Source organism: Drosophila ananassae, chromosome 2L, assembly GCF_017639315.1.
Source record: "Drosophila ananassae strain 14024-0371.13 chromosome 2L, ASM1763931v2, whole genome shotgun sequence".
Classification (NCBI taxonomy): Eukaryota; Metazoa; Arthropoda; class Insecta; order Diptera; family Drosophilidae; genus Drosophila; species Drosophila ananassae.
The window spans coordinates 16,192,310-16,262,466 of record NC_057927.1 but is presented as its reverse complement, the minus strand read 5'-3'; the positions used below and the strand labels follow the sequence as shown (position 1 = coordinate 16,262,466).

General features: G+C 42.0%; 5 protein-coding genes across 7 annotated transcripts; 1 reads left to right on the top strand and 4 right to left on the bottom strand.

Annotated features, from left to right (window-relative positions):
* Positions 1-13,115: 13,115 nt before the first annotated feature.
* LOC6499277 (small glutamine-rich tetratricopeptide repeat-containing protein 2) lies at positions 13,116-14,107 on the top strand. The gene is made up of 3 exons (XM_001954927.4): positions 13,116-13,300; positions 13,360-13,599; positions 13,658-14,107. Exons 1-3 carry the CDS (start codon positions 13,209-13,211, stop codon positions 14,001-14,003), a joined length of 678 nt encoding a protein of 225 aa, XP_001954963.1. The 5' UTR covers positions 13,116-13,208; the 3' UTR covers positions 14,004-14,107.
* Positions 14,108-21,539: 7,432 nt separating this feature from the next.
* LOC6501306 (sodium-independent sulfate anion transporter) lies at positions 21,540-24,936 on the bottom strand. Its single transcript, XM_001954926.4, has 5 exons — positions 24,270-24,936; positions 23,584-23,804; positions 23,207-23,528; positions 22,991-23,152; positions 21,540-22,930 (listed from the first exon to the last, which is right to left on the bottom strand). The coding sequence occupies exons 1-5, from the start codon at positions 24,745-24,747 to the stop codon at positions 22,227-22,229; spliced, it is 1,887 nt and encodes a 628-aa protein (XP_001954962.2). The 5' UTR covers positions 24,748-24,936; the 3' UTR covers positions 21,540-22,226.
* A 7,628-nt stretch (positions 24,937-32,564) lies between these two features.
* Positions 32,565-33,823, bottom strand: LOC6501305. Its single transcript, XM_001954925.4, has 3 exons — positions 33,519-33,823; positions 32,932-33,362; positions 32,565-32,870 (listed from the first exon to the last, which is right to left on the bottom strand). Exons 1-3 carry the CDS (start codon positions 33,633-33,635, stop codon positions 32,789-32,791), a joined length of 630 nt encoding a protein of 209 aa, XP_001954961.1. The 5' UTR covers positions 33,636-33,823; the 3' UTR covers positions 32,565-32,788.
* Positions 33,824-34,866: 1,043 nt separating this feature from the next.
* LOC6501304 lies at positions 34,867-35,901 on the bottom strand. The gene is made up of 3 exons (XM_001954924.4): positions 35,685-35,901; positions 35,172-35,629; positions 34,867-35,056 (listed from the first exon to the last, which is right to left on the bottom strand). The coding sequence occupies exons 1-3, from the start codon at positions 35,829-35,831 to the stop codon at positions 34,969-34,971; spliced, it is 693 nt and encodes a 230-aa protein (XP_001954960.1). The 5' UTR covers positions 35,832-35,901; the 3' UTR covers positions 34,867-34,968.
* A 3,957-nt stretch (positions 35,902-39,858) lies between these two features.
* On the bottom strand, positions 39,859-61,843 carry LOC6501303 (TSC22 domain family protein 1). Of its 3 annotated transcripts, none has more exons than XM_044715056.1 (5): positions 61,390-61,843; positions 56,553-56,965; positions 50,164-50,276; positions 44,788-45,022; positions 39,859-43,569 (listed from the first exon to the last, which is right to left on the bottom strand). In XM_044715056.1, the coding sequence occupies exons 2-5, from the start codon at positions 56,772-56,774 to the stop codon at positions 42,220-42,222; spliced, it is 1,920 nt and encodes a 639-aa protein (XP_044570991.1). In that variant the 5' UTR covers positions 56,775-56,965; positions 61,390-61,843; the 3' UTR covers positions 39,859-42,219. The 3 variants fall into 3 exon arrangements, with proteins under 3 accessions (XP_044570991.1, XP_001954959.1, XP_044570989.1); XM_001954923.4 differs by having other exon boundaries at positions 56,553-56,968; positions 61,390-61,838; XM_044715054.1 differs by lacking the exon at positions 61,390-61,843 and adding an exon at positions 57,071-58,620.
* Between the last annotated feature and the right edge of the window lie 8,314 nt (positions 61,844-70,157).

Genomic DNA, 70,157 nt, shown 5'->3' with positions numbered 1-70,157 from the left:
ACAGCTTAGCGCACAATCAATTAAACTGTTTTATTGACACTTTTCCTGTGACGCAGACACACACTTGACGCACACCACTTTACGCACCCATAACATCAAAACACATCATACCCTAACACGCCCCTAAATGTATGCTACATTTTTTTGCTTCTTTGTGTAAGGTCCTCAAATATAATTTTTATATTTAAGTATGTACTAATTGGCTTGATCCACATAATAAAGGTAGAGTATCCGAGTATTTGAAAAAAAAAATATTCTTTCTTAGCCAATATCAATCCGAACATCACACTTAGCTTTCCATTATACCATCTTCACACCACTTGAGCTTCTAAAAAAAAATAAATCGCAAACTGTGCAATTAGTTGACTTAACTTCTATGACACACAATTGGCAATTTATTAAGCAGCACAAAAGGCATTTTTCTCCTCTTTGCCTCCAGACTCGACCGAGGCAACCCACTTCTATACTCAAGCAAACGGAAATTGAGTGTCCTTGCAGAAGGGATTTATTTATGGTTCATAGATTAAATACTAATTAACACCCAACCATGGTATGCACACACAAGCTCACACACACATTGAGAAGAGCAGTGTGTTGGCATTTGATTTATGTTCGGAGGCCATCGTTGCCGCCCCCCTTTGTGCGTGTGTCCTGTAAGGATTAGATGAGCGAGTGGAAAAGAATAACAGGCAGGCAATGGACCAAACCAACGGGCCATTGACCAAGGTCCTCCTCGACTATTATGCGTATCTTTTGGCCGCTGTGCTTAATGCCATAAATTCTGCTTAAGGTTAACACGCTCCGTTTTCGTTTTCGGTTTCGTTTTCGCATTTACTTTTATGCTCTTCATTTGTTTTTGCTTTAATGCCCCCATTGACCGTCCTGCGACCACCTTAAAGGTTGCATTTCGAGACGCAAATTACCATATAAATATTTCAGGGGCATGGGGTGGAGTGGCCTCCCTTTTTTCGTAGCAAAAAATCTCCCAGGCATTGTTCCCAGTGCGAAAGCCATGGGCGTTGGACGAGGGGTCGAGCTTGCCTGTTAAATTTATGTGTCTGCATGTCGCGGACGCGTAAAAAACCTGCATAAGAATCAGATTTGCAGCCTTCTCTTTGGAGTGGGGGTGCGACGAATAATCAAGCGAGACAATGCACATAAAGTCTGCTCAGCTATATAGGGTCTGAGTGCGTTGATTAACGAGTGGATGTCCAGTTATCCTGTTTTAAACTCAATAAATAAATTCTTTTAATTATATTAAAACACACAGAAATATTTCTAAGGATGCTAAAGTCGTAAAACATTATCCTAACATATTCTTTGAAAGATTTCGTATACACTATTATAACAGTAATATTTTTAAAAGTGTAAACAAAAATCTCTCATTTTTCCTCTTGATCCTCTACTGATTATGGTATTTATCGACCGATGCAAATGAAAGAGGAAAATTATCTCTTGACTTGATGATTTAAGTCTGTCTCTCATGAATGAACTAATTAAGTGTTGTTTGACACAAAATAAGAAAAAAATTCGTAAACTACACTCAAATTAGCCATACTTGAAATATAATTTAATTAATATTTTGTGCATTAAATTTCGTTTGAATATTTAATGAATATTGAACATCTCTTTGGCAATTAAATATTAATTCTTTCATCAGTCGCTGGAAACTGTCTTCACTGATTAATCCATTGTGGCATTTCGTATGCAATTTGTTAGCGGAAAATCCGCTACTTAATCGAATTAATTAAAATTTCATAGCACGCTGAAAGCCCAAATCGTGAAAAGTGTACAAAAAGAGCGAAACAATTTCAAGTTGAGCGCACAAAAGCCAACCGCATATCAAAAATGCGTCTAGGTAGGCATTCGTGTGTGAATGGGAGCCAGTGCATGGGTATGTCATTAAATGCAAATTTATTTAAATTTCATTATTGAATATAATCAGAGCGTGGCTCTGAAATTGTTTCGGTAATCGCAACCAGAAAACTGGTTGAATGTTTTCACTTGGCACCAATTAAATCCGCAGCTGCAATGCGCACAAGGGTGCATTGCCTTTTGCATCCCCCAGAGTCCTTTCGCATGCATGTATGTGTTTCTGTGTCTGTGTGTAAATGCAAATATCCGCAATTAAGCAATAATAATAAGCATCATTAATAAATCATTGCGTGTGCAACAAAAAAAAGTGATATATATGAATAAATTGAACGCCATGAGCCAAACACACACAAAGAGTATCAATATGGCAAGGATGGCAATGGGGGCGGCGCTCAATGAAGGACATTGACAGTGCCTGCTGGCTTTTTCTCTTGTCTTTTAACAATCAAATTGCCAATTACATTTTTTCTTTAGCAACACAAGAAGTATTTAAACGAATCAAAAAGAAAATTTGAAATGAGGAAAAACTACTTTTAAATTCGAAGGAACTTGTAAGCTTAAAGGAAGCACTTAAACCTTTGCCCGCAAAAACTTTTCAGCTGCCGAAATTTCAATTTTCCCCCAAAAACCTATAACTCATCGATCACGACAGTTTGGCTTCGGTTCTGTATAGACTTAACCCTCAAAAGCAGTCTCCCCCACGAAACAAAAAGCAATTAAAACGTTTTCTTTCTGGCGGTTTGTTTTTGGGGGATTCTCTCGTTACTGCCGCATGCCACCCACAAACACTTGACACTACAAGTACGAGTTACGTTTTCCTGTCTCCTGGTCGCGTATAAAAGTTTAGCACATTCTTCTTGGACACTCTCGTAAATTTCGGAATGGACGTTTTTATGTGTGTATGGCAGCGGGCACTTCAAATAATTTCACTGCACAAAAATTTATTGCAATTTTGGTAATGAGTGTGCAGCTCAAAGGGTAGGGCAAAAAATTACAAAAAAAAAAACTAAAAGGTGGAGAGGAAAAGGAAAGAAGAGCCGGCCAGGACTTTAGCTGGCTCCTTAATGCTGTTAGTGTTTGCTTGGCGGTTTTCCTGTTGGTTTGTTTGTTTGTTGGCTGGAGTGTGCGTGGCTCTTCTTGCTTCAACTTTGTGGCATTTCCGCTGCATTTCTTTTGTGCTTGTTTGCCAGCGGAAACGGAAGTTTTTAATGTTGCCCATTGGCCGTAAGTTCGTGTGGATCGCTCTCGAACGCTAGCCCCGAACGGCATTGTTTTCCCTTAAAATTAAATGCCTTCCCGATGCTATCCGAGATACTTGAATACTTGTATGCTTTAAAAGCCAAAGCGAAAGCCCAAGCACACAGTGCATACCGACAAAAGAGCATTTCAATGTTTTATTTTTGTGTGCAAAAGTTTTGTACAAGTGGTGGCCCGCATTTTTGTTGTTTCCCCATACATACGTATATAGAGGGAAAAAGGCCTATCCACAGACCAGGAGCCATAGTCCAAGATAAACACACTCAAACACACATGGGCGTAGGGTAAAGTAAAGGGGGGCAGGCTGGGAGGGGCGGGAGCGTCAAGTGCGTTTACGTTGTAGCCCGAAATGCACGTCGCTCGTAAATCTCGCGCGTGAAAAACATCAGTTTTCGTTGTTGGCCAGAAGTCTGAGGTTGTGGGGATTTCGGGCCAGAGAGGGGGGGTAAGCCTATGTGGAGAACACACGCTTGGGCTTTTGAGCATAGGGGTTGCGTTTTGCGGTGGCGTGTTTGTCTCTTAAAATGCACATATGCAACTTTAAATCCGCGGAGGAGTCTAGGTGCAGACGAGCTCTCACTAAGTAGAATTTAGGGTTAAAATTTTGTTTTTTTTGTCTGTGGTTCCGGCTGCCTATTTTTTATGGCTACATAGGTATGCCTCTAAAAATAATTAAGGGCTAAAAAAAGGTTAAAAAAAGGGCCATATATATTTTACTTGCGCAAAGTATTAAGTATTTAAATCCTTAAACATTTAATGGTATAGAACTCTTACTTCTAAAGAAACTTCAACTGCTGTTTACGAGCATAAAGTGTCATACGAAATATATTCTGGAAAGCCAATTTCAGAAAGTGTTTAACGGATATTTCATCCGAACTTTTCGTCTCACGCCTTGAAAGCTTGGGCCAGACCACTCATAGACTAAACCAAATCATGCCTCTTACCCGCAACATGGTCTTTGGTTACAAAACGGACCTTGCAACTGTCATATACTTAACCGGAAACCGAGACCAGCTTAAAAATCAGACAGCCATGGCTGTCCCCAAAAGGGGGCCGGACTAGGGTCGGTGGGAATGGACTAGGATCAGGGCTAGGACCAGAACGAGGCCAGGACAAGGACGAGGGCGGATATTGCCCAGCTGCCTTTTGTCGCGCCACTCGGCAGCTTTTGATGTTTGCTGTTTGTTTTGGTTTCATTTTTAATACTCGTGCACAACCCTTGTGTGGAATTTTTAACTCACACCTGGCTTGCACGTCCCGGACCGCCCTGCCGGTCGTGATTTCTGTCCCCCGCCATGCTCTCTCCCTTGTTGGCCAGTTGAAGTGCTCGCTCTGATACAGAAATTAATTGCGTGGATCGAGTGGCCGGGAGGAGGATGAGGAAGCAAGTGTGTGTTACCAAAATGTTGACGCTCGCTAAGCCAGCTACCCGTCAGCCCCCGATCTGGAACCGCAGAGCCCCAAAAGTGACAAACGCAAACACATTTGCCGGGCCATTCGCCATCCGCCATCAGCAATCCGCCAGATACTCTGTATCTGCATCTACTATATGGTATTGTGTGTGTGTGTATGAGTGTGAGTGCGGTGCAGGCACTTGACGAGATTTGTTTATTTGTCTATGCGAATGGCCCGTCTGTGGCTGTCTGTGTTTGGATTTGGCCGTCTGGACAGCGGCAACAATAAAATTAAAGAAAAATCTATATATGCATATGAGCAGGATAAAAAGGGACAGTGTGGGAGCGGACTCTGGTCTGGGTAGATAGACAGAAGCAAATCCGTTGAAACAACAGCAAAACAAATCTGTGAATCTGTGAAATCTTTTGGCATTGTTCGGCGCTGAATCGGGGCGCAGAACCCGCAGAAAATTCAATTCAACTTAACCGGCAGCAAATTGCTGTCAACTTGAAAGCTCTGCCACTTTTTTGTCATCCCGATGTTAAACTGACAAATTCGTAATGAAATACAGAGGAGATAATCAGCAGCTTTGATGTAGGAATGTGAGAGTACATTGAATAGCCTTTAATGTACTCTGAAAGGTCTATTTAATGCCCCTAACCCTTAACCTTAGCCCTTTTAAATTAATTTAGTCGAGGTCTGCATTTCATTAAGTTATTTTTATACCGAACATAATTTGCAGAGTTTTGATTGAATTTTCCACCATCGCATGCCACACTTACATTGATTGAGTGCACAATTTGTTAATTCGATTTTCATTCGATCCGAGCTGTGGACTCCACCTCCCTCTCTATATCTCTGTATCGCCCTTGCAAATTTGTTTAAGCAGGCAAAAATGTTTAATCTCATTTAATTATTTAATTTGTTAGAGAACGAAGTGAACGCCGGCAATGCATGCATTTATTAATTATTTTCGGGCATGAATAAATTAATAGAAAATCCATTGTGTGTATTCAATTATTAATACCAAATCTTTACCAGGTAATTTTTCCACATACACTGTCTGTTGATTTGTAAATATTTCATTTTGTTTTCAATGCTGCACTTTTTGTGGTTGAGTCGGAAGCAAAATGATGACATTGGAATATAATAGTAAATTATTTGTTTATGGTTCATTATTTTGCAATCCGATAAAAATTTTGTTATATTAGGGAAAATCGGCTTAAAGTTGCATTTGTTTTAAACCTTAAGCGTTATTCTTTTTTGTCAAATGTTTTTGTTCTAAATTATTCCTGAAAGCTTTAATATGTATACTATCCATTAATTATCTCGCATTATAAAATAGTCTAATTTGGATTCCATTAGTCGGAGCATCATTTAATAATAAAATATGCTTGAAAATTGAGCCAAGAACAATATTTATCGAGAACAAGGTCTCTGAAACAAGAAGAGGGAGGCCATTAATTTCGGCCATGCCGCGTAAATATTTATACACAAATTGCATATGTCAGAGTCGGGGCAACCATTTCGGCATTTGCTCATTTGTGGAAGTCAACAAGAGATTCCATATAATGCGAAGGAAACTTCGGGCGGGAGTAGGGATATGATTTTGGGAGCAGCTGCCGGTTCCTTTTGGTCCTGGATAGCTTGGGGGACTCCCAGCTGGTAATGGGTAATGGGGATTTGGCTGCGGTCAAAGTCGGCTCTGAGTCGCCAATTTGCCCGCCAGGCTATTTGCCGGTATGTTGATTTATGCAACAAACGGCTTCTTGGGGCCCACCTGCCACGATTTGTATGTGCTTGGGTGTGTGGGTGGAGGGATGGACCCTGCCTTTCGGCCCCCTCGGAGTACCTTCGCCCGGGGCAGTGCAGTTGCATTATTCAAAATTGGAAAATCTCCCCTTGATTACCCCGCCGCACTCTGTTCTTCCCGCTGAGTGATTTAGCGTGTGCCTCGGCCGTTAACCGCAATGCAATTGTAATTACCCCGAATGGCTTCCGCACCCAAAAGTCCTCGAAATGACCGCCAGAGCCCCCCCACTCCCACTCCCAGCTTTCCAATTTTTCCATTCGTCCCAGCGCCCTGTGCTGTGTTTATGGGTCGTGCAATACTGCAATTAGTTCCAAATCATAAACGCCACTTCCGCTCGGTCAACATGGTGGCATTGCCCCACGCCACACTCTGCGACCCCACTCGTTTTTATCTCTGACCACCTCACCCCTGATCCTGGGTTCAATGCACAATTGCGTGTAAATTTAAAATTTTAATCGTTTCTGGGCACGCACTCAAAACGCAACCGCAGCCAAAACACGGCGGCAACAATGGCCTGGAATTTGTATGCAATTGTGCCGAGAGTGGAATGGGAGGCCCCCCGATTTATTTATCAGAGGATAAAGGAAAGATTTTCGGGAGTTTGGATAAATAATTCAAGGGCGGCAAAATGTTTCTCAATATTAAAATTAAATATTAAATAATTATTTGTTATATCCTCATATTATTAATGTCCTAATAATGTCAAAAACCACTTAAATCAAGCTTCAAGTGATGCCACTTTAAAACAATAAAAGTGCCAAAAAAATTTAATTTTTGCCAAGCCACGTTTTTGCCATCCTCCTCTGACTTTACCCCATATCCCCGTACTCCATCCTGGAGATATCTTGCACCATTGCGTTGTTGGCATGCGTATTGCGTATCTGAGGTGTATCTGTGTATTTATAATTTATATGCATTGTCAGCGAGTGCAGGTTGGCAGTTGCCATCTCTCATGCACTTCGCTACCCCTCCATAAATACATGTGCATATACATATATATATCGGCCCTATCCGTTCTCCCTTGAATGTGCAGTGCATTCAGTTGTTACAGGCGATTGTTTTATGCGTTTGCACAGCCACAGATACAGATACAGCTACAGAGGAAGGGGCAGATGCAGTTGCAGACGCACACTTCGAAGCGATATTGCATTGTTGCATATTTAGCAATAATAAAATATTTAGTGCCATTTCCATAAATTTATTATCGTCACGTTTTCGGAAAAAGAGGGGGTCGACAGAACGGTGCACTGACCATTCGATGAGCAAACAGTGGAAATGGTTTTTGAATGCTTTTCTTTCATATTCTACAGTTTAAATATTGTGAGAAGCATACGGGGCGTATGATAAATTTGAATTCGATTGCGCCAAGATTGGACCTGGTTGTGGAATTAGTTCCTTGCTGTCCTGCATCCGAATCCTCCAAAATAGCTTTATCCAATGGAAAGACTCCTGCTCCTGCTCGTTCTCGTGCCCCACCACAATGACAACCTGCAATGCAAAATGGCCCTGCTCGAATGATAAATGGCACACCTTACACCCAGGCAATTAGGTGAGAGGCCGAAGATGAAGAAGGGCTTGGAGTCTGCTCAGCAATTTGTTGCATTCATGCATTGCGCAAATATTTCCCAGACATTTCTGGCATTTTCGGCAAAGGTAACCCAAAAGGTGGGGGCCAAGACAAAAGGCGCGCTTTTGAGGAATTTATGGGCCAGACACTGTGATTTCAGCAGCTCCTAAATTATTGTTTTAAAAAATCTGATTGCATAAGAGTTGTAGTCCTATTTCAGCTAATAAATTTTGGTGTAAACTCCATTTTTTATGCACTTTTTTGTTATCAATAAACGCCAGTTACGGCAAATAGCCGATGATGTAATATATATGAAAATAATATTGAACTTATTTATTTATTTATTCGCATATTTTTTGCAGCTGCCCGTTTGGTCCATAAATTATCGCTAAATAATAATCATAAACAATTTTGTCGCTTAAAGCTGATGGCAAGGAGAAATGCCATTGGGTGGTATGAGGGGGCATAAGGTGCAGGGGGAATGCGGAACTGATACGCACCATCGGGGATTATTGTTGGATGATAAATGTGCTTAGGGTCGCGCCGAGTGTCAATTGTGTGTGGATAAATAAAACACAGATTCAACCATATATTATGGTCAGCGTGCGTTCTGTAAATACCCGCACATTTACAGCTCACAACCTGCGGTCCCCGGGGGGCGAATGGGGGCTATTGTTGCACTACCGATAAGTTGAAATAATTCATTAAATATTTAATTGTAAATTGAAGTTGTCAAATCAATGAGCAAGCATTTGATTTGCTGGCAGTGATTATTCCAGTCACATAAGCAGATAGTTCTGCCTTCCCATTAAAGATCTCTAACGTGGCTGAAGGCATATCCTTTCCAAAATCCTAATTCTTTTCAAATGAGTTCCAACACATTGTTTGCCTTTGCTCTTAGCCTTTCAAATCCTTTGTTTGCAATTCATTTAGCTCTCTGTTTTAGCCATAATTGGGGTGTGTGAAAACCTTAAAGCTTTTGGCCCATCAATTGCTGCAGACCTTTGAACATATTACAAGCCATAGCAGAGGACTATCCAATAAGAAGCTCGAGTTGCTTTCATCCGGTTAAGAGAGGATGCCTGACTCGGAATACAAAAAACAGAAGGCAACTGGGGGGATATATGGATCAGCATTGAGGCCTCTGTTTTCGGTCAGTTGCAGCACGCAGTTCCTTTTGTTAATGATACTCTTGCCGGACATCAGGAAAATTCCCGGCAGGAGCAGCAGCAGGACTCTATACCCGTAATCATCATCATCATCAGCAAAGGGGATGCACCAACATGCGGAAAGAGTGACCAAGGATGCAAGGATGCCAGGATGGGTCCAACCATTTTGTGGATTTATTGACATTCTGTGATGTTATTAAAGTTGATTGCCAGAGACTGGGCACGTTTTTGGCTTAGACAAAGTGCCTGCCCTTCCTTTTTGGAGATTCTCTTCTCATCTCTAAGCTTGCCTTTCCTTGGAGCCACAACCCCTCGTCCTTTTTTGGGGTAAATCGACTTCCTGCACAAACAGAATGCAACCGCCATGAGCTCACTAGGGTCAATTCGAAAGAAACAATAGCCCCCACAGCAAGAACCGCATTGAGCCCAAGGGGAAAAGACATGCACTATACCCCACTCTGGTGATCGAAGTCTTCAATATACTAAGAATAAAATCATGCTGTCGTTTGTAAGATAATTTATAAATTAAATTTTTTAATGAAATGTTGATCTTATTAGCCATTGTCCCACCACTGCCAAAAAACATCCTAACCCTAAATCTTAGGGTATAAAATGGGGAACAGAGTTTTGTGTGTCTGGTGAAGGACAGGGCACATCATCATTGTCATCATCATCAAGTCTAATATGCGCATTATTCGTTTTGTCCTGTTGTGTCCCCAGACTCCTGTGACAGTCTGTGTATGTATGGGTACTGCAATACGGCACAGTTATCCTTAATATGCCTTGCATGTTAATACTCTTATCCCATTCTGGGAATATATACATAATAAAGGACGCCAACGCACACTCAACATGCAAATATCAAATGCAAATTCTATTGCGCAATATTAAAATTTACAAAACAAAAAAAAAAATATTGAAGTAAAAAAGAGCTTTCTTCGGTTTCTCCTTACCTACGTAGGCTTACCAAATCCTTTTGATCTTATTTTTTAATTTTGCATTTAATTTGGGTTCTCTGAGCTGCTTCTTATGCTGCGGGTAACACATGGCGTATACTTGATAAGTATATGATACGAGCCTGCCTTTGACTCGTTCAATTTTGCCTGATAAACTTATTAAAAATTATATGTACAAAGTGTGGCAGGGCCAAAAATGAATTCAAATTTTGTTTCCTCGTTGTTTGTTGCATATTAAATTTGCTTATCCAAATTGCTTTTCAGTTGTTTGTTTTCTTTTTAATAAAATGCTGCGGTTTTTATTTCGTTTGAAACTTAATGAAATTGAAACCATAACAAAGAATTAAAGTTTTTGCGGCTTTTGCCCCACATGCTATGTATGTGTTTATAAATTTACTTCAATATTTTTCATGATATCGCCCCAGAGTCCCAGTAAGACACTTTTGTCGAATGCCTTTCGCTCGTAACAAATTTCCACAGATTTCCACTTTTCATATCGCCCGGCTGTGCAGACTTACACTAGCACACCGGCATTTCCGCAGTTTGTCAACATGAAAAGGTTAACAAGGTAAATAAAACACGCCAAAAGATTGGGGCCAAAAACGGAGCGGAAAGATGGAATGGCGGAAAACCGAGTACAAAGGGGAAGTAAGTAAAAAATCAAGAAACAAGGCCCACCAACAATGTTTCAAAGGGCGCAGGCAAATCTTTGTGTCAGTTTTGCGGGCCAGGGGATTTTCGGGGTGCCTCGTCCTGCCTGGCCCGGTCTGGCCCGATACGCTGTGTGTGTGTGAATAACAACATTTTAAACATGTTTGCCTTTTGCTTTTTTTTTTGCCGCGTGCGCTACAGCGTTTATGCAATTTATTTCTGCACGTTCTTCGCGCCCCTGAATCCTTGAAAACCTGTAGCTCTGGTGTCTCTGTTCCGCTCAGGACCTGTCTCTTTTTTCACTGCTCAGCTCGGTTACAAAGCATGCCCGCCGGCTGGGCAATGTATAAACTTTTGCTTGTCTTTGGCTTCATCCCGCCTGTCGCTGGAGTTGAACTCCTGACTCCTGGCATCAGGTCCTTTTCGGGTAACGGTCCGAAAAAAGGATAAAGGCACATATAGCAATTGCACTGCAAAAATTTAATAGCTCTGGTGCTGAAAATAAATGAGACTCTTTAAGGTTTAAATTAATTTAAGAAACTTAATCTGCAAGATAATTATTTGTTTTTGTTTATAAAATATAGATATTTTAAACTGCTCTTTAATATTTATTTTCTTTTTACTTGTTCTTTATATATATATAATATTTATATTTTTCACTCGTTTAAAAGGTGAAAAGACGGGCTAAAAAGTTGCACAGCTGGGGGCGGTCAGTGAATTTGAAGGAAACTTTAAACCGAAGTTTAACATAGTTTCGTAGTGAGAAAAACAAACATCCTCGGTGATCAAGCCAAGCAAAGTTTAAAGTTCGAAACAATGGCGAGCTTAACGTAAAGTCAGAAATAGTTCACCCCCAGGACCAGGTCCCCCAAGACCAAGTAGAATCGCCATTTCCTGCTTGGTTATGCAGCTTAAGTCACCGCGCTTGACACATTTCTCCAGAGACACGCCCACGTCCTTGTCGTGCCTGCTGCCCTTCCTGCTCCTGACGCTGTCATTCTTGTTCTTGTTGTTGTTGTTCTTGTTGTTGTCGTTGTCCAGCTGCCAGGGATACTTGTCAACGCAGTCATCAATGTCGGCGTGACAGCATCACAGCATTGCCTGTAACTATTCCAAGCTTTTGCAATGTTCGCACATTTAGTTCAGGAAGGACCCCCATCTTGGATACAGAGCTTTTAACACCTTAAAAATAAGAGTCTAACAACCACAATTGACTGAAGATTATTTTTAAGATAATGAGATAGTTGTTACGGACATAAAAATATTAAATCTAAAACATTTTTTTATATATTTATTATTTATTTACCTCGTTTTGTTGATTTTTTTTTTTAATTATTTTAACGTTTTAATAATAACTTCAAGGTTAAAAAAGTTCTTCATATTTTTAATATTATTAAGGTTTTATTTTTTTCCATAAGCATACCTTTATAACTGTTGTCCTTTAGAGGGTTAAGATAACTTGCAGGACACGCACTGGGTTACTAGGCCAGTGACCATCGGGGGTGCAAAAGTAAAAGCTGCAGCGACTTCTAACCAATATTAATGAGCCAAGTCTGCGAGACGTGCCCCACATTTCGTGGAAAATTGAAAATAATATGCGTCACATAAAAAGTGATGAAAGAAAATTACAACCGTAACCGAAAAAATTTATGACGGGAGTTTTTTTACGGAACGATTATCCAGTTTTAATAATAAAATTCTTAAATGAAATAAACAATTTCTTAAAATTAATAGGCAATCAAATTTAATATAATAAAATTAATGAAAATTCTTTTAACGGAATATTTATTTCAAAACATTAAAAAAATGTTTCCCGCCGTTCTCCAAGCCAACTCTATAATCCTTGCCGTATGCGTGATTTCAGATGATTATTATCATTTGGATTACCCTAAATGTGTCACAAAAAAAAAGAAACTTAAAATAAACCCCAACTTTTACGAACTCTGCAGCACGTGCTGCTCTAGGAAAAGGCGCACCCCATGGAAAACTCACCCTTCCACCCAGCGACAAATAAAGTTGTGAATCACCACGAAAAGTGTAAAAAAAACGACCCAAAAAAATGCGTCACGTGCAAAAACTTTCTTAATTTAAAAGAAATTTTCCAACAAACTCAATTAAATAATTTCAGGCACAAATAAAGATGAAAATGTGTGGTATGGAGAGACGATGTTTTCATAGAATTTTATACTTACACGGAGTCATGCCACTGCCGACTGGCAAGACATTTTAATGCCACAAAATTTTAATTGAGCTAATCCTCAAAACCACATGCTCCAGCTAGGCTAACGAGCCAGATGTCACTCGGCGTGTCTGTCTAATTTTGTAAGGGGGTAGCACATGTTGCACGTTGCAGTGCAGTCAGTGAATTGCAGCCAAGACTGAACCTAATGATAACGGTTTTCTGGAAAAAATTAGCAAAGTTGGCTCTGGAAAGAGTGTTCCATCACACACTAGAACCAGTATTCACACTTTGAATTTGGAAAATATAGACTCAACATAACAAAAGTAAAATAAAGCTACAAAAAATGGATGCCGATGAAAGTTTCCTCAAAGTGCGTTCGCTTCTAATGGATGTATCCAAGCAGTTGGAGGACATGCTGAATGCCAACAAAATGGAGTACGATTTTCTGAAGACTCTTTAAGGCTTTTCATCTCATAAAACACCTATTTTTTCAGCACTGGAACCAAGGGTAAGGAGGAAAAGCCCCCGGAAGTGGATCCGTCCAGAAATGTTACAGACACCAATTTTCTGATCTTTGCTCGTGATATTCGGAAAAAGTCTTTAAAGCCTACGAAAAAGAATCTAAAAATGTCAAATGTCAGTCAGACCTGCTTTATGCGGCAGATTGATGTCACGCCTGAGGAGCGTTTAGAGGCCAGATGTGATCGTGAACGTATTGCCGATAGTTTTCGCCGGTGAGTTCCTATTTTATTTTGAAAATATATTTCCGGTAATAAAAAAACCCATCATAAGTTTGGGAAACGAGGAATATCGGCGTGCCAGTTATGAAAAAGCTATTCAGTATTATTCGAAAGCTATTCAATATGTGGCTGATTCTCCAGTTCTATATTGCAATCGAGCTCTGGCCAAAATCAAGAAAAGAGACTTCAAGTTGGCCCTATTCGACTTGGACTTTGTGATATTTAAACTAGATCCGATTCATATGAGAGCCTGGCTATATAGGGGTGGGGCTCTGCTACGGCTAAACAATGATTCGGAATCCCAGATTGCCATTGCCAATGCGCGACTTTTCAATAGAGGCAAGAAGGAACAAAAGTATATTGAATACTTTGTGGAGAAACTTCGCTCGGAGTTCTAAGACTGGCAACTATTTTTAATTTTATGTATTTTTTGGATCCACGGGCTATATAGTATTTTAAATCAATTATGTTGTAATTCTTGCACGAAATAATAAAATTGCATTAAAAAAAATTGATTAGGTTGAGATTTCAGATTTAAATCAAATAACAAACACGAATGCATTTCCATTTTATTTGGTGTCACTTGCCGTCCACCCACTTTTCATAAACACAAAATGTGGGTGCTAGGTCCTACTACTGCAGAAATATGGAAAACGTGTTTTTCATATTTTTTGCCAACCACCAACAGAGCTCTTTTTGTAAGTTGAAAATGAAATTTGCAATTTTTTGCATAAATTCAATAAAAATTCCTATTGTCATGAGAATATTTGCCAATACAATATACAGTCAGTAGGTTTCTCTGGGGGGTGTGCCCACTCCAACTTCAAGCTGGGATAAGGGCCACTTATACGCTTCGTTGGGGGCCACCTCCCTAGGATCCCCTAGCTCCCGGCTCTCCTCTTTACAGGCCACAAAAGACTGACGTTGTGGCTACAAATGCGGGCAATGCCAAAGAGGGGTTGCATATTCCATCAGTGCTGCCAAAAAAGTATAAATAATATTTTACAAATAAATAACTTAGAAAAATAGACATTCTTAAAATAATTTTATCTTTTGACTAAATAGAATATGAAATATATACCGTTGATCAGTTTCCATCGACTTGAGTTTAGTGGGATAGAACCCAACCAGAAAAGGCTATAAAATGGCTAAGCTGTTGGTAGCAAGTGTTGGCCAGAAGTGTTTTTGCCGAGCTTTCAATATGGCGCCAACACCATTTGCATTTTCAAGTTTCCCCTTGTTCCGCTTCTGCCCCTCTCCCATCAATTCCAGAAGCAGTTCCAGTTGCAGAGGTCGTCGCCGTAATGAAATGCAGTTCAAATGCTTGGGGTATAAACTTTTGTCACAACAGGCAGCAGCAGCAGGATCTGCAAGGACATTCCAGAGCAAGAGAGAGGGACAGCGGCAGAGGAGGAGAGGAGAATGCGATGGAATGGTTGTAAACTAGCTAACAAAACGCAACGGAAGTGCCACAAAAAGGGTTTCACTGTTTGTCAATTGTGTGCGGCCGCAGAGTCGACACCTAAACCAATTCCCGCAAAACCAGCCAAAGCCACCCCGCATCCTGCCACGTCCTGCCGCCTCAGCGGACTTGGTCAATCCCTTGGCACTACTGACACGCTAACTGACTGCCACAGCACTGAGCAAAAATAGCTAGAATATAATTGATAAAGTCTTTATATATTATAATTATATTATAAGTACTTTAAAATAGTACTTTAAGTACTTTAAGCTAGAAAAAAAAGGTTTAACTCTTAATGTTTCCTTTCAAAGTGAATCCTATTTTCTCCTAGTGTAGCCTGGCCTGCAGACAATCTTAAGAAATGCAAAAATGGTTGCGGCTTGCTGCGGTTCTAATCAACATCAAATGCTGCCACTCCTGCCGCTGGTGGTTTTGATGTTGGAGGTACTCTGTGGCACTTCCACTGCCACTGGCACAGCATCAGCCACCGCCCATTTCTTGTAATCAATGCTGTAAACACTTATTTTTGTGGTTGTCACCGAGTTGCAGCTACAATTTGTGCCCCAAACAGATAGAGGCTCGCCCTCCAGAGGAGATGGCAAAGTTTTCTTGTAGCCCATTTACGAACATTGTCTGTTTACCGCTTTTTGCAATGGAAGGCTGCAGGATTTCGGATCTCGGATTTTGGTATGTGTCGGTTTTGTGCCGGTTTTTGTGGTCACACATGGGTCGAGGGCTGTAAGGTGGCTTTAATGTCTACTTTATATGGTCAGGAGCAAATGATTATTGCAGGTGAAGTTTCTGGTACAGGTTAAGCTGGAAGGAAAAAGTTTTCTTATCGAATTGGATGAAAGAAGTTTGGGAATTTAAAAGTGATTAGGCAGGGTCTTAGTGTAGGATTGAGTTTTAAGTTTCTCCTAGAAATCTCTTTGGAAGTTCCTTGCAAAGTTCCACAAATGCTTAAAGGATTTTTGATATTTGTATAAATAACTAAATCTCTGTAGTGTACCAACTATTGGCTCTTCTTAAACCCTCGTCACACTGAGTCCCCGATGAGCTCTAGTCAACTTGAACGAGGATCCTTATGAATCTCTCAGGCACACACACCCCGGACACCCCGGACCTATCAAAGTCCAGACTTCCTGTTTTCCGATCCCCAGGGTAGTCCTTGCCGTTGGCGGATAACTTTTTCCCAATAGGATCGCCGCCCATAAACTCATCCTCGGGAAGAGGCATTCAAAAAAGTACAACATGGCCAGCGCTGGTGGTTCTTGTTTGTCCGATGGTTTTCAACTTGCGGTCCGTGGCGGCAACTTCTTGGCCAGAAAGTAATTTGGCCTTTATCTGTATTGCGGTTTGAACAGCAGCATCTTTCTCCTGGCCCTGTTGTTGTAATATTCTGTTGGTTTAGCATTTTTGTTTTTCTTGTTTGCACCACATCCGGGACTCATTTTGGTTGTCTTTGGTTAGAGGCTAAAATTGCAGTCCTTAGTCCTTTCTATCCCCCATTTCCTCCCCAGCCATCATCGCCGTTTTCTTGGTGGTAAAACTTTTCATTGAGGATACTTCCCCCAAACCCTCTAAACTGATTTTGTTATTGTTTTTGTTTTGGCCGTACTCTGTGCTGACATTTGCCTGAATTGAACTTTTCGTTGCGTTGTTGGCCCAAGTTTTTCATTAAACGCAAAATATTCCGTGCTTTTTGTTTATTTTTGCATCCATCTGACATTGACTGTCATTTGGCCTTTCCGGCTGGCAGTTCATTTAAAGTTTACGCAGCTTGCTTTTAATTAGCATTGAGATTTATCTAGTCGCCTTCCATAGCCCCGCAATCGATTGACACTTTTGGCTGCTTTATTGGGAGTTTATTTGGCTAGCTGATTTCGTTTTTTTCTTGGATATTCGTTCATCGAGTGGCCAAAGGAATTCCCAATGCAAACAACGTCAAAGCCATTCAAAGGAAAAAACGGAAGCAAAATTGAAATAACTAAGGAGGAGATTCTGGGAATGTCACATGGAGGGATGGGAATGACAAAGAATTTGAGTAACAGACTTGGTCAACCGAGAGACTGTTTTTTATTTAACTGAATTAGGAGTCGTACAAAGGAATTCTGGTGGTAAAAACTTTATGTTCAAATAATTCTTTTACTAGCCGGGAATCCCTTAATCTTATAAAGGAATAGTACGAGTTTTGTAATTACAACTTTATGAGCTTCTGTGAAAATTCAGTTTTGTTTTATAATCCCATGTTAAAACCTAGCTACGCATAAAGTTTTAATTATATTTGTTTATGAAAGTTAAAAAAAAGGAATTTAAGGCAGTTTCCTTGATTCAAACTTTCTTCCTCTATTGTTCACTATTCCTTTCTATGTTGGGAAATCCTCCCGTGACACCCCTGAAATACGAAAGGAAATATATTCACGTTGCTTTTTCATTATTCATGACAACTGCCTCTTGGCCCGTGTTCGAGTAAATACATGCCGTGTATGTGTGACTATAGCCCGAGGTATCTGTAACTGAGTCTGGGCAAATAGCAGATACAGATACGGAAGCACAGGGCCGGGGCGGTGTGGTGTGGGGTGGCCATAACAAATAACAAAGATGACAATAAAAAGCAGCAAAACAATTTCCCCATTGCCAGAGCCCAAACAAAAAACAACCGACCCACAGAACAGGGGACTAATATTTTAAGAAAACACTGAGGGGAGAAACTTAATCGTATGTGTCTTTGGGGCGGGTGGTGGAAAACAGGCAACAGTTTTTCTACAACTTTTCCTTTTTGTTTGGCTGCTACGCAAGTGGCCGTCATCAAATTCAAGTGACATATTTAGACAGCTAAGCGACTCCCAAGGTGAAGCTGCAGCAGCAGCAGCAGCACTGCCAGCCGGAAGAGCCGGAAAAGCCATTGGCAATTTTCAGTGTCTAGACCAAGGGTGGCTGTTACTCGCTCGTGCAACCCCAAAAGAATTGGCTGACGTGGTGGCCCGGGGAAGAGAGAAAGGGTGGGGCTGTCGTGAAGGGAATCCTTGGCCCGGGACAAGTTGCTTTTAATAATAAAATCATTGAGCATCAAAGCATAAAACTCAGTCAAGTGCAACATAAGCTTAAAGACCAAATCGTGATGGGGCGAAAGCGAAAGGGGACTGCCCTTACCTTTGCCACGAACTCTGAAGAGCAGCATGTGTGTGTGTCCAATTCGATTTTCCACTATCTGTATACAGATTTATGATTGAGGATAACAAAATAGTTGCCTCTTTTAAATTAAGTCTTTACCATTTTAATAGGATTAAATAAGTGTTCTCTTAAGAAACCTCTAAGAACTCACATTAAAATGAAAGTATTAATTTTAACATTTTGTTTCCTACCATTTTCCCCTCAAGTGTCCTTACATGTAAGAGCCTTTCCTTTATTCGATGCTCTTGAATGTGATTTAATGTTATTTTTACAGCCAAATTAGTTGGCTTTTGATGTTCGTTTAACTTGGCTGCTTTAAGCTCCGCCACAAAGAAAAGCAGGAGTTGCACATAAAGAAACCAGAATAAAGAAGGACCAATTTATGATAGTGGGTGGGCGGTCGGCTGCAGTCATAAAGCCTCACCGCAGCTGTGTCCTCGGTATCCTTCAGACACATTTGTGTATATGTATGTCCATTCGAGTGAGTTACTGTAAGTGTTACTGCAACTGTTGCTGGCATTAACTTTTATTTTAGGCCACGTTTTGATTGCCCTACTTTCGCTTGAAGTGATTCTAATAACTCCGAGCTGAAACTGAGCCGGGCACTTCAAGTGCAATCGGTTCAAGCTGTTGCAGTTGTATCTGACGAATACGCTCTCTAAATTTCAGATGGTCAGATGGATACTACGGTCAAGTGCTCTCATCTTGTTAACATTTTCAAAACGTTTTGATTGCCAATCGTAGACTTATATTCATTTAGGAATAGTTTAATTTAGACAACTGGTTCATAATTGTGTAACTTAAATTCGGTGGTTACTTACCTTGTCTCCATTAACGGCCGAGCCAATCAATCAAGTAAATACTTCCAACGAAGCAAATCGAGTTGTAATTGAAATTAAACGTCTAACAAGTTCATGTGGCCGGGCACTTTGGAGGACAAGCCCTTCAGGCCGTGTCGGAATCACGGAAACCAAAACCAGACATCTCCCTCCTAAAGGACATCTAGAAATGCCCTTTAAATAGATGCTCATTCCCCTGTGTTGTTTTATGTTGTCTCATTGGCATTGCTCTCGATTCGGTTTTTGTACTAATTGTTAATTATTTTCATTGTACTTGTTATGAAAGTTTCGTGTGCCCTCCCGGATAATTTGTGCTGGTCTGTTGTCCTTTAGGATTTCGGGCATTTAATTACGCGCAATCAAGTTGACATTTTAAACAATTTAAACAAGCAAACACGAGGCTGTTTGCTCCGCCCTCTCCGGCTTTGACTACTTGGGCGAATATTAAAACGCTTTATGGCCGAAGGCCAATTTTCAGCGAGTTGAGTGAGTCTAGAGTTGAGTCCTTTGCCTTGCGGCGGAGTTCCTTTTTGGGACCGAAAATCGATAAACGAGAGGCTTACCGCCACCCCTCGCTGCTATTAATTATGTCCTTTGCCGTTTTGTCGCATTGACGTAGGCGAAGCAATTAAGTTGCTGCTGGTGGTAAAAAGGAGGAAGGATATTGTCAGGAGAACTTGGAGAGGGGGTCGTTGAGGAAATGAAATTCGGCCTGTGCCTTGGTCAGCCAGTCACATAATACGTATCAATGGCCAATTCCCCCCAGAATCCCTCCCTCCCATACCGTATACCCACCCCATCCAGGATCCCCATCTCCCATACCCAGTCTGCTGTTACGTGACCAGCAAAATAATTCATATGAAAATTTAATTTGTATTTTTTTCGGTTGTCTGTTTCGTTTGTGGCATTGGATTTTCTGTCATTGGCATCTAAAAAATTTATTTCGCAAAATATTTGGTATCTTATTCGGAAAAGTATTAAATTAAAATAAATTTAAAAATGATAACTATCATAGTATAAAAAAAAATTATTTTTTTTTGTCTTGTATTAAAGCTATCTACAAAATTTGGTTCCAAAACTATTCAGAACACTATTTGGCAAAAAAAATTATTCAACTAGTTATATTTTATTAAAGCCACGAAAAATAAACACATTCAATTTTGTATTAAATATTCAGATGGATTTTTAATTTACATAATTTTGCTGTTTAATGTACACAAATATTAACACTTTTTTGCTGATGTTGCAAATTGAACAAAGAAGATTTTTTAAAAGCTTTTAAAGCGATTTTTTTCATCGGATCGGGCTCAAAGCAAATGATTATCTTGCTAGTGACCACATTTGAAAATAAATATTATTAGCCCGGGCCATTTCCACCTTTCGTCTGGTTTGCCATTTTGCATTGAAATTGTGGAAAAATAAAATAATATTGCACATTTGGCAATAAACAGACGCTAAAATGGAATAACAGAACAAATGTGGTTTAGGTTGTATCGGCCGTATGTTTGTTTATCCGCCGTGGTGGGTGGATGCAGAAGCAGGCGGTGGCGCATATTAAAATATTAACCGGGTTGTGTGCCAGTTGCCTTTTGTGTCAACAAGTTTGATTTCACCACAAAAGTATGCTACTCAAAAATAGCCGCTCTTTTGACCACTTGTTTTTTTCGAGTGTTTTTTTGGTGTGTGAACAATTTGATTGCACGGACCGCAATTTGAATGATATTGGGTTTCGCGGTCAGAGGACACGGATATGAAGCTTTTATGGTTATTGGTTTCGACCATTAAGTGATTTCTCCATCAATAGATTGATTAGCATATTAATTATAATTTTCTGACCCTTTTTTTTGTACTCTAGTTTCGCTCTGATGGTGCAAAATTCTCATTAGCCCAACAACGCAGAAAATCGCAAGCCAAGTTGAAAAGCTGAGCAAACATAGTCCATTGAAATAATTAACAGTCGGAGCTGTTTGGCTGGAAATCTGCATTGGCCTGGATTTAAGCCTCGGCTGGACCCGACCTGGGCCACCTTGCAAATCTGCATTTGGCTAACCGCACCCCTTGGCACCCTCTCTTGGTCCGCTTATCTGAACAAGTTCCGGACAGCGTTTTAAATTTCATTAAATCTGCTCACTTCGTTTGCCAATGCAATCAACAACTGCTTGGATTGCGAGGAGCGAGGAGGAGAGCACCGCATTTCATTTACACCGCCTCAAGTGCTTGAAATCTACTTAGAAGCCGGACTTTGCCTGGTCTTAGTTTCTCTGTCTAACTAGCCTTCTATCTCAGTCTTGCTCCCTTTCTGCCTTTTTTTTTAACCTTACGTAATTAACTTGGCTGCTCAGGACCAAAGGGCTGTTTCTTAATGCTCTGTAACTCGGAGAATTGAATGAACTGTTATATAAAATTGATTCGGAAATAATTTGTATTTTAGAATCACATACGAATTAAAAAAAAACGGATAAATTTTATTTTTAATTTATTTTGAAAGAAGATTAGAGTTCGAGCTATTCGTTAGAGTCTAACTTGATTTGGAAATGGTTTGTTTTTACTGCATTTGATCCACTTAACGCTAGGATTTTAGTTTAATTTCTTGCAGTTTCTTTTCAGCTGAGTTTCTCTCGTCCTTTTTTCCAAGCTTCAAGCTCACCTTGTGGGTGTTCTCTGTGTGTGAGTGGTTAGAAAAGTTAGCTGTGCGCTTTCGCTTTTCCTCTAATTTCTTTTCGCTATTTTTCAAAACGTTTTTTTCTTGCGCTCCAGCTGCTCCTGCTCCTGCTCCAGCTCCTGCTCTTGCTCCTCTTTGGCGTTCCTGCTCCTCTAAGTGAAAAAGTAAACAGAAATCCATTAGCTTGGCAATCATTGACGGCGTCGCCAGTGGCACCGCATATATCCAGCTCTCTCCCTCTCTCTATCTATCTCTATCCATATCCTTCGCTCCCCTCAGATTCGGGACCAGAGGTCAGTTCGGTGAGGGGCACTTTATAAATTGCTGCCATCAAGGCATTTGTTCCACTTTTCTTTCTTCACTTTTATTTCCATTTCTATCCAGCGACGACAATTTCTCGAAACTAAACTTAAATAAATAACACAAACAGCTAACTAAACGGATGGAGGAGTGAGGAGAGGAGTGGTTTTAAGGAAATCCGTTCCTAATCGATGTCGATTTTATAGCCCAAATCGATGGAGGCTCGTATGTGCTCCTGTAGGTTGATGTAACCATTTCTCAGGGACTCCTGGGTGAGGAACTCCTTCACCTTGTTCTCCGACTCGCAAAATACCAGGTTATCCGTGTGATCGATTAGTCGCTGCAGGTGCTCGGGAATCCTGTAGAGGATCAGTAGGGTCGAACTGGCGGCATCCGCCTGACGGCATAGATCGCTCGATAGCTTCGATATACCCTGGGCTGCCGTATAATCCAGTCCGGTAATCCGCTGACCGTCTATCACCACCGTGATCTTGAATTCCGCCTGAGTGCAGGCCTTCAGAACTTTCTCCCGCAAGTAGTTAATAGCAGGGAAGTAGAGTCCATTGCCCGGAGTTACCCGGATGTACTGCATCTCGTCGAGCTGCTCGATTTTCACACGGATCTCAGGACGTGCCCACAGGTAGAGCAGGTGCAGGGCTGTCACCACAATGCTCACAAACAGGCCCACTTCGACGCCGAACAGGACGCAGACACAGAAGCACAGCAGCCAGGTGGCAAAGTCCCGCTTTGAGTCGCGCCACAATCTCAGGGGAAGCCGGAAATCCAACAGCGTGAAAATCGAACATATCAGAATGGCCGCCAACGTCGCTTCCGGAATGTAGTTGAAGTACGGACTGAGATAGCTGAGGGCCAGCAGCACAATGATTCCTGTGCGGAGAAAATTATTCTTTTTGCCATCAAGACATCTGACTCTTGTGTGCAACTTACCCAAATACATATTGGCCATGGGAGTCCTGAGTCCACAGGCTGTACTTATAGCATATCGAGTAAATGCTCCTGAGGAAGGCATGGCCTGAACACAGGATCCAAACATGTTGCAAAGGCCGACTGTGAGGAGCTCCTGGTTTGTATCCACCAGTCCTTTGGGAGCTGTAAAATCAATAATGTCAATATTTTACTAAAATCACTATGATGAATACTCACTCAATTTTCCAATAGAAATATTCGTTAATATTCCGACGATGGGAATAACTATGATTCCCAGGTTCAGCTCTCTTAAAACTTCCCAAAAACTGTAGCTCTTCTCTGGAGTGACAATACTCAGACTGGGCACAGTAAAATTGGGCAATGTTGACAAAGCATTTTTACTGAGAGCATAAGGAACTTGGCCAGTCTTTTTTATCCAAATAAAGGACACAAAAGCGGCTATAACTACAATCAGGGTATTTCTCGAGGTAGACAGATAGCGACAACAGATTCTCAAGACTTTGTTTTGCTTTTCGTTGTGAGCTACACGATCTAACAACTGTGGAAAGAAGGAAGGTTTATTTTGTGAAAAACAGGGCTTGAAATAGACATACTTCTAACAAAAGTAGGAAAACAATTGCACAAACTCCAACAGTTAGATCAGCCATATTGGCCTCGTCAATTCGGGAACTCAGCATTCCAACCGAATTTATGAGACCCGCAACTAAGTACTTTATTCCCAAAAGGACCTTGAGTTGGGATTCAATTACCAGAATAGCAGTGGCTGAGGAAAAGGCCTTGATCACAGGCATCGAAATGAATTCAAAGATAAATCCTGAAAAGTATAAACAAAATATAATTTTTATTTACTTTCATATACAATCACGGACGGATGAATTGGAATTCAAATAAATAGTGACCGCCCCCTCAAAAGTTTCACGTGTCACATCTAGTTCCGCAAACAAATCCGCAAACACCGAATCTAATCCGAAGAAGTGTTAATTTAGACAAATTGTGTTAATCTGAGGGAAACCGCATACTAGTTATCACGCAGCTCTCTCAATTAGGGGCCTAAAGTGAGCTCTAATGCGGATCTATTTCGATTCAATTGGGACGGCCGGTGGCCAAGTTCATGGGATATACACATGTCGCACTTAAGTCAATTTAAAAGTGAGATCACACTAAGCACAGCTGATTCTTGCGCTCTGTATTTGTTTGAAGAGTGAGTCTTGATTTTTGGCAAGAGAAAATAATAGGCAGCCCTTGCTGGAACAAATGGATTTGGGTATAGATTACTCACCCAACTGTAGTATTCCCATAAGTATCTGCACAATTCCACTCAGGAAGGTGAGGAGGAACGCGAACTCGATGGGTCGTCCCACAGTGAACTGGACACTGACCAGAGCCACCAGGCTGGTGGGTCCAATAATAACCTTGTCGATGGAGCCAAAGATCATATATATCAATGGGCCGATAAAGGCCGAACAGAGACCATATCGAGCCGGAAGTCCCGCCAACAGTGCACACGCCATACTCTCGGGGATAATCGTAAGTCCAAGTGTGACTCCAGCTATGAAGTCATCGATTCCCCATTCCGCGGTGTAGAATGGAAGCCATTGAAAAATCGGAACATGACGATGGAGGCGGCGTTTCCATTTGCTGATGGCCGGAGCTTTTCCCGCCTCACTGGCGGGCTTACTGATGGCACCCGGTAGAAGGGCCCGGGCTGTGGCGTTTTCAATGGCCTCAGCTTCCGTTTCCAGTTGGGGATACATCATATATTAGTTGACTTCCGTGATACCTGGTTTTCTTTTCTAATCAGACGTCTGATCGCCACAAGTCGCAGACGCGAAATGATGATACTGCTCCCAAGCATTCTACTGATAATGATCTCCTCTCCAAGACTGCGATCTCAGTGTGTTTGCTTTAGACATCAGAGCCTCAATTGGCATTGAGACGTCTCGTATGGGATCCCTCTCTCGCCGGTAGGCCAGCCTGTAATAAAATATATCTAGTTCAAACCCCGTTGTTTGATTGTTCAATTCCCCCACTGGCAGCGCATTTGACGCCACTTCAATTATCTCACACCTGTTAATTGGATAATATCTGGCTTAGGTGCTGGAAAAATGTGCCAAAAAGTCTGGTCATTTGCCATGTAACAATTGACGATATCGCAATTTTGTTAGCACTGGAATTTTCAATAAAAGTTTTAACAAACACCATTGCACTCTTACTAGAAATAGTGTCAAAGATCGAAGTATACTTTTTAAAATTTTAAATTCATTGAGATTTTGATAAAATTTTAATTAATTATTTTCATCAAAGTGACAAATTTTGAATGAAGTGCTAAAAAGACTGTTTATTTTTCGGACAACAATTGACGACATCGCGAAGCTATTTACTCAATAAATTATAATATAATAAATTGTGTAGCAGGTACTTATTATTCCGATGTATATTTGCAAATACTTTGCAAATACTAGCTTATTTAGTTTAGCTTTGTAAAACTCTAAGTGAATTGGGTTAAATGAAAAAATCAACAATGGATGACACTAGAATGGCTAGGATAGCACGTGAGCAAATTAATAAATAAAACTTTTTTCTTATATTGTTTTACAAAATAACAATTTCAATGTAATCTTCTCTCTTGCATTCATTTTTTTATGCCATTAATTTTTATCACCCACGCATTACGCCCATTTTTATATAAATATTTATACTTTGAAATTATTTTTAGCTTTCGGTGTGAAAATGTCTGTTTGAAACAAATTTGCCACACATGGCGTATGATTCATATTTGCTCTCCGTGACTTTCCCTTTTAACGTTATCACTTAGGTCTCACTCGCCTCCCACCCCCTCCAGATGTGTTTGTCTAGATGTTGAGTTATGCAAATAAAAAGGAGCAAACTTTTCCGGAAAGCGAAGTGAGTACAATTTTTGTATGCAAATTTTTTATCAAAAGCACTGGGCGTCATCAACAAATGGTACACCAAATAAATGTCAACGCAATTTTAATGTAAATTAAAATTAAAAAGTTTGATTGACTTTAAACTTTGCTCTTTTGAACAGTATGTGTTTCTATTGTAGGAAAAATATATGTAAATGTCTGAAAATATATGTTAATTTATGTTTTTGAGGAAGTAAATTAGTATATTCGAATATATTAAAACACGTTTCAGTTATTTGTTCTTTAAATTATTTGAAGCGGACAGTTCCAATTGTGTCCCCTAATTGGTCAACTTTATTTTATCCAGTAGTCTATTTCGCATCGGACTGGAAAAGGAAAAAATTGTGTTTTCTTCCCCAGTCCGATACGAATCAAGGATTTAAGACTCTATATTTTAACATTTATTAAATAAAATGTTGATAATGTGATCATTAGCGACCAAAATAGTAACTTATCACACACCTTTCATAAAATATGTATAACTTTATTCATAAATAAAAATAACCGGTATCATTAAAAATCTAGGTTAAATATATGCAATATGAACGTTTTTTGTTTTCATTTTTTAAATTGCCAGGCAATGGCTAGGAAAAATGTTCTCACGTACTTGCAATACCAGGAATAACTATACCTGGATCTACTGGAACTTTGTGAAATTATGCACTTTAAGTTATTATTCGAGGCGATTATAGCAATTGGAACAGTGGCTGGCAGCTGAAGTGCAACAATGCACGATTGCACATTCAACGAGGAGTCCATATTTAAATGAAATTTTAAGTGCCTTGCCTGGTCTACTACCTACACGAAACCATCAAGTGCCGGCAGCTGGGCACCCTCTCCCGCTCTCATTCTCGCATTTTAGGGCGTCTCTTTCCCACGTACGTAGTACGCCTAGACCGACCAAGTTGATTATTATTTCCGAGCACACTTCGTTGTGGCATTATTATAATGACTGTTGCAGCAAAATTCACAACGCACCTGACTCGAATACATTGTTGCCACTCGCAGGAGCTGCCAGGATATTTTGAGTTGCTCGAAGTGTCCTGCCAGCTGTTGGCAGGCGTCCATTAGGCGAAGTCGAAAGGAAGGCAAACAAACAGAAAGGCCATCAGACAGACACTCCGTCAGTCGGCTGTCCAGTCGAGTTCTTAGGCAGTTTAAGCCGGCGTCTACGTCAGAATGATTCCGCTTTTCCGTAAAAAAGTGTCTTTCCGAAAAGGTCTATGTTTTTCTTAAGAATTTATTAATTAAAAAGTACAATTAATCGGCATTTCAAAAGATTACTTCATTTCGACTAATGACTCATTGAAAAACTTCACCTAAAATATTCAGCTATCTGCAGCAATCCATTCTGCACCAACTGATATGATACGGTGTGGTATGTGTCAGCTAAACAGAATATAGAAAACAACCAATTTGTTACTCTGGCTGGTTGCTACTCAATGATAAGAATATGTATTCGTTGTTGTTTACAGATCTTCACTTCAAGGATATATTGTCAAGTGATTGTGATTCTGAGTCAGGGATTTTCTTATTATTGGTGAAATTATAGTAAAGGGATTACCCTAAATAAATTCAAATCGTAAGTAGTTTATCGACAAGTATAATAGATTTGAAGCTAATTTATCCTGAATTCAAGTACAGAAACCGTCAGGGGAAATAAATAACCAATCTCCTCAGCAGCAAATATAATTAAATTTTTATCACGTTACGGCAAACACCTGCTTGGAGAAAATAAATAAGCAGCGGGAATAACGGAGGAAAACGAAAAGAATCATAAAAATGAAATTCAAAACTCGAAATTAAACGAAATTTTATTATTAAGAGCAGGCACATCCATAAACATGCTTACATTTTTATTGGAGGAGCGACGTGTGTGCGTCTCAAGTGCCAGCCTGTAATAATCCCGAGCAAATATTACGTATACGCACTGTGTGCGGGTGCTCCCAAGTTTGCATGCAAGTGTGCCTGTGTGGGTTTGTGCACAAACTGAAAATATTATGGCTCACACACGTAGATGCCCTCCAAGGATTCGAAGTAGGCGAAAGATGCCTTTGATTTTTAGTTAGCGGCGAAGGCATCGACGATTTTTGCCAATTTTGACAGCAACTCAGGCCTTTGTCGTCGTCGCCGCATTATTTCCGTCACCTGCCACGCCCACTCGCAAAGCGGCCGTGGAGGTGGGCCGGGGAGGTGACAGGAATATTGAAAATTGCTCCGTGTCTTCATGCCCGGGTCCTACTGCCGCTGTAGAGCCAAACGTGCCATGGATTTCAAATGAAACGTGTTAGAGCAGTTAGAGTGAGTCAGAAAAATACTCATACGCCGCGTAAGCCTGGCACATTTTTACGTCTCCTATTTGTGTGTGTATGTTGTGTGTGCGTATGTGCTTGTGTTTGGGTGTGTTTGCAACTCCGTTAGGCGCAATTTTAATGGCTCAAACACACCGAACACACACAAACTCACACATTGAAAATCAAAGTGTATTTTGAGGGGGCGCCATGGTTTTTTTGGTTTTTGGGGTATCCCCGTGCATGTAGGTGTTGTACCGGAAATTTAATTGTGTGCGTGCTGGCGCAGTCAAATTTTCTCGTCCTCGTCATTGTCCTGTACCTTTGTTGTTGCTTTGTTTGTAAACAGGTGTAAAAATAAAAACTAAGGCACTCCCAGGCCATTATTGTGTTTGCATTTTGTGTTATATTTTGCGTTTATTTTTATGATCATGTCGCTCGTTACGAATAATGCCTGTGCCAACAGAATACCATTGCTGCCATAGAAAACAAACGGAATGAGAGGAAATCGACAGCGAACAGAGCAAAGGTGTCGGCGAAAGGCAGCAATCCGCCATGGATTTACAGCAATTTGTGCCCTTGCCCCTAGAATTGGCATTTACAATAATGGTTTGAGGATGCTTGGCTTCCCCACCAGGTTATCGTTTTCTTTTACAGTTCGAGCTCTGCTATTAGGTGATGTGGGGCCAACTTAATTAATTGCCGTAATTGCAGCTGTGCCGGGCTGTCAAATAGGGATTAGCACGTCCTCAGTTTATGTAAAAGGATGTGACTGATTCCCTGCAGATATATAAATAACATTGAAATGGTTTCTAAAGGTTCATATGACTTGAACCTTACCCGAAAACACATCACTCCTCTAATTATACCCAACATCCTCTCATCTTTAATTCGTGTTGTCTTTATTTATCATAATTTACCCATACGACGTGAATCGTGATTCATCAAAGCAACAGACTACAGCCTCTGATGGAAATATAATCCTTGAGACACTTTCTCTGGAACAGTAATTATCTTATGCATTAGCCCTAAAGTCAACTAGAGGCAAAACACAGTTCCATTACTCAAAGGGCCAAGTTCAAGGGGCATAAATTATGCCTAAATAGGAATTAACCAGGGCGGCGGTTTAGGGGGTTCCATTAAAAGGTTCTAGACTATCATGAACATAGGTGGAATAATTACTTTCAAGTTGGAATAATTATTTATTTAATAATTTCAAGTTTTCTCAGTTTTGATAGATCTTAGCCCCCTTTTCAACAAGCCCCTGGTGCTACCTATGAATATTTATAGCTGAACAAGTAACACTGCCTCCACAAGTATCTCATAGATGGAAATTCGACCAGGCCTACAACTGTTAATTGAATGTAAATGACTGAGGACCTCCATTCAATTACCCCCACCTGTGGAACATGTAGAGCTTCTAGAACCGCATAAACACATATATAGATGCATATTGAGAAGTATTATCAGATGCCGGTGGAAATCAAATCATGTTTTTGTTGCCGAGTTTGGGAAATCTATGCAAATGTGAGAACGCATAGGTGAAAGGCCAGGGATCAGCATAAATTAGGGATTCGCACCCAAAATAAGGCAGTGAGAGAAATTTTGTGCAAGGCATGTACTTGATTCCACTGAGGACTACTTACATTTCGCTCAGTGCACTTGAGTGGCTTAGAAACAGAAATACTTGAGTGACGATTGGCAGCTCTGAGAAATGCTTGAGTCTCGAGTGCCAGAAACTTGGCTAAGATTTCAATTTATTTGATAACATCACCCCTCCCCGGCAATTACACACCTACAACTCGAATGGATGTCTAAGAAAATTTCCCTTTTCCCAACCATATCGATATGTGTATCTGTGTATATATAAAAACTTGTCTCACACCATTTGGCAAATTCATTAGCACGGCGCACCTCCTCGGAGATTGGGATCCGAGGGGAAATTGTATTGGCTTTGCTTTTGACTGAAATGTCAACGGCATGCGGTGGGTCGAATGTCGATGGCCTGCAGTGACTAGGAAATTAATTAATAGTTTAGTCCGCCCCTCGCCTTGTCCGGCCCTGCCCTCCTCCTTATTTCAGTCCTTTTTCCCATCCTGAATCCACATGCAGAAGCCGGTGTGGGTGGGGGTGGCTCTTGGCATTCGGTTTTCAAAGCACTTTGGGTATATTGCAGGACCATTGCTATTAGCATTGATTGGAGACGTCCTTTGTTTGTCTGGCATTTGACCAAAAACCTTGGCCCGGACTTGGTTGCGGTCGGATTTGGCCTGGGTTAGGATGGTAATATGGCTCGTTGGATGATTAGCTACTTTGGAGTGTGTAATTATTGTCTCTTTGTGTCAGCCTGAATGTCTGGTAGTCGGAGGTGTGAGAATTCCTAGTTGCATTACTTATTGGAGCTTGCATTCAGGATGAATTCCTTAGAATAATGATATAAAACATTACTCTTTATTAGACTATTTATATTATTATTAGACTTACTGTCTCAAGCCCTATGAGATTCACCTTTCAGATCAGAAATATTTAGTTCCTGGCGGGTAAATTGGAATGTTGACTAAAACTTTGAAACCACTTTCTTGGAAACGTGGTTTATTTATACTCTCAGGGAGCTTCCTTTGTGTTTTTCTTGGCAACAGATTTTACAGCTACTTAATCGATGTAAACTTGATTTCAAGAACAACAACGAACCCGGCAAACAATGAGTAGATTGTAAGCAAACAATGTAACCAAATTGTGCCAACAAATAAACATAAACAAACCCCACGCCGAAGAGTCCCAGCCAGACGAAAAGGGCACAGGGCAGAGGACAGGAGCCGCGGGTCAGCAACAAAAGAAATCGCTTCAGGAGCCCGAGCAGGATCAGGAGCAGGTCCTTTGAATGACTAGATGACTTGGGACGGGGTTGGTGGTGGTGTAAATGCCAAAGCTGAGAGTGTTCAGTGATTTAGTGGCCTTGTGTTTACATTCGTGTGGGTTTGTTTGCATCGCAGTGTGCGTGTGTGTGAATCGTGGGTGGAGTGGGTGGTCTGATTGGGTTGAAGCTGAATAAATAAACAAGAAATCAGCAACAGCCAGCCCCGAAGCCTGATAAGTGTATAAGAAGCAGAGGTTCTGGAGGATTTTGTATCTGATTTGAGACTTGGCCAGGACTTTAAGTGTTTTATTTTATTTTTGGTGGAACGGGGTGGTAAACAAATCACATTTTCGAGTGTGTATGTTAACTTAGTTGTCTTTGAGTTCTCTCTTGTGACTTGCGTTTTTTTTCGTCCTCACAATTAAGTGTCTGCGAGGCGTTATTCTTGTTGTAGTGCTTTATGGAGGTGACAACTGTTTTGACATTTGACAAAGTGTTATACGAGAGTGGCAAGAACCAGATAAAATATTTTAGCCATGAATAGTTTACCTTGTCTTCGGCTCAAAAAGTTTTCTTTCCATAAGTGCTTATCTTATCAAGTCGTTGATAAATGCAGACAGGCAATAACATAAATATTTAACATCAATAAATCCGAGTATAATGAAAGAAGCTTGCCGCCAAGGAAGAACTTGAAACCTCAACATAAACATCACATCATGTTATCTTTTTAACGTACCTTTTATTATTTGAAGAATCGTTTTAGGTCATGATCCAATTAAAAATCTTATCAAATTTTACAATAACTTCATTATATTTTTATTACTTCTCATGAAGTTCAGAAATTCAAAAAAAAAACTATTTAGGAAATGAAAAAAAGTTTAAAGTAATTAACTATTGAGGTTTTGCCGCGCAATATTTTGGTGTACGTTATCTTAGTGGTTTTTATAATGGTTGCTTCCTGCCTTGATTTATTAATTTATGAGTTTATGACTCATAAAGTCAGCTACCGTTTTGCAGTTGATTTGCCGTATATATCCTATTGATTTTTTGTTTATCGCATAATGAACCTCATTAGAGCATAAACCTCATGGCTCTCTCCCCACTAAATGCAACCCATTGAAATCCCTCTAATCAGCTAACCATAAACTCGTACCAGAGTAATTAACGATTCTAGCACAAGTGGCAGCGATTTGTCAATCAATTAATCAGTGGGAAAACATACCAAATCTTTTTGTCTGTGAACACCCGGCCTTTGATTGATTTATGAGATGCTTGTTAGATATTAGCGATGGACGAGAAAATACCATCGGATGTTTGCGTGAAATGGTTAGCTGGGTAGTCGTACCTTCATATAGATTTTGTTGCTATTGGCCACCATTATCTTATCAGGCTGAATTTTGAACAAGTTGCCCGCAAATTAAAGCAGTGATTGGAGCGAAGAACCAAGACATCTGGAATTGTCTGCCCAACTTTATCTAGCTACGTGTTTTCTATTTGTGTTTGTGTTTTTTTTCAGTGGGTTTTTTTTAGCGGGTCCCCACCCATTTCAGTTGACTTTTATTGACATCGATTTGCCTTGACTTCGATTTGAAGCTCGGGAGCGTAGGGTGAACTAAAAACTAAATAAAGAGACTGACGCAATAACTTAGGCAAACATTTTGGTTTAGTTTCTCTAGTATTTTTTATGATGGCTAGGAATTGCAGGAAGTCGATCCTATCCCTTTTAGGCCTTTATCAACAGCAGAGCGATGGTCAGGAAGAGGGTAATCATGGGCAGAGTCTGTCCTGCGGAGTTGGAAAAGCACCTAAAGAGGATACATTTTTAAGTAAGAAAAGTTATTGAAGTTTTTTTTTTCTAAAACTTACCCAGTCTGGGTGACGTTGTTGACAGTACCACTCTGGAAATTGGTGTAAAGCGAAGCAGCATCGTTATTGACTTTCTCGGTAAGAGTGTAGTTATAGCCGAGCTTGGCCAGAATGAATCCTGCACTAGTCGAAGCATCGCTAGCATTCGTGTAGCTGCAGCCAACCAGATAAGTATTGTTGATGAGTTGCAGCACCTTAACAAACTTATAAGACGTATCTTGGCCCTCCAAAAAGGACACATTGTAACCGGCGGTACTGCCGGCAGTCAGAGTGATATTCGCAGTTTCACGGGGTTCGGTCTTTAGGTTGGTAGTACTAATGGAGTGACTGACATTGACCTGGACATAGCCAGACTGAACATTCACGTCCAAGGAAATGCAACCCACCGATGGGGCGGGATTGCGGGCCACCTCGAACCATGATCCATTGAACTAAAAACAAATAAGTTTCAGATTGTTTAATTTTAATTTTATGACCACATTCAACAAGCTTAATAAATAAATCTAAGGGCAACAAATTTCGGAATTTCAAGTTTGGATGTATTTTTTTTTTAGTTTAAAGTAAAATAAAAATTTAGTTCCACTCACTGCGGCATTGTTGAAATCCAAACTGGTGGCCTGAAGACAAGTCTGAGGAGTTGTTTGGGCCAAGACAGCCGAAATCACAGCCAAAAAGGCCCAACTAATCAACACACTTTTGCACATGATGTCACTTTTATCTTCCGAATACGATTTGATTTTTTCTCTAGAAAACACTTCACGATTCTGCGTTTCCTGCGATCGGTTCGGTACTCGTCGTTCAACTGAAGTTGCTCTGCACCCGGGACAGTCTTTTATACTTGTGTACTTTTTCTGTATTCCCGTATATTTTTGCAGCCATTATCGAGGGCCTGCTTTCAGGCATCGATTTACGTACATCTGACGCCTGTTATCGGCTCCACGGCATGACTAAGTTCAGCTCTTCGGCTTTAGTTATCAGTTATCTATTTTATTGTTTCTTTACGGCTTCATAAAAACTTCTCGGTCTCTGTCTGATTGAAGCAGTATCGAAACTGGTAAGCTCTTCGATCCTCCAGGTTTTTCCCGGAAACTTATCAATTTGCTCAAAAATAGGTTGGATGTCTAATTAAATACCAATCGCTAGAAAGTTTTTAAACTTTTTAATTTTTATATGAGTGTTTGCTATCGTTATTGATATCAAAGTTAGCAATACTTTTTGGCGATTCCGATATATTAAATACAGATTTTCACTAGGATCACGATAAGCAGATAAAGAGTGCTCCTAGGTCAGGGTCTTCTCTGCTTAGAGTAGATTTTATTCAGCTTTTAGTATGTTAAGATTAGGTTAATATGTTGGGTGGCCAATTTTTACATATTTTTTTAAAGATAAAACTTTAACCTCTATACGAAACTATAGAGGTTAAACTCTATACTTTACGCCACCACATTTAATTTTATAAGCTTGAAAAATTTAAAGTAATAATTAATTTATTGCGATCATAAAACACACACCTTTTTTCTATTCATTATTATACTTCACACGAATTTTATCTATTTTTTTCCACGCACAGAAAATTGTACCATTCCCCATTACTCATCTCGGCGACGCTCCGCAAAGTCATAAGCAGAGTACATTTTTTATCACATTACTCGTAGATATCTGAGAACGCCATTTAATTAAGAAAGTCATACACGCCTAGCTTTATCTTAATCTTTTAGTGATTTATCTCTCTGTTAAAATATCGCAAATGTGTAAGGGAAAATGAGTCAGGAAAACCTCTGTATGGAAATTATATGGGATCAGTAAAACAATCATATAATGAGAAATAAATCCAAGCCCAATACACATATTTACTTTTTTCGCAATCAAGAAGTTACAAGTATTGAATCATCAAACTTTAAATCTTCCACAATAAAAAACAAACAATAATAATACTTGTTGTTTAAACTTTGTATATTGTATATTTTGTATATTGTATATTATATTTATTACAATTTATTGACAGATTTTATTTTTTAAATGGAAACAAGAATAATATTAAATTCCGATAAAACCAAAGAACAAGGTCAAGGCAATCAGCAGCGTAGAGATAATTGCGGAAGAGTTCGCTCCGGCAGCATAGCATCTGGAAAAAATAAAACTTTAACAATATCTTAAACAAATAAGCTAAAGGAAGTATGATGATTTAATTATCGTTTTAACTTTTAACAAAAAATAAAAACGAAATACGTTGCACTTACGTTTCGCCCTGAGTTATCAGAGACATTGTACCATTAAGGAAATTAGGGCTATAGGTTGACGCCAAGCTTTCCATTTGATCAATGTTATCCGTGGTGGGTGTGCGATCCCGAGTGAGAATAATTCCAAAGGATGTCGAGCTATCAGTCTGATTTGTATAGCCGCAAACGAAGGTCACGTTGATGTAATCGGTGTAAAGGACTTTGAACACTGTATACGGGTTGTAGTTGGGAGGGTTCCAGTAAGTGAAGTTGTAGCCATCATGAACTTCGGTGTTATTGAGCACTGTAATCGTGGCGTTCATGGTTTGATTGACCCAGGGATAGTCTGGAGACACCGCGTAGGCTGTGTGGATCAGTACATTATCCTGAGTGGCGTTGGGGAGTACTGTGATGTTCACCTCCGTGCAAAAGTAGGAGGTGGAGGGCTGACGGGCAACCTCCCACCAAATACCAGAGAACTATAAGAGACATTTTTGTTAGTCCATGAAAATAATCCAACATTATCATTTTCACCTTATCCAGATCCACCGCTATACTTGAGGTTTCATTGCAAAGAGTAGAGGAAACCGTAGTCTGGGCCTGAGACGTGTGACTGCCCAAAATACACACGGAAAAAATCACGAAAAAAAATCCCCAAACATGGTACCCCTGTCGTGCCATTGTTGCGGTTGGACTGCTGGTGACTCCGCTTCAGATCACAAACTAAAGCTGGAAAAATTCCTCGGCTGGTCTTCAAGTACATAATTACCTGTCATGTGTCTGTAATCGATCAAATGATATCTCATGAGTTTGGGCTTTATATAAAGACGCGATAAAAAACATGCAACTAATTTACAAGAGAGTTGTCATGTGCACTTAAAGTCCATTCATTCGGTCAACTTACACTTGTCATTTAATCCTAATTTTTAGAAAGAATTAGAAAGCAGATTAAAAATCCATTCGTATACATTTATATATATTTTTTTATATTTAATCTTGTCGAAATTCCAGTAGGAAGTATACTTTAATGACTAACGCAGTTTCGATTAAAAATCATTTACATTTCTTTCAAGAAAACTTTTAAATATGAAAAAAAATCTAACAAATATTCTATTCTTATATTTTGATGCAGATTGGCGGAGAGTCGATCTACAAATCGTTTAACGAATTCCGATCAAAAATCGGGTGAATATTGGCATGGGGCAAAGATATGGCCAACGCTGGGGGCACATATTATCCTTCCCATGCATTTCCTCAGTTTTGAAAGGAACACCCCATAAAAATGGACAAAAAATTAAAAAAAAATTTTGTTTCTAGATTTTGATACAGATTGACGGAGAGTCAATCTACAAATCGTTTAAGGTATTCCGATCAAAAATCGGGTGAATATTGGCAAAGATATGGCCAACGCTGTGGGCCATATTGTCCTTCCATGCATTTTTGCAGTTTTGAAGGTCCACCCCCCATAAAAAGTGACAAAAAATCTAAAAATATTTTGTTTCTAGATTTTGATACAGATTGACGAAGAATCGATCTACAAATCGTTTAATGTATTCCGATCAAAAATTGGGTGAATATTGGCAAAGATATGGCCAACGCTGGGGGCCATAATGTCCTTTCCATCATTTTTGCAGTTTTGAAGGTGACACCCCATAAAAAGTGACAAAAAATCTAAAAAATATTTTGTTTCTAGATTTTGATACAGATTGACGAAGAATCGATCTACAAATCGTTTAATGTATTCCGATCAAAAATCGGGTGAATATTGGCAAAGATATGGCCAACGCTGGGGGCACATATTATCCTTCCCATGCATTTCCTCAGTTTTGAAAGGAACACCCCATAAAAATGGACAAAAAATTAAAAAAAAATTTTGTTTCTAGATTTTGATACAGATTGACGGAGAGTCAATCTACAAATCGTTTAAGGTATTCCGATCAAAAATCGGGTGAATATTGGCAAAGATATGGCCAACGCTGTGGGCCATATTGTCCTTCCATGCATTTTTGCAGTTTTGAAGGTGACACCCCATAAAAAGTGACAAAAAATCTAAAAATATTTTGTTTCTAGATTTTGATACAGATTGACGAAGAATCGATCTACAAATCGTTTAATGTATTCCGATCAAAAATCGGGTGAATATTGGCAAAGATATGGCCAACCCGATTGGGGCCATTTTGTCCTTCACATGCATTTCTAAAGTTTTGAAGGTGACACCCCATAAAAAATGACAAAAAATCTAAAAAATATTTTGTTCTTAGATTTTAATGCAGATTGACGGAGAATCGATCGGCAAATCGTTTAAGGTATTTCGATCAAGAATCGGGTGAATATTGGGAAAGATATGGCCAATGACGTGGGCTTAATTTTTCCCCTAAAATCCAGACTAGTATAAAACATACAAATTAAAATAAAAAAGAAAATATATAGGATATTACGTCAGCCTTTCGGACTGGCAATGATTAAAGGTTATTGATTAAATTGACTTTACAATCTAAACTATGTTTGCATAGTGGTCTGATACTGATTCATTCATCATATGGTGGAAGTAGTTTTGCGATAAAAGTGTTCTCCTATTTTAGTTTGTAGCTAATCAATATTGAAATTAATATCTAGACAAGCTAATATATTCATAGAGTTAAAGTTTTAACTGTGTGCGACTTGCTTTTTCACTAAGTTACCTTTAAGACCTAGGATATAGTAGTTCCGTTTAACGTGTTATTCTAGTGCCAATCAGTTGAAGCCATCGTGGATACAAAATACGACTGTTGCCGCCTACGGTATCGTAAGTCTGTTAGGTGATAAGACCATTATCATATTTGATACGAGTTACACTAGCTGAAGTGTTTCGCAAATAGTTTCTGGGCCAATGGTCTGCACTTCCACTCCAGGTCATTGCTCAATACTGGAGAACAATGCCAAACACGCTAAAAATTAATAAAAGTTGACCTACTTTGTCAGGAGCTTCTTGGAAAGAACTCTAGTTTCTGAATGAGGCCCCACGTGATGAGGCTCTCAACTTTAGACTAGAAACTTGTAGTGAGTGGGTGTGCTAAGCCTTAGTGATTATGCTAACGGCTGCATGTCGTCGACGTGTCCTGTAAGCCCTTAAAAACGCCTCTAAAGCGCATTAATTTTAAATGTCTTACATGGCCCCGAAGAACCCACTAGATGGGATATACAATGTATTTTGTGTGCGTGTGTCGAACATTTTGGTACAGTTGACACACATTTATAGGCTTTTGTCTCGGGAGTCGTTTTGCCATGGAAAAAGTTTTCCAACTGCCGAAAGTTCACTGGCAAATGAGAGAAAACTAGAAAACAGGAAAGCCGAGTGCAGAAGTTGCTGAAAAGGTGACACACCCTCAACTGGGACACAAGCTAGTATCTATTATTTAATTAAAACTGTTCGCAGTGTGAGTCTAAATAATTTAATTGGCCCATGTGTGAAAATTGTTAATGAATGACAAAACGCTCCTCGGCCCAGAGCACAGCTGGAGTACAACTTTCTAGTATTTCGTCCAGAGAGTTCAGGAGTTTCGAGCTAAAAGTGAGCGAACACCGAAACTTTTGATTAACCCAGTATGTTGTTGAGGTGTGAAAGCGTTTCCAGGCCACCGAGCAAATTGCATAAATAGTCTAATAATAAAGTTTATGTGCTTTGTTGAATTCCTGATTTATTCAAGCGATTAATTTGCGCAAAAAGTCTATGAAATTGTGGTGCCTAATGTTTGATTTATCTTTTATACCTTTGAACCAGCCAGTGATGATTTTTGTTGTCTAGGTCAGTTTGCTCTCATATTTGAAGGTGAACTTGAACCTAAGTTGGGTGACATTTGAGGCCTTCCCAGAATTCAATTAAATAATCTATGCGGTGAATACGATATTATTCCATTGAAGTTTATTATGTGGGCTGTGTGGCACGTGGAGGAAGCAAGCAAAAATAGAGAGAGACTTGGGGACGAAATCGAGAATATTTCCGTCGTGATTCCATAGGTTGTGGGTAGAAAACAGGAATTTATCATCTAGCTGCATCCACTCAAGTAGCACTTTCTCTGATGTACTAGACTTAATTACCTAGAAAAGCCCCGTCGCTTCTGAAAAGCTACTGCGCTCTTGGCAGCCCATGGAAGAGTGCAGCCCATTGACAGAGTAAAATAATTAAGTTGTTTATCTTAATGCACACATATCCCTAACACACTGCCACTCACATGCTGCAAGTAACTGTTAATTACACCACTGGCTGTATGCAAAGCCCCAAGAAAAAGAAAGAGAAAGGCAGGAAGAAAGTGCAATGCAAACTTTCTATTAAACTGAGTCGTGCAGGAGTGCTCCCCTCCTTCACCCCTCCCGACACTTAGTCCCTGCTCCTTGCCCGAGTCCTTGCCCAAGAGTGCGCACTGCGCAAGCCAATTTAAATTTTAAAATAAGCACATTAACTGCATGCACAAGCGCTAAAACAAACCCAGCCCACCCACACTTTCCCTCCTTTCAGGCCACACGCGCGCATATTTAATTTGCTGCAGATTTACGCCTTTTCTTGGCCTGTTGCCGTCTCAGTCTGGGAAAGAGAGCAAAGAAAGTAGTAGGAGCAAGCTCGGTTCCTGTCTTTGCATTTCCAAAAGAAAGTTTGCTTTTGGTGACTGCTTTAATTATTTTCCACGTCCCGAATTATATCACAAAACAAATAAAACACTTTTTGTCATATTTCATAATTTGATTTATGTTTTTTCCATCTCCTTCTTTTAATTATTATCCATATCTGCTTATAGAAAAAGGTGAAACTAACTGTTTAATTGGTTTTACAAAAAATTTATAAACTAACTATTTGTTGGGGCGTAATTAATTGTTAATCATTTAGTTAATTTAATTGATATTCATATTGATGTTTTTCGTTTTTTCCCCATTGGGACGTCTGTTTACTTCGATTAACTGCCATTAAACATTATAAATTCGATTAAATCGCTTTATTTTTTTGCTTTCTATCGCTGCACACAATTGAAAAGATCGTCTCCACATTCCCTACATATAAAATCTAAGCAGTTATAGAAAATTATTTAGTCGGTATACGAAAGATCCTTACAAAGAGTCATTGCCGTGATATGCTATCCAAAAGTTATCAGTAAACTAACAGGAAAACAATTTATTTACATACAATTCAAAACACAAGTTTCTAGAGACCATTTTTAACAATATACATTTACGATTTAATAATTTCGTTTTAGTTTAAGATTTTTTTTTATCGTTTGGAAGAACTACAGCAAAAATTTCTTATTGACTTGTCCGTATGTACAACTTGCGATGGAGAAAAAGTTCTTATCGAGTTGGATTGAAGTTTAGGATAAAAGTTTGTTGTATTTCATATAGTTTTTGTACTGATATTGATAGTATTAGAAACCAGGTGTGCTATATTACATAAATACGATCGCTGATATGTACGATTCAAACTAAAATTGTTGAAAACAAATAAAGTGGACAGTTGAAGAGAAAGAGGTTGCGTTTCAAAGCATAAGTTAAGAATCATATATCTAGTTAATGATTAGGATTAGTCCTTGTAAGCTGCTATCATTTTTAGTTTTCACTCGCTCGATGATTGTGCTACTGCATTTTGTTTTCTGGGTCTGTTTCATACCATATTATATATTCATAGGGGGGCTTTTCCAAAAATCACAACGACTTAATCTTGATCTAAAGCAATTATTGCATATCATATGGCTGATGGCTGAAGTAGGTTATCTAAGCTAATTTTGTTATCCGTTTAAGGTTCTACTCTTGGAAGGGGATGACTAGGGACTGGCTCTACTAATACATGAATATCGTGGGAGCCAGGTCCGTATGCTATATGTACTATATGTATGCTTATGTATGTATAGACTACGGTTTATAGGATACATTGCATTGTGCTCATATAAGAAAATTTAACATTTCGCTTCCTCACACGCAAATCGGGGGAAGTAGGGGAGGCTATCAATGGATAATTATAAGGGGGCAGTGGGAGGCAACCCCGTCTGCTATTTACAATTCTGATACAACCTAGGAAGTGTCTCATTTTTGGCGCGGGGTTCATTGACAGGGGGCGCCCGCTAAATTGTTCACTCGATATACCTAATGGGTGTTTTTTCTGATTTTCGTTTCGCATTTTGCTTGGATTTCGCATCAAGTTTTAGTTTACAAAGCTTTACCAACTAGAGTTTAGTTTATACAGTTTATTATTGTTTCGGCATTAAGTAAAATATGTTGTTCTTTTTTATATTTAAACAGTCTTGATTGAGCCTCTCGATCGCAAAAGGCATAAAATGCATTTAGGTAGCTGAAATAACTAAAATAATTAATTTTTGTGGAAATCTCTTAAGTCCTTGTCAAACTGGGCTGTTATTAACATTGCTCTGTTAATGGCTTAACATAGCGCTGTTTCCTAAAAGTAGGCAACAATTTTGGGGGTAAATTCAACAGAATTTCTAGTAATGCCCAATAGAAAGCTTTATAAATAAATTCTAAACTGAAAAAAACAAAAGGAGAACTAAATAAAATAAATTCAAATTATTTGTTTCGTTTTTTGATATTTTGGTATATTTTTATGACCCTCTGGCCAACTCATTTTTAAATCATTTTTCTTCAAATCCGCTTCGCTTAAAAACTAAAATAACAAACAGAATTAAAATATTTAACTTAGACTACATTATGGACATACTTTTATAATACACTTTAAATTAGTTACAGAACCTAGTTTTACGTTTAGTTTAGCATTATATTGTAGAATTTGGCAATCACATTGGAAAAACACTTAGGATCTATAAGTTCTTTGCTTTGCGACCAGTTTTGCTTTTGAAACAGAGCGAAAACTTGGTGGTATGGCAACCCTCTTTGATAAGTCTATGTATCAAGATGCTTTGGGCTCTCTGGATCAAGTTTGGATCAATTATGCGTAGTTAAATATCTATTGCTTTGACGATGTACACGCAGGATATTTTTGATATTTAGTTCACTTAGATATGACTAACTGTACACGGGCCCTATTTACACGGAGTTACTAAGGATATTACTTTAGTTCAAGTTTGATATATTATATCTACGCCGGTGAGAGGTTGGCGGATGCATTGTTGTTTTCCAACTGAGATGCGACGGTGGAACAGGCGGGGCTGTTGTTGTTGGGGCTGGTGGCCTCGGCATTGCTGCTGACCGAGTTCTTGGCGACCGCCCCACTTCCAGCGGTGGACTTGGAGCCCCGGGTGCCACGGTTCCAGCTGAAGTTCAGGGCCGCACTCAGTTTGCTGGCCTTGGGCTGCGTCTGGTGTGGCATTTGAGGCTCGGCGAGATCGTAGTCCTGTCGCCCAATCGAGCTGGCTGGCGTATGGTGGCTGTAGCCCGAATCGGAGCCAAAGCTCGAGTCACCATAGGGGTGTCTGTACTCTCCGGCAGTGGGCAGCAAAGTCGAGGCATAGGGGCGGGCAGCTCCGGCACTTTCGTAGTAGTAGTTGGCATTATACATCATTGGTTCCGCATAGCCGTACGACGGTTCCTGGGGCAAGGGAGCGGCATGGATACGGTGGTGCTGATGCTGATGAGCCGCCAATCGACGGTCCACCATCCGCGGCTGGGTTCTCGCCCTCATGGTGGCTGCCATCAAGCCGCTGGCCGCACTCGTAGGATACTGCTGGGTGGTACTGGGATACCGTATCCTTTCCCTGTAGATGGTGGAAAGCGGCGGAGCCGGAGCCTTGCTCAACTGGGCGTTGATCCGATTCCTTCGCTCCACTTCGTGCTCCAGGGTGTTATAGAACTGGGGAGCAGTGGAGCGAGCCATGTAGCCCAGGGACATGAGATTGCTGCGGTTGTCGTAGAGCGGTGCCAGGTCGGCGATGTCCGCGGTGGAGCTGCTGTTGTTGAGATCCTGATTCTGGGTGACCCTGGGTTGCCGGGTGCGGGCAGTGCGTCGGTTGCTCGCAGAGCCTGAGGCCAGTTCGTGATTGTTGTTGCTGGCTGATGAGGCTGTTGCGGTGGAGGCATCCTGGCCCGACGAGGAACCGCTGCTCAGGACACTGTGTCGCTCCTGGGTAGTCTGCGGCAGATTGGAACAAGCACCTGCGCTGGAGGTTCCAGCAGCGACATTGCTGTTGCCACTTGCGACTGCCGCCCTCTCGTGGTAAGGCGTGGCACCTGCCGCCGCTGGGACGTTGGTGGCCTCCTTCTGGAAACTGCATTCGCCTGGAAGTGACAGTTCATCCTCGGCGAAGTCGTCGTCAGAGTGCAGTGGGGGCTCCGATTCGCCATCGGAATCGACTCGTCCCGGGCCCAGTTCCTCGTAGACATTATCGTTGGAGCGATAGGGATCGGGTCCAGGCGAGGAGCTGACCAAAAACGGTGGCGAACGCGTCATGGGATAGCCGCTGGGGTAGTGAATGCTCTTGCCCTGGAGCAGCTGTAACAACAAGAGAAGAAAATGGCACAGTTAGTGATTTGTCATTAAGGAAAAGTATGCAAAAGAGGTGGGGAAAGGGGTGGCTTTACTTTCACTTTCCCTTGAGCACAGTCGAGAAAAATGCAAGAACATTTCTGCAGGAATACCCGGAATACCTTCTCTGAGAGAAAGGAGGAAAGGTTTTCCTTGGCAAGCCGCTTAGCAGCCATGTACCCTCGGGCAGGACTTGGAAATGTGTCAGGACAGGGAAACGTGGCAAGAAACCAACAAAAAAAGTAGAAGGACCGAGCAGCGTAAGCAGTTGTTGAAACAGAACAAAGCTGACAAACGCAAAAAAGAAGTTAAAAATGCCACGAGAAATGAATAATAAATAAGCGGGAAAAAGGATGTCGGAAAGTGAACAGTTAAGGTATTAAAAGTAAAAGATGTATTTCAACTTTTTCAACCACCGATCGGGCGCTTAAATGGGGCAAGTTGCAACTAATTGAAATACTGGGGCAGATACAAAAATATATGCTCAGTTCAGTGTAAAACGCACATTTTGAAGCCGCCATGCCAGTTCATATTTAAGGCCGTCAAAGGCTTCCCTAAAGGAGCTGTTTATCAGGCAATAAAATAAACACACTCTTCGCCCGGGGAACGGCGTATAGGGAGACTTCGTCCCGACAAAAGCACAAAGCTCGAACATAAAATATGAAAAAATGAAATAAATGCGAGGGGAACCCCATAACGAAAACACGTTTTGGGTCAGAATAAAAAAAAAAAACAGCCTTCAAGGCGTCAGAGTCGTAAAATATTTAGGCATACAAAAGGAGCTGGAATTAAGCCGGCCGGCCGAGGGTAGGCGACTCGCAGGATACTCCCCACAAATACACTCACGCCTTTATGAATATGTATGCCATCGGCATCGCTTATGCGTCATGTCAAGTTCAAGTGTGAATTGAGGCATACAATGGGCATAAAGGGCAATAGACATAAATGAATAATATGCAGAAAGGGATATCCTTGATATGCCTGAATGCGAAGGAAGTGTAGTGTCGTCTTACAATCCAATTGCATGTGACAGGATCAAAAGCAGACCAGAAACAGAAAGAGAAACCCGAACGCGAGACAATGACTGTGCAGTGTTTTGACAGCGAATGTCGTAATGTTTGTCAGTTCGAGGGTGGGAATTCATAAAAAAGGATATAAGATATTGGATATCTTGCAGATACTAACCTCGGCGTGATGCTGCTGATAGTGATGGTGATGATGGTGGGGCAACTGATGATGTCGGTGCATCACCAGCGGCCTGTGATGGCCCAAGTGCGCGTCGGGATCCTCGTACATCCCGTGGTGGTGGTGATGGTGGTGCGCAGATCCCAGGGTTCCGCCGCCCAGGGGCATGGCTCCGTTGAGGGGGCCGCGAGTGGGCGTCTTGCAGGGCAGCAGGTTCTGCACCTTCCGTTTGTTTCTGCAAGTAAAGAAGTTGGAAAGGAGATTAGTAAACGGTGCCAGGAAGAAGAATGATGATGATGTTGCTCGGCTTTAGCCAACATTTAGTGTCGTGTTCGCCACCCTCCCCCCGACTCTTTAGCCGGCTAATAGAGCCATAAGTTGCTCTTGGCCGGGCCGAAGATAAATCGATTTGTAATGACCAACTGAGAGTAGCGGAGCCGGGACCGGGCCTGCAACCTTGATAAATGTCAGGTAAACAAGCCAGGACTGGGCCTGCTTTCTCGTGAAATTGCCCAAAACAATTTGATTAATAAAGAATGCCAAGGCAGCGCCAGAAACTCCTCCCCCGAAGGACTCACACACCAAAAATTCAATTTAAATGAGCACAAAGCGACAGCCATGTCAGAATGATGATGAGCCAGGAATAAGGAATAAGATGCGGGGAATCCCAAGGAGCGACAACCGCGTGCCATGAAAATAATGAACATAATTAAGTGTTGCCCATGGCAAAGAAAGCAGACAGCCTTGAGTCGAGGCTAAAGCTAAAGCTTGAGATGCCGCATCCCACCCACCATAAGCATAATGAAAAATGTGAAATTAAATTGACGCCACGTAACGGGAGAAGGATGAGCCCGGCATCCTTGTAATGTCTTGTAGGTAAACATGTTGCGATGTCAAAAGCGGAAGTCGCTCGTAAAAACTCTCAGCAAACAGACTCACACATGTCTTTAAGGTGGAGAGGGCTAACTGCCGCTTCAGGAATCCCCTTTTTGCGGTAGGACATTAAAAATGCCTGCCTGGAGGCCTAGACAAAAAATTCTGCAAATATACGACTTGCGATTGTCCTTCGAAAAACTCATAAATGGGAATGATAAAAATAAAATAGAAAGAAACTAAGTCTTTAATGATAAGGTATTCCTTATTCCCTTCAGGATATCCTGAATCTGCTTGTTGAGTCTTGGGTGAGGGTAGCAGAGAATGGGCTCCATCAGCCAGCTGTCTTCCTTGTAAAATATATTCTTAAAAGTAAATTAAATAATGCGGCATGCCACAAGCCAAGGCACTCCGCACTCGACTTTTGTCCTTGTTCCTTGGCTTTGAATTGGAACCGAGCGTGTGCTTCATTTCATTTCACTTACGAGGCGTAAAAATGAAATCAAGAACTGCCGGGTGGTGGCAATGGGAGGATATCTGAGGCTTAACCCTTTGAGAGGCTTGTTTGATTTCAAAGCGTTATGGCCAACTGGCCATAAAGAGCGGCCACGGCATCCCCCAGAGTGTCGTACAATTTGGCAAGAAAGTAAACCATTTGTATGCCCCATGTTCGTGTGCATGCAAAGGGGTTGAAGTCGGGAGCTTAAGCCGAATGCGAAATACCTTTGGGGGGCAGAAACACCAATAGCAACAGCAACAGAAACAGACACGGGCATTTCCTTTTGGCATAAGCAATTTACAATAAAAAGTAGCTGGCAACCAAAGGGGCAACAATGTTGCTGCGAGTGTGTGGCGAGTGGGGGTGGTGGCGGTGTGGTGGACTTACTGCCTGGCAAGAAGTGAATCTTTTATTTATGAACTCTGAACTAAACTGCCAGGACTCATACTCACACTTTTGGGGGTTGCAAGTCCAAAGCCCGGCACGTAAAAAAGTAAAACTACAAAGGGCACAAAACCAAACAGAGCCAAGAAGTAGAATGGATGGAAGCTCTAGACATATTCCCAAGGAAGGTGTGTGCCAGGACTTTGATATGGAAATTAGATGGCAGGAGGTGGTAACAAAGCGAAGAGTCTAAAGGGAAAAGATCCGACTGAATACAGAAACTTTAAGACTCAGATTGCGATTGATTGGAAAAATAATACTGATTTGAATTAGCTAGAAACACATATAGTGCTTGGTTCTCTAAACAATCTTTCCAGAGCTAGGCTCCCCACTAATTTCCAACATTCTTTCTTAACCACATTTAATGAATACGTTTTCCCAGGCATTAATTACGTTTGAGCTTCAAAGTAAATGCCAGTTGACTGGTTGCTTAGGCCACAAAACCACCGCCGCCGCCGCCGCGGCTGCCACTTTGGTGGTCAGTGATCCTCCCCGCCGGATTCCCCTCCTGAATATGACCATTGCATATTTTCACTGCAGTTGACCGGTCAGTCGGCCAGAAACAAACAGACTGACCGCAACGACAAAGCCGCAAGCCGGGGCTCGACTTGCCAGCATCGAATTACCGGCAGGAAAGCAGGAAAAGAAGAAGGAACAGCTGGTGTCGTGGCATGAGTCACTTGGCCGTAAGCTCGAAAATCCGAGAGTTACGTTTGATTAAAAATGAAAACAGAATTGCCAAGGCGACAACGACGGCCTCCTCGACTCTAATAAGGTTAAATTGTGATTGTTATTGGGTACTCGACACACCAAGTCGGGAAGTCGGGCAGACAGCCTTCAGGTGAAATTGATTTTATTTATTTAACAGTCAACAACGTTAATGCTGTCATAACTTCTTCTCCAGCGTCTTCCCATTCGGGGTTACCAAGGCTTCCCTCCTCATTTAATATGAATGAACGTTTTGCCAAAAGCCCCGACTCTCCAATGGCAGTCGACACGGACATTTATTGAAATATTATTAACTGGCGACAATGTTAACAATTTTAATAACATGCCCTTCAGATTTTTTCGCATCGTTTCAAGCCATTTTTTCGAGCCCTACCACACGCACACATGTTGCATTTGGTTTTTCGGGCTGGCTCTCGCAATTCGCGTAATTAATAAAGTTCCAATATGCAAACATTTGCTGTGAAAGCGTGCTGAAAACACTCTGGTGGTTTATTAAAATAATTAAGGTAATTACCAGCGGAAATGGGGGGCTGCGAGGGGAGCGACCATCATATTAAATGCAATTTATGGTTTGAATTTTAAACGATAATCGGTTCGGTTCTGACGGGCCATTTTAATTATCAATTTTTGCAAAGTTTTAAAGCCACAAAGTGGAATTTCTGCCTCGTGTTTCTCGCAGTGCTGAATGCCCCTTGAGGTGCCATTATGATTATTTGATTTGTTCGAGGCTCGAACAGAAATATAAATAAAATTAGTTGCTATTTTATTTATGGGTTTTCATAGTTGTGTGCGAATGCCTCGTCCTTGCCTCGCTCGGAGCCGGGACACGCAGCACATAAAAGCAAAAATAATGTGCCACATCATAAATGCCACAAAAATGGCACGCACAACTACACACACCCACGCACAGCTAGGGCTTCGGGGGTCGGACACTTAAAGCAGATCCTTCTTGCCACACACACTAGCACACTCACAGGCATAGATAACTATGTAATAAAGATGCCCGCTTGTCCTGTTTTCTTTTTGCCTTTGTTTGCCCCTCCGCCATAACCTCAAAAATGATGAAGCACAACAACAACAGCCAGTTGCCACCCCCTGTTTCCACCCACTAGGCGTGCGTGCGGTCAGCAAACTTTAATGAATATGTATGAAAATCGGTCGTAGCATCTGATGCCTCTTCCGCCTCTCTTATAAAGCAGACCCATGAATATTTCCGGCCCAAGTTTTGTGTATTGCCGTTAAAAGGAAAATCGATTTGGGCTCGGAATGGAGGGTTTTTGGTGCCCCAACACTTGTTGATGTTAATGAGGGACCGAGGCTCCTTGGAGGGCCTTGGAGTGGCAGCTCCCTTGGCTTTAAATTTCCCGTTCAAGGCTAGTGTAACCCATTAAAGCCATCGACACTCGTCGGATGGAAAAAATGTGTTGAACGAACCGAGCGCAAAGCTCTGGCCTTGCCCGGAGCAGGTATCTAGCTCAGGATCTGTATGCCCCATCTCGTGTCCTCAGCCGCTCTGCCGTGCGTGCAAAAATCTTTTGCAGCTTTTCTGGCTCTGTTGCCACACTGCATTACATGCAAACAATGTCCAGGGCTTGTTTCATTTTCCCTCTTTTTTTCCCGCTACTTTCGCCCCCGCTGCATGCCCCTTGCAGCAAGCCCCTCTTTTGTGGTTTATTTCTGCAGCAGATTTCATTTCGTTTGCAATCTGACTACGTTTTTTTTCTTATTTTCGGGAGTGTGGGTGTGTTTTTTGCGGAGACCGTAAAAGTAAATTGTTTTATATCTTTACTGCTGTGTTTTTTTCCCCACTAACTAAAAGTTGATTTGTGTGTGTGAGTGGGTGTATGTGTGTGTTCTTCCACCATTTCTCACGTGCTTTTTTCTTGTAGCTGCTGCAGCAACATTTATTTAAAATTTCAATTTAATTTAGTTTCGGTTTTAAGTGCACCCGCATACACGCTAACACCACCACCACTACCACTACCAACACCCATACTATTGCAATGCCATGTAGGTCAGTGTGGCTCCGCTCAAAAGTAGACTACATTAATTTTCGTTTGGCTGGCAATGCGCGCCACCGCCATTTTTCGACAACTCTGGCAAATGGGTTTTTATTTCCTCAGTTCATTTTCCACTTTTTCCCGCATTTCCACTTTTTTCATCTTTACATACATTTTTGATATAGTTTTATAATGTTTATGCATTGCTTGCATTTTTTATGTGGCGCGAACATTTATGCGGCCCAACACTTTTGCCCCGAACCGCCATTTTTCACCTGCCCCCCCCCGCCCACGACTGTAATTTGCAAGTGTTGGTTCTGAATTTATTATGCTCCCAGCTGCCCGAGTTGATTAAGTTTTTTGCAGGGGCTATGGAGCGTGGATTTTTGAGATTTTGGGGATTTCCTAAGCTCCCTTCACTCTCAAGTTTGGGCTTCAGATTCTCCTGCTAATCAAGGCTTTGGGCCGCCGTCTTCCGAAATAAAGTTTCTATGAAATGCAGCAACTCCGCCTCTTTATCTCATCTCGACTATCTTCCGCTGGCAACTTTTTTCCGTCCTCGGCGGTCGCTGCCACATAAATCATTGAGGCAAAAGACCAACATGCAACATGTTGCAGGCACTGGTTAACGCCTCCTTTAAAGTCGCGTCTGCAGCTTCCACCGCCAGAAGGGGACAAGCCGCGATAATAGTGAAGCCAAAGCCACACAAGGCGATACTGCAGGGGGAAGTACACACACAATGGTGTGAGTGTGTGTGTCGGAGTGGTGTGTGGGCCTATGTAGTCGAGCCTAGTAATTGAGTCATTGCGGCATCTTGCCACTATACTTACTTCCAAACGAATAGCGACGAGAAGAGAACAATCAAGACCAAGAGCAGCGAGAACACGGCTATCATGGCGGACGTGGCCAGGGACTGGCTGCTGTAGAGGCTGGCGTCCAAGATCTGCAAAGATATAGAGAGAAGAGAGTGGAGGCATTAGTCGGGGGGAAAGTAAAAGTTAAATGTTAATGCTGGCCTGGGTCTGGGCCTGGCCTGGTCGGGGCGAGTATATCAACGCTCAACTCAAACACAAAGCCATTTTGCATAAAAACAAAGCCAACGCACCAACCCGCCAAGGAAAACCAAAAACCAGAAACAAAAAAATCAACTTAAATAAGAAAAACCAATGGAAAGAGGAAAATATTTTGGTAAATATGCCTAACGAAATGCAAACAAAAGCGCAGTGCACGCGACTTGGGCTGTTAACCTTTCGGTTACTTGGCTTTTCCTCAACTCGAGAGAGTTCGGATTGGGACTGGGGATTGGGCTGGGGATTGGACTGGGGATTGTAGGCGTTTTTACCTTTTTCGACCAGACCCGGGAAATTAAGGTCAGCCGAGTGGGGATAAGGCTGGCAATTTGCTTTTGGATTTATGCTTGGACATGCAAAAATAAAAACTTGGGAAATAAATAATGAACTTGTGCCGAAATGGGGGAGCTATACTATGTTCCCTTAATCTTATCAGATTAGTCTTTAAATTTTAGAAAACAATTTTAAGGCAGCCCCTCGGCTGACATGTTCGTTTCTCAATAAATTCTGTTTCGAAAGACTGACATCTTGCTTATCTTCCGCCGCCTCCGCCTCTCACCTGTCACCTGTCAAAAAGAGATAAACCGACTTTTTTTCGGTCTGTCCAAATTCGAAATATTTTGCATTAGGTATTTTAGTTTATTTTCATTTGTTTGGCTGCCGGAGTCGAACTTGAAAATTGAAAAAATGGAGAACAGAACTCCTCTGCAAATGCACCTGTCGTGGGTTAAAAAGCACCCACCCACCCAAACGCAGCATAAATCACTCAAAAACATGGAAAATATTTTCCGGAAAAGCAGCGTGCAAAAGAGACAAAGACACTAGAGTAAAAGAGACAGCTTCGGCAAACACAGGAATTGAGGTCAAACTTCGACAGCTGTGCAAATAATTTCGCCGGCAACTGTGTGTGCGTTTTCGATTCGGTTCGCTTTGTTTTCGAGTGTATGTAGGTTACTCTTTAATTTGTAATGCATTTTGTGCATTCACTAATTTATTAAATGCACTTTTCCAACTTTCCGATTTTGATTTATTTGCCCACATCAAACACAAATATGAGTGGCGGCCCAGTTGGCTGCTGCAACGCTCACAAAGGCAATCTCAGCGCTTATCATCTGGGCAATTAATCATGCACTGCCGGCAAATGTAAATATTATTAATATTTCATTGAGAGCAACATGTTCCGAGGGAGAGTGTACTATAAACAAATTGAAACTGCCAGGGAGCGTTCTCTAGTCCAGCGAGATAAGCCATAAAAATATTGACATCCATCTGCATGGCGAAATTGTTTAAACTCTCGAACCTCGAACGGAGGGGAGCCCTGAATCCGAAAGCTGCTCGCATTTGGAACGCTTATCACAAATAAAAAAACAAAAATTGGGAAATGCATGTTTTGAAAGCCATTCAAAGACAAATCGCAGGGCCCAAGCCAAATACAAATAATAATAAATTAAACAATTATGTGCGGCAGCGCCAAAAGCCAAACATCTGGAGGGGGCAGCCACAATGCCCCACCGCTCCAATGCCCCATCGCTCGTAATCAAGTTGATTAATGAGACCTGACGCGAGTCTTTCTTCTCCGGGCTTCGATCGCATCGACTTTCGGCTGAATGTAGAGCATTAGACTTTGGGGGCCCTCGAAGAGTATTACTTTTGTCCTAAACCCCCTTAAATGAAATACATTTTATTAAATAATCTTTATCACAATTATATCTTCTGGCACTCCCCGGACCAATCACACTTGTGCCATTCAAGTTTTCTTTGCTTTATGGAAAGAAACCGAAACAATTTTCTTTTTTCTCCATTTCGTACGCTTCACACATTTTCCAGCTTCAGCTCCAGCTCCAGTCACCTCTGAACTGCATTGTGCGAGGAGCTTGTGCGTTGATAATCGATAAATTTTAAATACATGTGTACTGGGGTCTACCTATTTGTAATGCTCATTTTGGGGCCACTCCAATAAATGAGTGGAGTTTCTGAGGGAAAGGGGCGCTGGGTAATAACTGAACACATTGCGACAGTTGTCGATTGCCACCGAAACGCTTCCAGCTGCCTCACGGATTAACCCGTAAGATAACAAACAAAAAGTACAAGGGAGCTGAAAAAAAAAAAACGCTGAAACGCTGAAAGCAAACATAGCCAGCCACATTATCGATACCCGGAGAGGCCGGGCCAACTCTGTTTGCCCAGATAAGCAGTGCCACCGGTATGATTGAAGGCTTTCCATCCTAGGCCTCCGGTAGTCGCCTCGGGGCATTCCATAAATTAAATTAAATAAAGTACGGCAGGGAGAACAGCAGAGAAAAAAAGGAGTAGGCTATACAAACACAGGAGTAGGCTAGATAAGGAAGCAGTTTGAACGATTTATGGTTGGGAGTGCGCGTAGGAACACGAGAGCAACTTGGCCGATAAAATAATTAAGCCCTCCTCCAAGTCGCAGACAACAAAAGCCATTAGCCGGCAGAGGGTTTTGGATCGGGTGGGGGAATGTAAAGTTATGGCATAAAGTTTACACCCCCTACCGAAAAAAAAATAACAAAAATAATAATAAAAAGCAGGAATAAGGCAAAGTGAGATTAACGCTGCAAAACGCTCTTTATTTTTACGAGAGTGTGTGAGTCTGGCTGTTTCTGTATGCGTTTCTGTATTTTTCCAGCTTTGTGGCAACTTTTTAATCATGAAAAATCACCAAGGGATCAAGGGCAGGAAGGCAGGAAGCCAGCCAGGCAGCCAACCAGCTTGAGTAGGCCATAAAGTGAAATGTTTGCCTTTGACCCAATTTTTAAGTGCTGGCAAAGTGCATAAAAAACTCTAAACGAGTGGGTGGCGGCAACATAGTATGGAGTTCTGTGCGAATCGACCGTTTGGCAAGTCGTCAAAATCAGTCGTCAAAACGCTCCCGAATCCCACACCTCCACACCTCTTCCATGGCCATTTGGAAAAAGTTCTCACCGCCGCTCGCAGAAACTTTAAAGTTAACAACTTTTCTCTCGCAGAGTCAACGACGAGGACGAGCGCGTTTTCATTTTCGTGCCTGATGAGAAAAACACAAAACTTTTCCACCATCCGACGAGGAGGAGGAACTTGCAACAAGCACGTGCCACTTGCAGCAGCCACAACAACAACAACAACAATAGCTTGCATCTTGCCTGCTTTGATAACATGGCAAAAGTTTTTCGAACATGCGATGCATGTATGGCTGGCGCCTTTTTTCAACACTAATGCACCACCACCACCATTATCCGCAACTTCGATTCCAGTGCACGTGCATATCGACAACCGACCTGGTCCTGAATCTATATAGTGTATAGTGTATAGTTTAAGCCTCTGGTTGAGTTCCTCGCCCCTTTTTGTAACCACTTGGCGGTGCAATTGTTTGGAAACAGCCCGTGATTGAGCCCCCTTCCCCCAAGATGTAATGAGTTGGGAAACTTGTTGGGCTGAGATGGCAGATAGCTGCGAAATTGAACGGAAATCTCAAGAAGCCAAGCTATTATTTGCTGTAGAGCGCTTTAAAGCAATCAAATAATGCTTACATATTTCCTTAAAAATATTTACACATATGAAAATTGAATTTTTTTGGGGGCTGCCCGAAATGTATCTGTATCTCGTCCTCCTACAGATTTCTGCGACTGTCTGCAGCTGTGTCTGGCTATGTCAACTGTAAACAAAATCAACACTAAACAGTAACGACAGTAGCAACAACAGCATTGTCATTCTAAGCCAACACCACCCACTCCTTTTTTTTTGTCCATTTCCATTCCTATTCCTGGCGAAAGCCAAAAGCCAAGTCGCCCAAAAGCAGACTACAACAAGAAGCAAAGGGCAACATACATATACAGTATATCGTAGAGTGAAGGAAGCACGAAGGCTGAAGGATGGCAAGTAGCTAAGGAATTTCGCATTCTCACGACATTTGATATCAATGTCATGCTATTTGCTACACACCCAAGTCTGGATTTTCCAACCACTCCCCTGCCCTGCCCTGCCGCCCACTGCCTCCTCAGTTGATCATCTTCAACAGTCTCTAGACTCTAGACTGCTTAAAGGAAAAGTTGAAATATTTCAAGAAGGAGCTGGCTGGCTGGCAGGAGCTGGTTGGCGGGGAGCAGGAAGCGAATGCTGGAAAAAGGATTATTTGCTGCCACGCCCATTGGAGCAAATCAGAAGCTGCTTGTCAAGTATTTTTCCTTCTCGCACACACACACAGATACCCACACACACCATCATACACGCACGAAATTTAATTTCGCTTGTCTGGCAAGGATGCCACTTCCGCTTGCCTTTTAAAGGTTTTTCCTTCGCTTTTCCACATTTTCCTCCTCCATCTGGCAGTTGACAATTACACCCACACACACACTCGGATACACGCACACCCCAAATTGGCACAATTCCCGTTCAACTTATCAATCTGATGGGCGAGCGAGGGAGCAGAACCATCGAATTTTATTCCTCGACGCTAATCCATTAAATTGATTCGCAAACTGGAATTGATTTTAAGCTGATTTCGTTGGGATTTTAATGTGTTTACCTGCGATTTATGGGGAATTTTGTATAATATCTAATATATAGTATCTATATAGTATCTAATACGGAATATAATCCCTTGGCGGAGCACCGTGAGATACAGTTTGTGACATAAACTGCATGTTAACATTAACATTTGATTTGTCAGCATAAATCAGCGGGCAGACAGGCTCAAGTGCCCACACACGAGAGATGATATGAGGGGACCACACACAGATCCGGTTCATATATAGATACATTTTCCCCCATACCCCCCATTCTACCCCATATATTTATTTAAATTTTTCATGTTGAAAATTAAGTGGAAAACACTTGGAGTCGACTCTGAGCTGGAGTTGGAGGTGGCAGTCATATATTTTTTTACTTTTTTGTGGTGTGTGGGGCACGTGAAATTCAACCAATGACCGCGTGCGTGGCTGCGGTGTTGATGTGTGTGGAATTTGATCTTTGTTTTACCCCAGAGTCCCCTCCGCCTCCTATCCTTTTCGCCTAAACAAACACTTGCCCCAGATTAGACGAGGGCCCAGTTACAGTTTTTCTAAACGGAAAATTATCTATCTCTCCGTTTCTGTTTCTATTTCTATTTTTATTTCTATTTCTGTTTCTGTTACCAAAAAAAATTATATTCATTTTTTTTCAGTCTTGGTTCTGCCATTTTTTTGTTGCTGTTGTAACCGCTGACAACCTTTTAAAGTTGGAGGGTTGATTTCGGGCCATATGTTGCCGGCCGAGAATGCTTTTTGTTGCCACTACAGTTGTTGTCCTTTTTTTGTGGCTGCCGCTTAACTTTTCATTGTTATTGTAATTTCTGTTACTGTCCAGGGGGATGGGATGGGATGGTCATCATCATCATCATCCCATAATGGCGAGGGCCGAACAGGATCATCATCAAAATCACGGGCCAGAAGGAGAAACCGAAACAGTCGAAGGAGCAACAGCTGTTGCTCGGGCAACTGAAGGCCAAAGGACTCGAAACGAAAAGAAAATTTGTTTCACTTTAAAGTGATTCCTTGCGGTTCCTGCCGACGCAAAAATTGGGGGCGGTAGCGTGCCACAGTGGGTGTGGCAGGTTTTGTTGTGGGGACACTCGAACCAAGTTTGAAATTGAATTTTAACATCATTAGAATGGAAAATATTATGATTTAAGTTCCCATCTTAAACTTGCCACATTTTGTTGCAAATCGAACAGACTTGCCATCATGTGCTGCGATTCAGACCTGCCAATAAATCAATCCGATTCCCACTCAACTGTTAACATTTGTGGCACATTCGCAATCAGCTCTCCTGCCACATGCCACGCCCGCCGCTCCAACCCACCACTTGAGCGGCTTTGTTGCTGTAATATGCATGCAACTCATAATTCAATAAGGCAACATGAATTTCTGACACCTCTCGACGCTCGCCGCTGAAAAAGAAAGCCAAAACCACTTGCAACTCGTTTAGAGAACAATCTGGGAGGCAAGTCGGAAAATCCCGACAGCTGTGCCACAATGCAGGCCTCATTATGGGCCGGCGGAGAGGGTTGCACCACCGCTGGCACCCAGGGGTGGCTGGCGATTGCAAATCCCATTTGCAACTCCCTCAAAATTATAATCAGCCTAAGAAGCTCGGAGCTTCGCACTCACCGGCATCGCCTGGCAGACGTCGCTGTCCCACTGCTGCTGCGCCATTTGCTCCTCGTTGCAGTCCTGCGGCACCACCGTGTACTCGGCCAGTGATGGCGGCCGGGGGGGTGGCGGGATGAGGAACTGGGGTGGCGGGGCCAGGGGCGTGCCCGAGCAGTCGTCGCAGTCGAACATGAAGTGCTCAGCTTCGGAGAGGTCCATCACATCCAGCATTTTCCACATTGAGTTGGTATCTGTGAGGTTTCTGGATATCGGGGTCTGACGCCTCTGACGCCTCGATCTTCGGCTCCTGGAGGATTATCTATTCGTGGGGCTTCCCCTCGGGTTGTCCTTTCGGCGTCGGTGTTGGACTTTGTGTCAGATTCGCTGCCTGATCGCTGTCATCTGGACAGCCTTCATCGGCGGCCTTTGAGCTGCTGGAAGAGAAAGGAGAAGAATAAAGGACATTCGTTAGATTCATGCAGTGAAAATTGCCCAGCGTGTGTCCTTTGGTCCTTGCTGTGTACTAATTATCTCACACATGGATGTTCCGGCACGTAACAGTCGCAGGCTCTTCTTCTGGTCCTGATCCTGGCCATTTATCTGCTCACACGCTTGTGTCTCCCTCCCAAAGTGAAAAATGAAACAAAAAAGGACCTCCCCCCCTAAGCCCGATGTTAATTTTTATTGATTTTGCTTAATGCGCTTCCATTTTTTGCCATTTATTTTTTATTTGCTCTGCCCGCCAGAGGTTCCTGCTCGAATATCCTTGCACCCTGATTTCCGTCGACTCACTGGCAATTGTTTATACCCCGCCCCTGGTTCTGGTCCTGGTCCTGGCTTTCTATTTCCATTACTTTTATTATTATTATCCTTTTTTTTTAGCTGCGGTTGTGTTTTCTCTTCACACATGTGCTGACAAAATAATTGAGAAAAAAATGGGTGACTCGGTGAGGCCTTTTAGGGTTAGGATGGATGGATGATTGATGATCCTGCCAGGCATTTCGAATAGGTTGCAGTAGGTAGGGAGTTTCTCATCTGATTGGGGGGTTTCTGATCGAAAGTTGAACATTCGGTGGCTGCCTCCAGCAGCTCAAGTGGGGTAGTCCAAGTCCAAGGCTGCGATTCCGATTCGACTCAACACATGTTGCCAGTTGGCATCGTTTAATTAGCTGACAGTTCTCAAGAGGAGAGTCTGCGAGTCCCAACAGCCTGATAAGATCTCACAAAAAATACACACAATCGAAGTGGATGTGGCTCTGACTCTGGATCTCGATGGGGATGTGGATGTGTGTGTTGTCTTGCAATCAAATGTAAGCCGCTGTTGACATTGGAGATTAAAAGATATTAAAAACGAAGACGGCAACGGCCTCAAGAAGGAAGCGGGAGAAAAGAGCCAGTCCCTGGAATAAACACAATGACAAACAGACAGTTGGACAGTCGGACGGTCGGAGAGTCTCACAAAACATGTCAAAGATGAAATGTTGTAAAGAAAATTGAATTGAATCCGAGTCCAGCGCAGACCAAACTAATAAATAACAAAAGAGGCCAGGGGAAAATAAAAGTAGAGGCGGAAAAGACTGGATTTGAAACTTAAAGCTTTAGTTTTCGATTTCTTCGAGGCACTCTCTTAAAAATCGATTGAATTGTCTCGTCTGGGTGATTAACTTCGGCAGACTTGGCCAGAAATACAAAAAGAAAGAGCGAAGAGCGGCCAGGAATAATGAAATAAATCGTGTCGAAAAAGACCCTGGAAGAGCCCAAGACGGACTTGGGCTGGCAGACAGTCACCGAAATCGATTTGTTTTGAGATTAAGTCTTTGGGCCCTCCATCCCGTGCCTCTATTTTATTCAAGGAGCAGGCTTAACTGAAGCGTAAAACGGAAATGCCATGGACAGGCCGGAGACAGGCCGGAGAGGAAGGCGTAATGGAAATCAAAGTCCTAACCGAATCAGGTACAGTGGTGGGGCGGGGCAATTAGCGTGGGCAACTCGTTTCGATAAGAACCGATGGATCTGCAATCAAAGGCAGCCCAAAAGCACTTAGATAATTGTCTTAAAGCTGCGAGACCAGCTGGAATTCAAGCTGGTCTCCATCCCCTTGGATTCAGGCACTTCAAGCCAATTAAAGGGTTAACCTCCCTCTTGTTAGGAGAAATGCCTATCTGCTTTCACTTTCCGCGCACTTTCGACTCGAGATTTATTTCGTACTTGACGGAAGACAATTGCGGCTCAAGTACAGGAACAGCTGGCTGGGAAACACTCCCATAATTGAATTGTTTCATTGGGAGATTGTTAAGAACAAAAAAATAACTGAAAAAAAGGAAAATTAGATGGACATGGCCCAAAAGTCAGGCTATCGGGGGTTGCTATATGACTCTATCGACTCAATTGGAATCGGGTTCGTGTCGGTCAGGTAAGGGAAACGCATTTATTAGCTGCAATGATAAATGTTCTCCAGGATCTTCCTACCTTCCTACCTCTCTGTGTTTTTTTTTTATGGGCTCTGTATACCTTTCTCGCCTCTGACCGCCGGCCCATGTGTAATTTTAATTCGTTTTGGGTCGCATGGAGGAAAGTGATATGGGTGCCTAGACGTCGATGTCCGGGGATTGGAAAACCTATTCTCAGGTAGGAATATGTCTCTGGCCCCTAGTCTATAGGCTATTGAGACATTGATAGCTCGGCGGGGGACTGTCGTTGCTCGTAAGTGGAACAAATGTGGCAGACAGTGGTAGGATAATAGCAACTATCCTTGAGAGATTCTTGCAAAATCTTTAAGAGATAAACGCTCAGGTTTTATGGGTTTTGGACTCTGCTATTACTCTAGTAGAGTATGGTAAGTCTCCAAATTAAAGCCCTCCTTGGCATTTAATCTCCGAAGAAATGCCTCCCAGCACACACACAAATTACCAAGATCTGGCGGCCAACCTACGACTTAGTTTACATATCATTTATTATTTGAGGGGCCCGCAAGGCGGCGAGGTGTATGCCTCTGCTGCCACGCCCCGAGGCGTTAGGAAAAGTTTTAAAAATAAAACAGGGACCGAACGCGTTGAGTTGTTGTTCCGAGGGAGCCAGAGGGAGACGCAAAGATGACGGCGTGTCACATCAATGTCACTCAGCATTAAGTCTGAAGGGAGGCCAGAGCCAGAGAGGGAGGCATGTCCTGCGAGTCCTGCGATAAAGTTTTTTTTTTGCCTTTATTCTCGGCGTTCCTCTTCGGCCGCCAGCCAGCCAGCCAGCCAGCTGAGCGTGAAAAACAGCCTCCCGAACTCCCTCCGGGCCGCAGGCTTTTTTTCCCAGCTTTCTTTTCGTCCTGCTGGGCGCCCAGCCCAGGACCTGGCTGGCTCTGTTCACGCGAGAAAATTACAAGCGTATAACAAATATTTTGCTTTGTGTTTACAATTTCTTACTGCTTAATATTCCGCCTGCCGCAGACTGCCATCGACTGTGCTACACTTTCCACAGAGGCCTCTAAGATACTAAGATACATTTGCATAAGATACTTTCCGTTTGGGGTCTATATATACCTGGCGCGTAAGTAGCTTACTCTACTAGAGGCATATGCCATAAGTTGCCCGATTCAATGAGCTTGCCAGCTCTTTGATGGAGACATCGCCTCGAATTTATGTTCCAATGAAAGCGAAGACCCCCATGGCTTATAAATTTCAACTAAACACGCCCGGCATACCAATTAGCCGAGGGATTTCGGACGAAAAAAAGGCCCAAACTGGCAGCGGAAATCCTGTGGAAAAGGGCCAACACATGTACCACTCGATTCTGAATTAAAATTCAATTTGCTAAACTCGCACAGGTACCGAAAAAAAGGTTCTCACAGCCGCCGAAAGAGTTCTTGCACTTGCCTCCTTCTCCGGACTGCCCACGCTCCTCCGGAGTGAGTTGTTATTATTATTTATATCCGCGGCTGGCACGATTCCCGTTTAACAACTCATTTAAGACCAGATCTTATCGCGATTGCGATCTTGGATCTCCGAACCAGATCCCCCCTCCCATCCCAGGCCACAAAACATAAATTTTATTTTGCGTGAATTTATGAGTTGTGGCTGCAGACAGGAGGGGATACTGGATACGGGAGACTGGAGCGTATTTACCCAAGGACTTACAAGGCAGGGATTGGGGGGAAAATAATGAACTGCGCTCGCTGCACTTGTTGCTCGCCGCTAATATTTTAAACAAATTTGAGGAACGGAGAGGCATGCCTCAGAGTGCTTGCCTCAAAGACGGGGCAAACAAAGGTGTCGCCATCCAGTATTTGGTTATAATTAATTTCTTGCTGGCCGCCTTTTGTCGGTCTCTGGGCTTTGAAGGCGCGAAGAAGCCGCCAGGGGAGATTTGTTTACATTCTTCCAGAGCTGCAGAGCTCCAGAGCTCTATTATGTTTGCTTTTGGCAACTGATAGCTGAGATATCTCTCCGAAAGATAGTGCCAGGAATGTGCCAGTGCCATCTCCATAAACACATCCGATAGAATATCACACTTGGAATCAGATATAATCCTTCACTTGCTAATTTGAATACTTCTTCGCCCCACTTCCTCTCATAAATCTCTGCCTTTATGGCTCGACTTCCTCGGCTCGCTTCAATTAGTCACCACACTCTGCAGATTAGAAAACACAAATTTTAGACATTAAATTTGGTTGTGTCCAAGCTCCGCCCAGTGGAACTTGCCTGATAATTCCCTAATCAAAGCCACATTCCGTTGATCCGACCTAAGAAGATCAACACGCGCCCACAGAAGCTCATGTTAGAGCTCCGAAATCGAAAATCCCCGTAATCCGATGGGTAAAAGTTTTCAATTTCTTTCGATTTTGGGTCTCAGTTTCGATTCTTCTTACCCGCTTGTTTTTTTTTTTTGTTTTGGACACTCCGAAGAAAAGTTTTGTGACAATTGTCTCAAGTCTCTTGCCAGCAATTCGTTTTTAAGCCAATTATTGTGGGCTGGCAGAGATTGGTTTTTGAAAAACTTATTTGTCGTCACTGAACACTGAATATTTGTGCTTTATTTTCTCAGCATAACATTTATTTTCTTTTTCACGTCGCGTAGTTGGATTTTATTCGTTTTGTTTCAATTATTTGATGGAGATTATTTTTGAATATTTTCTTGTAATCCACACACTCGGTTCGGACTCAGTCTTCAAATAGTTTCGTATTCCGTTCAGAATTTTTTCTGTTCGATTTGCAGACAGCGCGGAGCGGACACGTCTGATTTCGTCGTCGGCGAGTTGAAAACTGAATTTTGAAATCCATTCGAGTCCGCGGGCCAGGCCACAGCAGCAACAGCAGCAACATCAGCAGCAGCAGCAACATCGGTTGCCGGTTTCTGGCCGCCAGAAGAGAGCCAGCAATGAGAAACCTTTTCGGTGTTTCGATATTCGGACTGAGAGAGAGCCACTGAGAGAGTATCAACTTGTTCGTTCGTGTCATTCTAATCGGGATGGTTCCTGTTGCAAATGCGATTCGGGAGTCGGCAGTTTGTTGATGTTGCTGCCTGTCCAGTTTCCAAAATAAAAATTTATTGAAAAATGCCCCAAAAGTCGTTAAAAAATATTGCTTACTCTGTGAGCTGATTCTGGCTCACATTTCCCATGGCTAAGCATAAATTTTAGGCCAAGAATGTTAACATTGCAATTAATTGCAGATAAATTCGAGTTAATGCGAATTGTACAAACAAGCGTAAATTTTTCAACCTATTTTTGGAGGTTGTTAAATTTATAGAACGATTCAAAGACATTTAATTATTCCCCACAGTAGTCATGGAAATAATTATGACTAATCAGGAAGTCAAAAAATGGGAATAAATGCTTTCATTTTTAAGTTTAAAACGCCATATGGGAAAGTTTATTTATTTTTTATGACTCTTCCCGGAGAACAGAACCCACAAGTGTTTTCTGAAATGAAATTGCTCTCCCAGATATCAATTACTGCACTTGTTCATAAAAATTTGAAATCTAATTTTAGAATTTAACCCAATTTTGATTAGTTTATTAAATCAACTAAAAAATAGTCCATACTATTATAGAGCATCTTTTTAGAGCATATGTATCTCATTTAATTGAAAATATTAATTTTAACCTGGAGTTGCAAAAAAAATAAATAAAAAGTATCTTGTTCCATACAATCATGCGAACAAAAAAAACAACAACAACAACAGCCCAACCAACAACCCACAGAACGATCAAGGTCAATGTCTGGTGGGTGGGGAAATGGGAAAGAGGGGGAGACATTGCTTTTCAGCATTTTCCAGCTTAACATTTTTTTTTGCTGCTGCTGTTGCTGCTGCTGTTGTTGCTTCTTCTTTTTCTGCTGCATGTAAAATTACAACAACAACATATACAGCAGCCGGCATGAAAATCCAATGTTATTTTTCACAACACACACACACAATCAAACACTCGCACTCTCTCCACTCTCTCTCTGAATTTCGAACTCGAAAATGGACTCCGCACTCCGAAAATGGTGCACGCTCTCTCTTGCAACATGGCCGCTCTTTGTCTCTAGCAACATTGTTCCCTGCAGCCAGCAGCATGTTGCTGGTGCGTCATTCTGGAGTTGCAGGTCTTTGTTTCCGTTCGCGTTGCACTGCAATTTCTGTTTACGCATTTTTTTCGCACCTCCGGTTACTGTTTACTCTTTACTTTCACCTTCTGCGCTACTTTGGCCCCCCGCCCCGCCTACCGCTGGCGGTGCTCCCACCCACCGAATTCCTTCTATGTTTTGTTTATAAACATTCCTGCCTGTTTGTTTTGAATGCAATTCCATTGTGCCAGCCGCTGAAAGGAGATGGAAAACGGCTCCCCAAAGGTGGAGCGGGGGGGTCGGAAACCTCCTCGCGGGGGCGGACAGAGGGGAGGGGCATATCTTTCTGTTGGCCCCATCCGCAAGTTTTATACAAAAACGGGGAAAATTCTTTATAAATTGTTGGCTGTCGACAGCAGCAACAACAAATGTTTGAGCCGCAACTTAGTCAAAGTCGCTAGCGGTATTATCTACAGAGAGAAAAAAAATTACTTACTTTTTAAGAATATTTTTAAGATTTTTTACAAATCTAAGCCTAACTGAATAAAGTTTGTTGATCATTTTTGGAAGAGAAACCTTTCTCTGAAAGTATATTTAAATTATTTTCACTGCATCCCCATGCCACCCCCTTTTAAATACCCCTCCCAAACTCATTAGGCGCGTCAAGTGATATGTTTGCCTTTTTCCAGCCGGAGTCCAACCAAAACACATTAGCGGCTCATTCCGGGCGAGTTGTGGGCCAAAAGGCAGAAAGGCAGCGCAAATTAAAGGCGCATTAAGTGATTGGCCGAGGGGCGGAGGCATTATCCCGGGGGGAGTGTGGCAGTGGCGACCGCACATTTAAAGAACTTTCCCCAACAGAAGCCGCAACAAGATGCATGTACAGATGGCCAAGACAAAGGAGGCAGAGGCTTCAAATTTCATAACAAAATATCATCATCTGCTCTGCAAACGAAACAAACATTTGGCCCCCCAAGTTTCCCCGAATCTCATAAGCTTAGATTTATCTTCCGGATGAAAGTGCGAGCGCTGAAAAGTATCTCATGAGCACAATAGTTTCAAAAGTATTTCAGGCATAAAAACTTCAAAAATGTGCTTCCAGAAGTTTGAGTTTCTGTTTTTGATAGAGCCAGTGTCATAAATAAGAATAAAATAAATGGATTCTTTAAGGAATTTAAACTCTTTAATATTTTATTCCATAAACGGTGTGGGAGAGCCAACAAATCTCACGTGCCTTACCAATTAGTCATGACCGTTGGCCTTTGCCAAAAAAAATCATAAAACCAAATGCTCTTTTTTGTCCTCCCACTCACACACACAGACACATGCGAAAGGACCAAAGGACAGCTGACGACGGGGCTCGTGTTTGCAGATACAATAATTAATAATTCCGGGATAATCTGCATGTTTGTCAAAGTGATACGGTCGGAAAAAAAAGGAAAAGAATGTTGTGTTCCACAAAAATCCAACACAAAAACACCTACACATCGCAACGCCCAGATGCGAGTATCAGAAATCTGTATTGAAAAAATATTCATCCAGAGACTCGTAGCGCCAAAAACCATCTGCATAAATATCCATAGTTTGGGATTGGGCCAGATTCCCTGCTAATGAGTCTATAGAACTGGACATGGACAGGACTCTTGATATTCCTCCCTATGTCCTGCGAAATAGAATTTTTTTTTGCCTATTTTACAGCTGCCCAGGGAGAGAGTGTTTCAATTTATTTGACATTTAAGGGCATAACTTTATTATGTCTGAGGAAGATATTACTTTTCTAAAGAATAGGCTGATCAAAAGTATTTATTTTCTAAAGAAAAGTGCTGCCTAACCCTTCCAAAGAATGAGACTCCCCTTTTTGGGGGTATGGCTTAAATTAAAGCAAACAAAACACCTCTGTATCTTATCGTTATCATTCACAAGCCCTCTGACCTTGATGGAGTGTCTTCCCAATCTATGTAGTTCAAGGTTCTCCGAGTTCTATAGATAGACTCCGCATCTGGAAATGAAACTCTGAAATAATCTCTCCGATGATTTCGCACAATTCCCGTGTGAGATAACAACTCGCACAACACCCCAGCCCCTGGGCGGGTGTGTGTGTGTGCCAATTTCAAGTGCAATTATAATTTTTGTTTGTCATGCAAAAACATCAACAGGCAAAAACAATCGACAATGGGAAACGGCAGGCTCCAGCGACAAAATGGGGAAAAATACGCAAACAAAACGAGGCACGAATTGTGGGTGTCATGGGTGGATAGCCAGGGGGCGGTGGAACAGGACGGGGTTAGACGGGGGAGGCGGAGGCGGAGGTGGAGGCCACACGCCCACAATCAAACTGGGTCACATGGCCAGCCATTGCAATTTGCATATGCATGAGTGGCAGGAAGATACAAAGAGCGGCGAGATACATGTGGTGGGTGGGGAGGGACTGTGGCAGCGGTGGCGGATAGGTTGCCAACAGGAGGTGTGCAAGTGTGTCCTGCACGTCCTTCGGCACATGACTTTACAGTTTTTCGACCTCTTCTAATAAATTTCCGCCCAAGTGGAATATGCAAAGTCACCAAAAGCGGAAAACACACGCAGCATAATCACACAGAGAGAAACAAACATTGAATCACAAATGATAATAAAAGTTATATTATAAGGGAACTTTCCACTTTTTTTTTATAAAGAAGGTGTAGCCCCTATAGCTCCACAGAGGAGTGATGAATTTTGTAATAATTTTATTTTTTATTGTGCCAGAATACATATATATACGTATACCTATATAATTGCTAGTTCCCTATATATATTGCAGATATATGTATGTGACTCATAAATCAGCGCCCAACTGTGTCACCTTTGTGTGGGAGTGGGGGTGGGACTACGTAGCTTCCAGTTGAACCGAAAATCCCTCCAACTGTGTCCAGTTTTCAGCATATTTGCCAATGGTTTTTCTTCGCTGTCGGCTTCCTTGTGCTTGTGCTGCATTTGCATTTGCATCCTTGATACGGCTCTGCGGCATTATTCTAATATCCATGTGGGGCCCGGAGCTTCCTTATTGTTTTGTCTGATCTGCGACCCTAATGGGAGTGTGTATTTGCGATGCTGGCTGGTGGGAGTGATTTGCATACTCGGCTCTGTTCCACTTTCAGCCAGCCAGCCAGCCTCCAACCTCCAGCCAACCATCTGGGGGTTCGGGAGTGCTCCTTTTTGGCCTACATTCCACGCTGCAGCTGGCCGTAATTAAAGGTGTTAATGCCGTTGATAATTACACCCGCCACCGCTCCTTTGGCCCCCTCTTGGCCCAGTCCCAGTCGGCTATCGTGGCGGCCATAAATTGTTCGGGGTCAGGCATCCTGGCACTCGCACTCCAGCAATCGCACAAAGGTGTGCTTTATGTCCTGTAAGTAGTTGGTATTTATGGTGAACTTGGCTGGAAAGAAGGCCACAATAGGCAAGGTAAAGTGTTAAATAGGTAATCTATTGTTAAGATTATAATTTAAGGGAAATGTGAACTTCTCCTGTCTAATCTACAAATAAGAATGTCTTTAGATGACCTTTATCTGACAATGATATGAATCTTTAACACATTCAGATACGCTGCCGGGCATTTAATGAATATAAGATACAGTAGGCACAACAAATTATTGAAGAATCATAACAAAGCTCCCCTCCATCGGACAGATAATTCGACACCAACTGGCCACTTGCCCACAAAACTACTTTCAGTTCATTGGCCCTGGTGCCAGGGGCTCATCCCCCTGTTCCACCCGCAACACTGCCACCCCAGCTCCCCCAGAAAAAGACCGCCTGTGGCTGCAACATATGAAATTACAGTAAGCAAGAGGAAAACCCATTACAAGCAGCCATGTAAACTAATTTAAAAGGCCGCCTCAAAATCACCACCGACCGAAAAATAACAAAAGACTTTGGCTGGCCGGAGTGGCCAAGGAGCCAAGGGGGGCTCCAAGGACTACCGAGGGTTGACTTGGCTAATGAAGAAAAAGCAGCTGTCAGCTGTGCATTACAAGGCAAAAGGATATTTGCGAAAACAACCAAAATTCAATCACTCCCCCAGAAGGAAAAGCCACCCCCAAAGAGGCGAATCGGGGAATGCAGGTCAAAGGCGTTAATGCACATTTGTCCTGCCCAGTCCGGCCCCGTCCTGGCCTGGCCGGAAAAATCTGGCCTGGGAAGGGATATCCCAGGCCACTGTAACAAGTGTCAGGGCCCCACCCAGCAAACAGCAGCAAAAAAAAACCCGAAAGGGGAATGGCAACGATTTATGAAAATGTCCGATGGAAAAACGAAGAAAATCAATGAAAAGAAATGTGCCATCGAGCTGAGATGGAGGGGGAGCTGAGAAAAAGTGGCAACAAAATCAATTGAAAGCAAATTATAGTTGGTGCAGTTAGATAAGCTGTTCTAGCCCCCCACTATTTCTCAGGCTGGCGTGAGTTATGAGCCTCGGAGTTCGGAGTTTGTCCTCTCCTTGGTGCTGCCTCTGATTTCCACTAAGCGGCAGGACAATTTAGCTGAATGACTTTTTTTTGGAGAGGGTGGGGCCAAAGGACAGCCCGAAAAGGGGCAGCTTAAGTGGAAGTTGTGGGGTCAATTTGCAATCCGAGCAGCTCCGCCTCGGAAAGGAGGATAAAATAAACATCCCCAAGGCCGAGGGAGTGGAAAGGAACCGAGCTGAAATCTGATGATGAGCTGCATTTCGTAATTATGCCAGGCAATTAAACGATTAAGCCCCAATGGGGCGGCCAGCCAAGGCGGAGGGGGCCACCTTGACTCGGGCCGGTCAGGAGAGTGTAGGAAGCTCTCAAGATTCATAAGGTGGAGCAGGCGTGTAATTGAAGTGCACTCCGGCGATGGAAAAAAAAGGGAAATAATGGAAGGAAGTGGCAGAGGCGTGGAAAAAGGGTGTCCGCCACGGTTGTCCTGAAAGGGAAGAGGGTGAGAAGAAATATGTGAGGACATCAGCGGAGTTTTCCCATCACTTGAATGGATTATGGAGCACTTAAAAGTGCAACCTCCAGGAAAGGTTCTCCACAGACTGCCACATATTCAGAACTTTAATTTCTATTAAAGACTTTGTCCTCTAATCTCTCGTGCTTCCTTGATGTGTGCTCAGTTTCATAAACTTCACGCCATTACCATCTACTCCGCCTCCAAGTCCTGTGCCCCGAAGCCTTATTTTTTCCAACAAAAGCTTTGATTTCACCCACACCCGTTGACCGCTGACCCTTCGGCCCGACTGCACCCAACACTGGACTGGAGTAGTAAACCGCCCCGGACGCCCCCGTCTTTGGACTTCGACATGACCATTTGCAAGACACTTTGGCAACATTTTACAAGGACCCTGGATCGGGCAGCCGGGGCAGAAAAAACTTTCATTTATGTGCAATGCATGGCCATAAAAGTTTGTGCCTCAAATCCAGAGAAGGAAGTTTGAAAGTGCGAGTGTTTGTTGTCTCATCCAGGGACGTGGGTTAAGGGGAAGACAAAAGGGGGAGGTCCTGCCAAGGACCAAGGCAAACATATTTGGCAAATGCGGAAACGGAAATATTCGCACCAAGGCGAGACAACAGGAACAGGAGCAGTCAGAAGAAGTGGAAAACACTTTTTGGGCCTTCAACAACTGACAACTGGCAGAGCACCCCACTGTAGCCTGGCCGTCCCACCCACTCGTCCGCCCAGGCTATCCTGTCTATCTGCCAGTTCTGTTTCGGATTCGGATTCCTTCCCTTTCCAGTTCCCAGCTTTTCCCAGTCCTTTCTTTCATATTTTCTAAATGCATTTTTGTTGTTCAATTTCAAACTGCGTCTGCAATTTTATTTCGTCCTTCCACCACAGGATCTCCCTCCAAGCCGCACTCCAAATTTAATTTTCCCTCCTTTTTTCGGAATTTTTCCCCGTTTGGCAATCCGATATGGAAGTTTCTTTAGTTTATTTTTTTTTGAGTAAACAGCTTGCGGTGGAAATGGCCAGATACTTCAATCTAATTAGGATATAATGATAGTTTCCTTTTCAAACAGACTTTTATTTTAGTTTTCTTCTGAAACTTTACCTTGTTTCTGATTTAAATGCTTAAGAATAAATCATAAACTTCTCCGAAGAATTTAAAATTTTGTTGACAGTCTGAAACTTAAAGAACAATGAGAAAAAAATCTTCAAAGACTTGAACAAAGGAAAAGGATCGAAAAAATTCATAAAGCAATTTCATAAAAATTTGAACAGCGCCAAATTAAAATAAGAAAACTTGGCAAACAGCTGGACTGTCTCTCAACTGCAAGTGAGAAGCCGAGCCTGGAAGTTGGCCCACCCGCGGCGACAGCCCCCTCCTCCCACTCTCTTCTGGTGTGGCAAAAAAATAAAAAAAAAAAAGGAAAAACTGAATAATTTAATTAGAAATTGCCACTTCTGTCGCATTGGACAACAAAAGCGCGGCAAATTGGCTGCCGTGGACAGAAAGGGGGGAAAATCCGGGGGCCGAGTTCGGAAAAGCGGGAAAAAGAGTTGAGTTGTTGGTTGCCGGTTGGTGTTGCCGCTTTTTGAGTGACGCATGCAGAAATTGGCAACGCTCACTTAACAGCTGCTGAGGTGGATCAGGGGGTTGACTGGGGCCGAGGCCGGGGGGCGGGAAACTGACAGCTGCGAGGAGTGGCATGGGGAACCGGGAACCGGGCCTTTCCAAGTGGCAAGACAAACACTCTTCAAGTAGCGTAGTTTAATTAAATTTCGAACATTTTTCCAACGGCACTTTACATTGTACCAGCAAATAGAGTGTGCACTGCCAAAAAGGGGTGCAAGGTGGGTCCGGGAGGCGGGAGCTGGGTGGCAGGGTGGAAGGGGCATCCTGATGGGAATGGAAATAAAGTTGCAAAGTGTCAAATTCAGACAGTATCGCACAAAGTGTTTTCACTTCATTTTCATGGTGGGGGTCGGAGAATATAAAAGCGAAAGTCTTCTCGGAACTGGGGATCGCTTCTCGCTCCGGGTTAATTGTGTTAAATGAAATTGAAGCTCGTAATTGATACACTTTCTGCATTTTCTTAACCTTTTTACATTTTCTCATTAGCTTTTATTCTATATACGTACA

Coding starts and splice junctions, on each gene's coding strand:
- LOC6501305 (XM_001954925.4), bottom strand. CDS start 33,635: ATGTGCAAAAGTGTGTTGATTAGTTGGGCCTTTTTGGCTGTGATTTCG. Junction 33,363..33,518: donor TGGATTTCAACAATGCCGCA/GTGAGTGGAACT, acceptor ATTTGTTTTTAG/TTCAATGGATCATGGTTCGA. Junction 32,871..32,931: donor AACAACGTCACCCAGACTGG/GTAAGTTTTAGA, acceptor TATCCTCTTTAG/GTGCTTTTCCAACTCCGCAG.
- LOC6501304 (XM_001954924.4), bottom strand. CDS start 35,831: ATGGCACGACAGGGGTACCATGTTTGGGGATTTTTTTTCGTGATTTTT. Junction 35,630..35,684: donor TAGCGGTGGATCTGGATAAG/GTGAAAATGATA, acceptor TGTCTCTTATAG/TTCTCTGGTATTTGGTGGGA. Junction 35,057..35,171: donor CTGATAACTCAGGGCGAAAC/GTAAGTGCAACG, acceptor TATTTTTTCCAG/ATGCTATGCTGCCGGAGCGA.
- LOC6501303 (XM_044715056.1), bottom strand. CDS start 56,774: ATGTGGAAAATGCTGGATGTGATGGACCTCTCCGAAGCTGAGCACTTC. Junction 45,023..50,163: donor TCGTCGCTATTCGTTTGGAA/GTAAGTATAGTG, acceptor CTTTACTTGCAG/AAACAAACGGAAGGTGCAGA. Junction 43,570..44,787: donor ATCAGCAGCATCACGCCGAG/GTTAGTATCTGC, acceptor TTGTTGTTACAG/CTGCTCCAGGGCAAGAGCAT.
- LOC6501306 (XM_001954926.4), bottom strand. CDS start 24,747: ATGATGTATCCCCAACTGGAAACGGAAGCTGAGGCCATTGAAAACGCC. Junction 23,805..24,269: donor TATGGGAATACTACAGTTGG/GTGAGTAATCTA, acceptor TATACTTTTCAG/GATTTATCTTTGAATTCATT. Junction 23,153..23,206: donor TATTTCTATTGGAAAATTGA/GTGAGTATTCAT, acceptor TTGATTTTACAG/CTCCCAAAGGACTGGTGGAT.
- LOC6499277 (XM_001954927.4), top strand. CDS start 13,209: ATGGATGCCGATGAAAGTTTCCTCAAAGTGCGTTCGCTTCTAATGGAT. Junction 13,301..13,359: donor CTGAATGCCAACAAAATGGA/GTACGATTTTCT, acceptor CTATTTTTTCAG/CACTGGAACCAAGGGTAAGG. Junction 13,600..13,657: donor ATTGCCGATAGTTTTCGCCG/GTGAGTTCCTAT, acceptor ACCCATCATAAG/TTTGGGAAACGAGGAATATC.